Below are 72,089 nucleotides of genomic sequence, written 5' to 3' on the forward strand. Positions count from 1 at the left end.
TGCAAGGTGGGGGAGATGTAGAAGAAATGCTTTCTGGAATGTTTGGAGGGGATGGTGTGTGAAATTTTCACCAAACCTGTCATCTAATAGATTAGCTATTTTCACAGGATCAGTGTGTGTGTGATGCCATCCACAGATCAGCACACGTCTGGGTCCTATCTTTTAGGTGATGGATATAGCTGAAGAATGCCTTATGGTTATCCTTAGCTATAGTTGCTAAATTTTTTTCGAAGTTGCTCTTAGAAGATTTTGGAAGTTGCCTTATTTGTTTGTTCAAGCAGAGGAGGGTATTTTTCCAGTGCTGGGACTTCCCTTTTTAATTCTTAGACAGCAACCTCCTCCTCTTGTTGTATACCTCCTCTTGTTGTATAACTTATTAAAGCCAGATGTCCACCAGGAAGGCTTGCTTTTTTTTCTTGAGGATCTTGTTTTGATCCTATCAGGTACAGCTGTGTCTATACATTTGAGTAAGTGTTTGTACAGGGCATTTGTGTGGTTTACTATCAAAATGTTGAATGTCACAACAAAATGTATTCAACTGGTCGAATTTACTTGTCAGATTTGTTAATGTCAGTTGTACAGAATGTCAGAAATCATTACCTCGATGTCTGCATTTGAGATTTTTTGAAAAATCAGGAGGTGACGTCAGACCCTTATGCTGTTGTTGTGAACCTGCCATGGAAATTATAAGTCTAAAGCACAAGTTTTTATGGTTTTGCAGGGGTGCAGGCCCCCCTGCACCCCCATAATCCCTGCATGTTATATATTCCAACTCTGAGAATGCACTACAGTGAAGAAAAGGGTAAATTTCCCGATCCCCCTGTAGTGTGATATCTAGTCAGAATGTCGACCTCATATTATCAAATGAACACTATCATTCACAAATGTACATTCAAACATTTTCAGATCTGCATTACAGAAATTAGGAAACATGCATTCAACCATCCCAGATTCACAAGCGCCATTCCACATTTTGATGGTAAACCCATATGTGTATGGGTCTACTTCAAAACACTGAAATCTCATAACATTGAAATTCAAAACATTGAGACCATAACAATGAAAACCCAAAACAGCGAAAAATCAGAACACTGAAACTGTGCATCATAAAATTGAAAACTACAATGCACATGTAAATAACATCCCCTCCACCTATAATAACACCTAATGTAAGAAACACACTTTTTACTACATTTCTGCAGGGAGACAAGCCCCCCTGCACCCCTCATGTGGGGGGCTCTGACTCCCACACCTCTGTAAATTAAATATACCAACTCCTAGATCACACTACAGTGGAAAAAATTTATTTCCTAACCCCACTGTAACATGGTCACCATGCAGAATGTAAACATATGGATGTGTTGCATTCATGGAAGTTAAGTTAGTGTTCTGAGAAGTGCTGAGAGAAGTGAATAGGGCAAAAAGTGTTTATTTTGCCAATCTGTACATATTTTTCGGCCATACAGGTAAGCGATTTAAACATTCCCCAGGATTCATTAAACTCCGTGCTATTCCTGCATGGAATGGATCGTACCCATGTAGAACAGCAGCTCGCCTTATGTATTAATGAAGGTGCACTGCTGTATTATCCACACAGACATGATCCATGTGCGAATGCAAAGGGCATGTCTGAGCATTGCTCGCACAGTACACATGCCCCCTGCACTCTAGAATTGCCGTACAGCAATTCCAAAGCAACTAACAGTGTCAGCAGACACTGAGATCATAACATAACAGTATCCATGATCAAAATAGAGTAAAAAACAGACAAAAGCACAGCCCCCCACAATGGTCCAGCGCAGATAATGTCCAGAATGGTATGCCAGTGTACATGCTGGCATACCAAATAAGTAAGCATGTTCCTGAGAGGAACATTTAAGCCAATTCCCCCACATATGATGTAGCTGTCCAGATGTCCTACCCTAAGATGCAGAAAGCAATGTGCATACCCCTACAGTATAAAAAAAAACATGTTTATTTTTTTCCCATCCCCAATAATGTTTAAGCATAGCTGAGTGAGTGTGTGCATTGTGCAGCTGTGTATAGCATAGCTTAAACACCTGAAGGAACTAAATAGAACCATACAGCCAAAGCTGTCAAAGTGAGATAGCATAGTGTTTATGCATTTGCCTAGTATGTAGTCATTCATGGTTTAAACCCCAGTGCAGTTCATTCATTTTTATATGTGAAAACAGCAGTAAAAGTATCTTTTTTTATAAATAGGTAGTGAATAATATATATTTGTTAACCAGGGTAGTGTAGCAGGTTCAAATGTGAGGTGTCATTTAGTTCAGATGTGGAAACCCCATATAAACACAAGTGTCCCATACAGTATAGCCACAAAAGATTATAAGGTAATGAAAGCACACAGGAGGATGTTATGGAATGGAAACATACATATCATAAGATGTGATTGATAAGGAATCAACCCCACAATCCTAATAGTCCATAAAATGAAAGCTGAACAATGCCAAATTGTGCTCAGCTATGCTTAGCCAGAGTAAACACTGCTTACATTTGTATGCTTAGCCATAATTAGCGTAGCTAAGCGGATTTGTGCACTGGTAAGTAGTGCTTAGCATATATCCCTTTAAGCAATGCTTATCTGTGCTAAACGGGTTTGCCTGATGCTTAGCTTAGCTCAACATATTCAAAACCATCCAATCACAACAAAGTATGGGAAATCAGCCCTATTTAAACCTCACAGGTGGGAATACAGCCCATAACCAGTTGTAACTCATCACTGTAGGCACTATGGCTGGTGTTGGTGAAGGTGTGTGCTTTTGGGTGCAGTGCTGGGGCATTCAGGAGTACAGGGTTATGGTTGGTCTCCTAGTAAAAGACCAAGAAGGGAGATTGCTGCAGGACAAGTACCAAGATGCATGGACAGGGAACGGAATGTCCCAGATGTGTGTAAGTATCAGTATCAATAAGTGTTTTTCAAAGTCCAGCCTGTGTATGTGATGGATAGGTATACATAAATGTTTCTCTATCTCCTGTACAGCTGCAGATCAGAGGGCCATGAACTTGGACACCCACGCCAGCAGGCTGCTAATGCTGCATCGCGAGGCTGATGAGTACAAATCTAGCTTGTACTATTCAGGGCAAATAAATAGAAAGGAGTAGAATGTCACCTGTCCGTATTTAAAAATGGGTATGGTTTGTAATGAATGAATGAGACATTAGCCGAGTAATAGTGACGTTCAATGTATATATCAATAAAAGTGTCAGTACCTGTCAATAAAAGTCAAAACCCCAGACTGGTTGTGTTTACTTTGGTTTGTGGTGGCATGAATCGAAATGTATAAAGTTTCTGCACAGCAACTATAGTTCTGAAAGCATTAAACGATCAAGGCTCATCCGAAAAAGATTGTGGAGTTGTAAAACAGGAAATTAACTATATGAAAAGTTCCATGCACCAAGATCTGATACCTGAATAGTAATGTTGTGTTAACCAGTGTTTTCCAGACTGAGCTATGTCAAAGTATAAGTACACAGTATAAGAACTATCTGCCATGCATGAATGTCAGAATTACAAGGTCAGATCATACAACCAAGAGAGTATTAGGCAGAAAACAGTCAAACAAAAAATAGCAGTTTCTCAATAGCTCACTCTGATGAAACACAAACTTTGTTCCATTTTATGCACAAACAGGCACAGTTAGAATCCCAGGAGTGGTAGTAAGCTGTATGCATATTTTCACCCAGGTATATGTGAATATGTGTAGAAACAGTCAGGTAGCGTTAACAGAAATTTCCTCCACAGGTCTGCCAGGTAAGAAAAGATATATCGTAGCTGTAATAAGGCTGTACTTATACCACTGTCTAACTCCAAGGCTGCAAATGATGGCAAGATAAGTAGATACACCAAGAAGTCTCCTCCAAGAAATATCCCTCAAGTGTCACGCTGTCACAGCTAGAGGTCATTGCCGCCCACAACCAGGGTGACCGATAGAAATCAAGACAGAGTGTGGCAGTAGCACACACACACACACACACACACACACACACACACACACACACACACACACACACACACACACACACACACACACACACACAGTATGAGTGCACATATGTAACCCTGACTATGTGAATATGGGAAGAAACAGTCAGGTAGTGTTAACAGAAATTTCCTCCACAGGTCTGCCAGATAAGAAAAGGTATAAATAGCTGTAAGAAGGCTGTAATTATACACTGTGTACAAACATACCACTGCCCAACCCAAGGCCATTGGTCGATGTAAAGTAAGGTAATACCTGGAGAGTAATGATTAGAGCAATGATCATTAAAGTTGTGAGCAATTGAAACCTATACAGTTGTTAATTGACATCTCTCTCTCTCCCCCACCCTATCTGCACCAGTAATCTAAACACACAAATCAATGAGTATGTTTTTTCACTACTGTTGGGACATCTGTCCTATTGTTCTACAAATATTTAAACGTTTTACTATTAATGTTCCCTGTTCAAATACTGTCAGTGGTGGCCTGTTGCTATCAATGTAATCTGCATGCCATTATAATGCCCACTGTGGTTTCATATATGCATATGTTCTGTTTGCTATGCAACTATTCTGAATCTGTTGTTTTGGGTTAATGGGACTACCTATGCCTGCTGTTATAACTAATCCTGGAATGTGTTTTTCATGACTAACCAACATATGTTATAAGCCTGCAACACCATAGCACATCTGGGAAGGCCACTCCCAGAGGATCCACCTGTCCTGCCTCAACTGGCCAGGGCACCAGGCCCCAGTACATCTGGGACCCAACCCGGGACCTCTTCATCCACTGGTCCTGCACCAACTTTGGGTGGAGCCACCTCAGAAGATGGGGCCCATCCTCTCTGGGAGCGGGCACAGACAGGACACTGTCACCCATTGTCAGGTCTGGGGATTGGTGCAGAGTGAGCTTCGAAAGGAGCTCAAAGATATGCTATGCCAGCTTGAGGGCTGTGTGGTGCATCTTGAGGGTCAGCCTGCCCCTCCTGGTCAGCCCCCAGCACAGCCGCCTTTGGGGCCGTGAAGGTGCAGTGGTGACTGCCCATGGGTGGGGACCTCAATCCAACTGTATCCTTTTGGGGGCTCATGGACACCTGATTCCCAAGCACCCTCCCCATCCAAGGTGTTTACCCCCACATGTGTCATATACTGCCCCTGTCTGCTGCCTTGTCTGTCTTCCTACTAACCTACCTCTCCAAATATACCTACTATCCTTCCGCAACATCCCACTCTCACCATATTTAAAAAAAGGCAATCTGTTCCTACAAAAAATGTCACCCAGTACATAACTTTCCATTTTGTACACATGTCCACTGGACACATGTAATCTGGTCTAATTGGCTTGACAACACATTACTGTAGTCCTCATCCCTCTCTCAGGGGTTTGAGTGTCCAAATTCACCTCCAAATTCTGTACAAATACACAGCTGTTGCTGTATCAGAAATGGACAGCTATGGACCCTCCCTACACCCATCCTGCACATCCCTAGCTACCTTTCATATTGTTTTCCCCTCTGCATGCCCCCTTTTTCACCACTTTCCTATCACCCCTTTTTTTTTTTCTTTTAAAGAAATTAGCACAGAGGTAAGCGGGAGTAAGTTGTAGTAAGCATCAGTAAGTGTCAGTAAGCGAGTTTGCGCGATGCCTACACAGATTAAGCAGTTTCCCATTTAACCATTTGTTGGCACCGCTTACCATTACACAAACCCATGCAAACCCAGTTGCAACTGCTTAAAACTGCCTTAATCAACCTGTATCCATCAGCCATTGTTCTGCCCAGCAACAAAATAATCAACCCTTGAACCCAGAACACCATAGCAACAGTAATTTACCACTAAGCCATTTGAGCTACAGAAATGACAGATGCTTTTTTAAACATATCATCCAGTAGCGTCTACATGAATCACTCAGATTTTGTATTTATTTAAATGTACGTAAGTATGGAGATGCATATATATGGAAAAATAAATACACAATATATGTAGAGATATACATATAAAATATACACATATACATATATACATATGGATATATATAGAAAAGTAAATAAATGCGTATATATGTATATATATATATATATATATATATATATATATATATATATATATATATATGAGAAGAAGCCACCCAACAAAAATCAGGAGCACCAAGCAACGAATAGACGTAGCAGCTTCATCATTCTCAAGTTGCCGTGAAAGCGCTTACAACATTAAAAAGATTTTTTGGCAGTATCGCACGCTCTTTTTTGCTAATTGGATGTGTAACATGTCCTTTATGTTTTGAATTGCCTCTAGCCACTGAACTCTAGAAGAACCGGATATTAGTATAGCTGCTACGTCTATTCGTTGCTTGGTGCTCCTGATTTTTGTTGGGTGACTTCTTCTCATTTATTACGTTGTTCTACTGGGAGGCTTCTATCATATATATACATATATATATATATATATATATATATATATATATACATATACACGTTCACTTTACATGCTCGAAATGCTAAAATATAAAATTTTAGAATTTCGAGCCTGTAAAGCGAATGGATGGAAACAGCGAACCCTGAAATGTCGAATGCAGAATGTCAAACCCGCAGTACGGATAGCGAGTTAGGTAAGTGCACTTTTTAGGGTTTTGGGGAGGGTTTGTGTGTGTTTGAGTGTGTTGGGATGTTTGAGGTGTGGGTTAATGTAGATGTTGTGCAGTCTGAATGTGTTAGTTTTGGGAGTGCTGGTGTTTGTTTGTATGTGATGTGTGTTTGTGCGGGGGTGTGTGGAATGTGCGGTGCTGGGTTGTGTGTGTTATGGAGTGTTGTGCGACCTCGGAGTTAGTATATATATATATATATATATATATATATATATATATATATATATACGTAGGGGGTGTGGGGGGCACAACTCCCCACATGGGGGTTGCAGCGGGGCTTGCCCCCCTGCATATACTAAGGGTAGGTGTGTGTATGTGTTTGGTTGTGTGCGTGTGTGTTATGTTTGTTGTAGGGAAATGTTGGGAGGTATGTACGTTCCTGTATGTATGTGTTTTGTAGTGTGTGATATGTGTTTTATGGGATTTTGTGGATTCGCGATTTTGGGTGTCGGGTTTGTGTATGTTCGGCGTTTAGGGTATGCGATTTCATAGTTTTGTGATACAGAAATTTGATATTTCAGTATTTTGAGATTATGAAGTGAATACACACATATATATATATATATATATATATATATATACTCATAACATGTAGTGGAGTAGTACCTCAGAACCATACCCCCAACCTCTTACTGCAGCAAATTTGTCCAAAGGCTGTCAAAATGGGGGGGTCAATGGGCCCAAACTACAGACCTATTTTAAATATTGCACATATCCCACTGTCTCCAGCAGCCACTGTGTTGCTTTGCAAGAAAATAATCAGTCCTGCCAACTCTTGAACCCAAAGCCCTGTATACCACATTGAAAGTAATGTACCAGTAAACCATGTGAGCCCTAGAAAATAATGATGCTTCGTCAAACATATCAGTCAACAGAGTCTGTCAACAGTAGAGAAAATATTCTGTAGAATCAGTTAGGTTTACTATATATATATGCATGTATATATCTATGGAGATGCATATATGTGGATAAATCTATACAGCATATATATAGAGAGAGATATACATCTAAACTATATATATATATATATATATATATATATATATATATATATATATATATATACACACATACCCATATATCTAGAAAAGTAAATTAATACATACATTATATATATATATATATATATATATATATATATATATATAGGCATAAATATAAATAAATATATAACAGCTACAAACAAATGCAATCTGAGGGTCATGCTGCTCAGTGCTAAAAGTCTAAATCTCAAAATGCACTCACTCAAAGCACTCCTTAAAATGGAGAACATTGACATTTGTGCTGTAACAGAGACCTGGTTCAGGGCAACAGAAAGCACCCCTGCACTATCAGGCTATACCCCATTCCACACCTTCTAGTCCCTGAACTTGGACTGAAGCTCCAAAGGTGTTGGTGTTTCCATATTCATAAAGGATGCACAGACTTTCAGACTGGTAGCCCAGCATAACACACCAGAGATACTGCAGGTGCAGCTAACACTGGGTAAGACAGCAATTCAGGTTGTAGCCTGCTATAGGTCCCCAACCAAGTAAAAAGACTCACACTCCTCATTCCTAATCACCCTGGAGCATATTAGGGTGCAACCTAACACTGTCATACTGGTTGACTGCAACTACCCCTCCATTAACTGGTAAAGCTACTCATGTACCAATGCACTTGCCCAACATTTCCTGGAATTCAGTAATTCCAATGGCTTGGACCAGCTTGTTCTTACCCCCACTACAGGTTGCAACATCCTTGACCTGATCATTACTAACATGGACAACTGTTGCTGTACACCAATAATCAATTCCTCCCTGGTTAGATCTGACCACAAATTGATCCCCCTGAAAACCCACATGCCTCCCTCCCCCCTGCAATGGTAACTACCATGAAAAACCTTTCTAAAGGTAACTTTGAGTTCCTACAAATAGAGCTGGCAAACTTCACGGCACCTATGCAAATGGAGAATACTTGCATGACTGCCGAAACATACACCATTGCAATGTATGAAGATGTAAACAAATGCATGGATTCCGCCATTCCCAGTAGAAACAAGATGTTCCCCTACAAAAAAAGAAGACAATCTGGTGGTCCTCTGCCATAAACAAACTCTACAACAGAAGGAGGAAGCTGATGCGGAATAAGGTGAGGTCCCAGGACTGGAAAAACTCCCTTAAGAGCCTCAACAAAAAGTTGAGATTCCTCATCAAATCCTCCAAAGCTAACTATGAAAACAGAATTGCAGCAGATAGTAAAGACAACCACAAGGCCTTCTATAGGTATGTAAAGAATTTCCCCGGCAATACCCAGATTTGCTCTGGGCTACTGCACAATGGTACCTCCTATACCGAGCCAACAGATATTGCCAATATACTGGCTGACAGACTCAGTGCCATCTTTACCCCCCCCCCCAAAGGACCAAGCACAATACCAGTAGATTGCCAAGCACCCAGTATTACAGCTACACAAGTTAAAACAGCAATGTCCAAGGCCAAGAATACAGCAGCTATGGGACCTGACAATATCCCTGGCTGTGTTCTACATGAACTACAGAGTGAACTGGCACCTCACCTGTTTGCTCTGTTCAATCACAGCCTCATGCCCCTACCGAATTATACACTGCTGCAGTCACCCCCCCACACAAAGAAGGAGCAACTGCAGACCCTGGGAACTATCTCCCCATTTGCCTGATGAGTCTGTTATGCAAAGCTATGAAATGCATCTTCATGAACCTAATAAACAGCGACATATGAAATCTCCAGACTCTGGATCCCACACAGTTTGGTTTTGTGAAGAGTAAGTCATGCCTGCTTAACCTGATTGACTTCTTTGAGTCAGTGACCAGAGCTGTGGATGAAGGCAAGGTGTTTCATACAGCCTACCTAGATCTGGCCAAGGCCTTTGATACCATTCCCCACTTAGGAATCATGGAAAAACTCACTAAGCTAGGCATCAACACTTATATCACTAGGTGAGTTGCAAACTGGCTAACAGATAGAACCCACAGTGTGAAAGTAGCTGACTCCAAGTCAGACTGTTGACCAGTCATGAGTGGAGTCCAACAAGGTTCGGTCCTGGGTCCTCTCCTGTTTGGTATCTATATCTCTGAAGTCCAAGGCAACACAAAGGGACTCTGGCTGACAAAGTTTGCAGACGAATGCAATTTGGGAGCTATTATTAACACCACAAGTGATGTTGGCATCCTACAGAAAGGTCTCGCTGAGTCCAACGACTGGTGTCAGAACCATGGCCTTAAGCTCAATGACAAAAAATGTGTCATTACCCCCTTTGGCAGAAAACCATTCCCCATGACTTACCACATGGATGGTAGTCCCCTGAACACAGAAGGCGTTACAAAATATCTGGGAACACAGGTTGACAGCAACCTCTCCTTTGACCCCCCACATTGCCACAATGGTCAGAAAGTCCTTCTATGTTGCACATCTTATTACTAAGGCTTTTTCATCCAGGAAGAAAGAAGCAATTGTCTCCCTCTACTCTTCCCTCATTAGGCCAATCTTCAAGTACAATGCCCCATTTGGCATATACCTCACTAGACACCTGCAACAACTGGAGAGGGTGCAAACGTACCTCACAAACAGGATCCTATGCCTTAAACACTTGTCCTATATGGACAGACTCCAAAACCTCCAACTATTCTCTGTCTCATATTGCCTACTTAGAGGTGATCTCTGCTTGACTTACAAAGCTATGTCTGACCCAGCTCTGTTAGAAATGCTACATCTAAAGATATCCCAATCCCTCCACACCACATGCTCCAGAGACCTCAACCTCATTACCACAATCAACAGAACAAGCAGGAGGGACAGGTTCATAACCCAGAGACTGCCCATGCTGCGGAATACACTTGCCATACATATCAAGCAGAGCACCTCACTGGCCCTCTTCAAGAGAAATCTTGATGTGTAGATGGGAAATAGAAAATCCACCCCGGGGTTCATGCCAGTGACTCTGCTCGACAGAGGGACTGTGAGCTAAGGTTGGGTGGTACAATGCCAGAGTAATCCTATGGGCTAGGCTTCTAAAGGCTCCAGGCCCATTAGCCTAGTACACACCTATGAACCTATATATATATATATATATATATATATATATATATATATATATATACACACACATCTATATGGGTTCCTATCAGATCGCCGAAAGCTCATTTCACCGAAACCAAATCACTGAAAACTCATTTCGCCAAAAACTCATTTCACCGAAATAGTACAGGCAGTGTATATGCCCTTTTCCCCACTGTAGTGCAACCTGGAGTTAGAATATATAAGTAGGGGGGGTATGGGGGGCACAGCCCCCCATTTGGGAGGTGTGGGGGGTGTAGCCCCCATCTAATGTTGTTAAAAACTACTAACTTACCTAGTTAATAGGAACTGGACAGTATACATCTAAGCTAGGTGGAGGGCTACGCCCCCCACAACCCCTGCTTATATATTCTAACTCCAGGGTCACACTACAGTAGGGAAAAGAGCATATACACTGCCTGTACATATACACTGCCTGTACATATACACTGCCTGTACATATACACTGACTGTACATATACACTGCCTGTACATATACACTGCCAGTAGTATTTTCGGTGAAATGAGATTTTGGCGAAATGAGTTTTCAGTGAGTTGGTCTTGGTGAAATGAGTTTCGGTGAAATGAGCTTTCGGCGATCTGATAGGAACCCATATATATATATATATATATATATATATATATATACATACACATACAAAAATATATAGAGAGATATAGATATATATACATATATAGATATATACACATATGTGCTCAGAACATGTAGTGGAGTTGTATCTCAGAATCATATCTCTCAACCTCTTAGAGCAACAAATCTGTCCAAAGGCTGTCAGAATGGGGGAAAAGCAGGTCCAAACTAGGGACCTCTTTTAAATATTGCCCTTATAAATGTAGAAAGTTGCCAGAGTAACACAGTTTGTTTCAGCATACATATTCTGAAGGCTGTGAGATCTGAAAATGAACTGTATGTCATCATTTACTGACAAAAATCCCATAGCATCACAGTGATTTACCAGAGAAATTAGACTAATCTGTAAAACAGACCAGAAATATGAGCAATAAACCTGGACATACTGAAACAATGCAGCCAGTTTGGAGGTATGCTGAGAACCCCTTACTGCAATAAGCTGACACAGTTGCTGCAGTAACACCCTCCTGTCTACTGTAACATACATTCACTGAAATAGCACAAGTAATTGAAATAGCAATTCTGCTATGAGGAATTACACATGTATTTGCAAATATATCAGGCCCTAGAGGGATGTTACAGCACTGAAAAACAGACACCAGTGTGAAAGTGCATACCCACAACCAGTTGTATCACAGTCACATACAGGTAAGTCAAGTGAACAGTAGACTATATGGACTGTGTGACCAAATACATCATTGTTTGCCACTCACGCACTACACCTGCATATATTGGCCCAATTCACAGTGAAGACTGAAGCCTGACCATGGGACAGGACATGTCTCACTCTGCCCCTACAAACCCATACAGCCAATAGACCAGCAGAAACTAGAGCAGCATGCACAGTCAGATAAAAAGGGAGCCATAACACTTACATCTACCCCCTCCATATACAGCCCAAATAACATGTACACATGACATGTGTACACAATCCTGACAGTCTGCTAACAATGGCCAGACATACACAGGACTCCCACATGTACAGTTTACCTCAGAATGTACAGGCTCATGACTCATATCTATGGCCTCTTCCCTGACATGTCTGTGGTTCTACTACATCACTGGGATGGTAGCAGGAATGAAGGCAAGAAATAATGATACTAAATACGTCTGAGCCTCATCGTGCATGACATCTGGACAAAGTCTGACATCATTCGGGGACAGAGACACAAACACAGGTATAGGCTGGACATAGTTCTGTCATAAATTGAGACAGTTACTGATGTAACAGGGTTTGTTGTAACATAGCCTTTATGAGGAATATGAAGTCAGTAATACCAATAGATGTGAGTATTTACTGACTGCATTCCCCAGAGTCCCCGACTGATTTTCCAATGACAACAACTGTCTAGGGAACAGACAAAACATAACAGGCAAACATGTAGCCACTCTGTGGACAGCATGCCAGTGGAGAGTTATGTCGGAGACATATCACTGTCAGACGTGAAGTCACTCACTAAATGCATGTCCACACAAACCCGGTCAATCTATCAACCCACCATGTGTGTAACAGCACTGATGATATAAAATCTGTTCACAATTCTGGAGCTATGTCCCCCATGTTGTTGGGCTGTCTCCAAATGTCCTGTCCTGTGAAGTATTCCCACCTACTGTCTGTGAATCTGTAGACCACAACCTCTGTAATATCCCTCACATAGGTCTGTAATGACCTCTCAAAGCCAACACATGGAGGTCTCCATTGTCCCAATGCTCTTTCTGGCTGCATTTTACATGAACCCAGGCATGGCTTTTCAGACCCATTCAGCAGTGCAGTCTACCACAGCCTGAGCACCAGTGCCTTCCCATCTGCATAGTGAACAGACAGATAAAGTAGATAGCAAACAGATTATGCATTAGGATGAATGTTCTGAAGGATAGAAGTCAGAAACTGAAATGTATGCTATTACTACATGACAGCAGTCCACAATGACATGGCCAAAAAACACAGTAGTCTACAGTTAATATAATGATATCATATTAATATCCAATAGGAGATACATCAAACCATACACCTCAAACCCCAAGAACAAGATAGTGTAGTACTCAGAGTCCCAGCTTTGCATGCATGGGTGCATGGTTTGAGTACCAAATTTTACATGGAAAAGCAGTTTTAAAAGTAATAATTCAATAATATAATATGTGTTAAATTGTTTTTGGCAACCAGTGTACTGTAGCTGATGTAACATGCAAGTGTGAGTGCATATAACATGTGATACTACCCATGTATACACAAGTTTTCCATACAGTATAGTCACACCCCTTGCTACTGTAATGACAGAACATAGAAGTATGTTCTCTAAAGGACATCAAATGCACTAACTAAATGATGTCATTACTCTGCTATTTTATAAGACTGGAATTTGAGTAATGGTTACCAGGGCTGAGCTAGGCTTAGCAGATTTAAGCATTGCTCAAACGTGAAGGTAGTTAGCTCAGCTGAGTGGATTTGCACAGTGGTAAGCATTGTTAAGCGAAGCCTACAAGAGTTAAGCGCCTATTGGTTTAACCATGTGTTTGGTACCAATTACCATTGCACAAGCCCTCTCAAACCCACTTACAACTGCTTAAAACTGCTTTAATCACTCTGTTTCCATCAGACCCTGTTCCGCCTAGCAACAAAATAAACAGCCCTTAAACCCCGGACTCTGAGCATCATAGCAACAGCAATTTACCAGTAAGCCATTTGAGCAGCCACTTTACAATAGGGAAGAGACACTGTGCAATCAGGCGTGATTGGTATCTACAAATATATGTATGAAAAGAAACATATACATATATAAAGAGATAGACAGATATGTATGGTGACACATATATATGTATAACAATATGTAGATATATTACCAATAAAAACTGAGGTAAAAGTATATATATATATGTGTGTGCGTGTGTGTGTGTGTGTGCATGTGTGTATATGAGTCTACTTTACATGATCGACAGCTCAAATGTTCAACTTTCATATGGGCGAGACCATATGATCGAACATTTGAAACATCAACCATGTAAAGTAAGCACCATAACACAAAACAAATCACTAACTCTGACAAGCCCCCCTGCACCCCCTATGCAGACATGTCTCAAAATGCCCATACAAACATATGCTGCTGATACACCAACCATAACTGGGACAGCATGCATAGTTGGATACAAAAGGGACCCATACCACTGACATCTGTCCCCCCATCCAAATAATACGTAAACAGTACGCTGCTACAAAAACATGATAGGCCATACACAATGGCCAGACATACAACAACCTCTTAGCAAATAAATTAACATGACTGAAGATAGTAAAGAGAAAAACAACCAGCCAGTAATTCACGCAAGTTTATTATAAATAACCAAAGTCACGGAGGGTGCAAAAACGTCACCAGAAACAAACTAAAAGCACCTCGGACCCAGCGGTGGATAACGAAGAGTTTAATGAGACAAACAACCACATAATAAACGCTGTCAAAGTTACAATACACGTTTTCATCCGAAACTTCTTCAGATACAATCATCCCCTTGTGTTCACCTTATATAAACCAAGCAATTTAGTAATTAACCAATACCATCAGATTTATAATTAAATAAATATTAATTAAAACATACATCACATCCATCATAAATAAAATATAAAAAACTTTATCCGAATCTTTTAAAATCTTTTCAATTTAAAATACAACCAATATAATTAATTAATATAGTGTAGAGTTCATATGCAATTACGAATGTCTTAAACTAATATAAAGTAATAAAAACTCTCATAAGAGAACTTTCAGTTCCACCTACTGGAATATGTATGTCATTACAACCCCACCAGTTAGTTAAAATAGTAAACATAAATAATTTATATATTTAAAAACAAATGTGTACATAAATATTTTCTTAAAAACCAAGTCTCAATCACATCATAATTAAAACAAGTTGGTAATAGTAAATGGATACAAATTTATAATTTTGCAGATCTCAATTTTAGTACAGGGGTGAGGGAAATCATATAATTAAGACCTGGGAATCTACTGGCTTCTAAAATTATTTGCCAGTACAGTTCTCTATATTGTACTAGTGTATCCCACATACCACCCCTAGGATCAGCAGTAACAGTTTCTAAAATAAAAAACTGAAATTCTGCTTGTGTACATACCCTACTGTGCTTGTATAGTGAATTGTTTTCACATTTGGTTCTTATGTCGTAAAGATGCTCATAAATTCTTTGCTTAAATTTTCTTTCACTGTTACCAACATAAAATGAATCGCATCTTTTACATAGAGCCAAATAAATAATACCTTTTGTATTACAGTTCGCAAAGGTATTTAATGTCAATTTTTTTTCCTAGCTTGTAAATATACTGATTCACCTGTAATAAGGTGTGAGCAGTAACTACTACTTCCACACCTAAATAAACCTTTTTTCTTTTTACTACATTTTTCCAGGTCACTTCTATTTGTACCTCTTTCAAGCAAACCCTTTATATTATTACCTCTCCTATAGGTGTATTTTAATTCATTATCAAAAATGTGGTTTAAATCCGAAAATTTTGCAAAATTTTTCCATTCTTTATCAACAATTCTTTTGACCAATCCTGACTGACCATCATATGTAGTGATAATACCTGAACTGTATCTATCTTTTGTGTCATCTTTAATCGCTTTCTGTAATACAGGTGTTTCTGGTTTACCTAAAATAGGGTCAAATCTACCTCTCCTTTCACCAGTGACTTCCTTACATATCTGATCAAATAGTTCACTTGGATAGCCCCTATTTAAAAATAAGCCTTTCAACACTTTACACTCACTACCAAATGTATTGTCATCAGAGGTCATTCTACTTAAATGCACTAGTTGACCCTTTAGTACACCCCTCTTTTAGTGGGGTGGATGTGAACTGGTGTAGTGTAAGTATAAGTTTGAAAAGGACTCTTTTCGATATATTTTAGAATTAAAACCTTCTTTAGTCTATGTTATGTTTACATCTAAATAATTTACTTGCTGACTGTTAAAATAATGTGTAAATTTTAAAAAATCAGTTGTTCCATTGATGTATTCCACAAATAACTTAAACTCATCCTATCTTTTTTCCCATAAAAAAAACACAAGTCGTCTAAAAATCTGCCATAAAATGTCCACATACTTTTAAAATCAAAAGGTAAAATATATTTGTTTTCCCAGTAGGCCATTATTATGTTAGCATATGTAGGGGCACAGTGTGCACCCATAGCTACACCTCTAGATTGCCTAAAATATTCTCCTTCAAAAAAGATAAAATTGTTTTTCAACACTACATCCATTAACACCAGAACAGTTCTAAAATCATTGTGTGTAATTTCTTTAGAGCCAACCAGCATTTCTTCAAACCACAGCAAACCTATGTCATGTGGTATACTAGTAAATAAGTCTATAACATCCAAGGTACCAAATGCCACATTGTCTGTATATAAAGTGTTATCCATCTTTCTCAAAAAGTCCCAAGAGTCCTGCAATATATTTGTGTTTTTCTAATTTCTTCACCTTTTTATCACCTTTTTATCAATCACCGTTGACGAAATACATTGATAAAAAGGTGAAGAAATTAGTTACGAACAACACAAATATATTGCAGGACTCCTTTATTTATGATGGATGTGATGTATGTTTTAATTAATATTTATTTAATTATAAATCTGATGGTATTGGTTAATTACTAAATTGCTTGGTTTATATAAGGTGAACGCAAGGGGAAGATTGTATCTGTAGAAGTTTAGGACGAAAACGTGTATTATAACTTTGACAGTGTTTATTCTGTGGTTGTTTGTCTCATTAAACTGTTCGCTATCCACCGCTGGGTCCAAGGTGCTTTTAGTTTGTTTCTGGTGACAAGTTTATTATACTCTGATGTCTTGGCCAAAGCCTTCAAGAAGTAAAACATTACCAGAAATACTTGCCTTACATACAAGAAGCTATTAACACTTATAATTACATATTTAAATACACAGCGTCCAATTACACTCCTCATTTAACCCCCTAGGGGATAAAATATCACATTTATAAATATAAATTGATTCTGTACATAACAATTGTTCTTTTATGACTGCTTGATTAAACTGGGAAACAGACATTTTCAGAAACAATACCTTGTAACCCACTACTGTCCCCATGGTGAGATTTATAAATATGCGCAGCTATAGAACTGTCTTCTTTCTTATCAGTAATATCTCTCACATGTTCTAACAGCCTAGTTTTCAAACACTTCTTACTCTCCCCCACATGAAATATATTATAAGGGCATCTAAGAGCATTCTCTATACACTGACCTCTTGAATGTACAGAATTCCATGTTGTCCAGCCTTTGCCTTCAGCAGGAATGACAGTGCTAAATAATGATAGACCATACCTATCAACTTCTTACTGCATGACATCTGGACAAAGCCTGACATAATTGGGGGACATAGGCCCAAAAACATAGCCATACTTGGAATATTGCTGTTATACACTGAGAAAGTTGCTGGTGTTACAGGGTTTGTTGTAACATATCTGAGGGATATGAAGGCAGAAACACAAATGGATGTTAGCATTTACTGATTGCAATCACCAGAGTATGCTACTGATTTGTCAAGGAAAACACCTCTGGCCATTATGTGAATAGCCCTACAGTTGAGAGCTATGTAGACACAGAACTTTGTCAGACTGAAACCCATGCAGAAGTAGCATGCTCAGACAAACCCTGTGAAACTAGCAGTATTCAATCCATATAACAGCAATGCTCACATTCTGCCCCTAAGTCTTAAACCTTCTTCACCATTTAGTTGGCTTGTCTCCACAAGTCTTGTTGTAAGAGGACTTAGCTCACACACCGCCAGGATGTCTTCCTCACTGGGAAGGTAAAGAGCCAATGCCCACATGAAGTACTCAATTATAGGAATGTGTTGCCCTGACACTGGCTATTGGACTAACTACACAGCTGCTCTGCATGCAATTAGCAACTGGGGGACACCAGTTGGTGCACGGGCCATCACATGATCATGAGCATTACCTACAAAAGGCGAGCTGCCACCTATTCAAACCACCTCAGTCATAGACAGGAGTGCAACATAACAAAACTGACAGACTGCAAGTCACAGAAAGAGACTACTTACAAATGTGGAGACATGCGTAAATGGGCATACCTTCGTTGAAGGTTGTACGTCAGGGCTGGCAACTCGGTACATAAAAATCTACTGCCAATCATTAGCGGACCGGAGTTCCGCTGTGGCGACCCCCTAACCGGGAAAAGCTGAAAGATACAACAACAACAACTTACCAAAAAAAGGTATGTGAAACAAGTAAGCATATAATTGAATGCAGTAGATGGTCTGTAATAATGGAAAATAGGAGTTTGAAAGAATATGTTTCCTTGAGCGCAGTGGACCTCCTGGGTCATCACACTGGAAATAAATAAATAAATAAATAAATAAATAAATAAATAAATAAATAAATAACTACTGGAGTGTCTGTCAAACACCATTGACTGTGCCACTGCTAGGCCAGCTACTGGGATGTTGTACATAGGTTCATAGGTTCATACTAGGCTATCTGCCCTAGGGCATTTATAAGCCTAGCCAGAGTGTGTTTGGCTTTCGCCACCCATTTTAAATTAATTTTGCTATGCCCTTTTTCGAGGTTAGTATACTGTACCTCTGTCTAACAATGACACAGAAGTGATACCCGGGGTAAACCTAGGATCTCCCATCCACTCATCAAGATTCCTCTTGAAGAGAGTCAATGAGGGACTCTACCTAACCTGGACTGTGATTTTATTCCAGAGTGAAGGGAGCCTCTGGGTTACGAATCTGTCCCTCCAGCATGTCCTATTTATTTCAGTGCTAAGGTTCAAGTCTCTTGAGTGCGTAGCTCGATGGGATTTGGATTTTCTGAGGTGCAGCATGTCCATTAATTCTGGGTTGGACATGGCTTTATACGTCAGGCACAGATCGCCTCTGAGCAGGCGGTATGCCACTGAGTAGAGCTGGAGTTTCTTTAACCAGGCAGCATATGGCATCTGTTTGAGCCCTTTGATCCTCTTGGTGAGGTACTTTTTGGGTCTTTCCAGTTGCTGCAGGTGTCTGGTAAGGTACATCCCAAAAGGGGCATTGTACTCAATTATGGGCCTGATGAGGGATGAGTAAAGAGGCACGATGACCTCCCCTGATTTAGATGTGAATCCCTTCATGATTAGGTGGGTTATATAAAATGTTTTTCTAACCACTTTGGCCACGTGGTTGTCAAATGAGAGATTGCTATCAACTTGGGTCCCCAGGTCCCTAATTACTTCTTCTGTACTTAATGGATTACCACCTATGTGGTAATTTGTGGGCACTTTGTCCAAAGTTTTTGTGCAAATGGGGATGACTATACACTTTTTGGCATTTAGCTTGAGGCCATGGCTCTGGCACCAGTTGTCTGTTTCTATGAGGCCCTTTTGGAGGATGCTTGTGTCGGCTGGAGAGTCAATTATGGCGCCCAGTTTGCAGTCATCTGCGAACTTGGTCAGCCACAGTCCTTCCGTTTCGGCCTGTACCTCCGAGAAATATATACCGAACAAGAGAGGTCCCAGGACTGAGCCTTGTGGGATGCCACTTGTAACTGGTTTGGAGTCTGACATGACTCCAGCAATTCTAACCATGTGGGTTCTGTCCTTGAGCCAGTTTGCAACCCATCTAGTGATATAGGGGTTTATATTTAAGCTGGTGAGCTTATCTATAATGCCCGAGTGGGGTATTGTATCGAAGGCTTTTGCGAGGTCCAGGTAGGCTGTGTGGACCACCTTCCCCTTGTCAATGGCCTTGGTGACTGTTTCAAAGAAATCAACCATGTTTAAGAGGCAGGATCTGCCCTTAACAAAGCCGAACTGGGTAGGATCCAGTGTCTGTAGGTCCCCAATATCTTTATTTATGAGGTCCATGATGATCCTTTCCATAGCTTTGCAGACCAAGCTAGTGAGGCTTATGGGGTGATAGTTTCCAGGATCCGTTGAGGCACCACCTTTGTGGAGAGGGGCCACTGTTGCTGTATGCCACTCTTTTGGGTACATATCCTGTAGTAAGGCTGAGATTGAACAGTAGTTTTATGTTTGGGTTTAGCTCTTCTTGGAGTTCATGTAGGACGCAGCCCGGGACACCGTCTGGTCCCATTGATGCTGTGTTTTTTGCTTTGGAGAGGGCAGATCGTACCTGAGCATCTGACTAATTCTGAGCATATCTGGGAATTCCCACCCAGGTTCCTAACATAACTAAAGAAAGCCTTGTGATTATCCTTAGTGTCCTGTGCAATTTTTCTCTCGAAGCTGGCCTTAGACGATTTTATGAGTGCCCGTAGTTTTTTGCTAATACTGATCAGAGATGCCTTCCCTTTTTTGGGATTTTGCTCTATCATGTAGTAGCTTCCTCCTTCTATTGTATAGTTTGTTTATGGCTGGGGTCCACCAGACAGGACGTCTGCCTTTGGAGGACTGGGTCTTGGTTTTATTTGGGATTGCATGATCCATGCATTCCTGAAGGTGTTCATAGAATGCATTTATAAAGAATATGCGGTCTGGGCCGTATTTTCCACAGGCCCGAGGGCTTTGAAGGATTCCACCTCGGTTTTGAGGAGTGTGAAATTTGCTTTAGAGAAGTTTTTCACTGTGGTTTTCAGGGCAGGGGGTGGAGTCAGGATGTGAATATCCAGTGAGATTAGTTTATGGTCTGATCTTACCAGTGAGGGATATACTTCTGGTCTGGAGCACAGAGTCCCCATGTTGGTGATGATCAGGTCCAGTATGTTTTCCCCTCTTGTGGGAGTGGTAACAAGTTGTTCCATAGCATTTGAATTTATAAATTCTAGGAACCTTTGGGCTAGGGTGTTGGAGCTAGAGTAATGCTCCCAGTCTATGTTTGGATAGTTGAAGTCGCTCAATATAATGGTGTTTGGAGAGACCTTCATATTTTCCAGTGTTCTCAGGAAGGCCGAGTGGGGTTCCTGGGTTTGGGATGGTGGTCTGTAGCAGGATATAAACTGGAAGTCAGTTTTACCCACTGTTAGTTGCACATGGATAGTCTCTAATGCTTCGTGCTGTGCCACCAACCTGGAGGTGTGGGTATCTTTGACGAATATTGATACTCCCCCTCCTTTTGTGGTTCGGGCCATGTTTTGGGGCCGAAAAGCATGGTATGAGGTATAACCTGGTAGTGCTGGGGTGCTCTCGGGAGCCTTGAACCAGGTTTCTGTTACTGCACAGATATCGATGTTCTCCATGCTAAGGAGAGTTTCGAGTGCGTGCATCTTAAGGTTTAGACTTCTGGCGTTGAGTAGCATTACTCTTAGTTTCTTATCCCTTGTGATACCTATGGAGGTGGGTTTGTCTTTTGAGCCTTGCCTAAAAAAGGCACTATGGGGGTAGCAAGACCCTTTGCCAATATCCAAAAGCCCAGGGGTGACAGGTGCAAGCCGTCCCTATCAAAGCATCGTGGCTTGTCGAGCATGTCATCCCAGGCTGACAGGCATTGGATCCCCTTTGAATGACACCAATACTTAAGCCAATTGTTGAAATTGATCATCTTGTCTTCATATTGTGGCATCATTCTTGGTGAGGGTAAGATGCTACTCAAGGTCAGGGTCATACCGGCCTGGGCTACATGCTCAGAGAGCTCTTCTATGTCTCTTTTCATGTAGTCCAGGGAGGTACGTCTCAGGTCATTCACACCAGCATGGACAATGACTGAGTCATATTTGTACTTGCCTTGGAGTGACCTGAGTGCTTGTGTTATGTGGCGGATCCTAGCGCCCGACAGGCAGCTCACTGTGACCTTCTCCTTGTTCAGCCTGGTGAGCGAGACGTCAGTGTGCCTGACAATAGAGTCACCTATTACAAGTGTATCAGGTGTGTTGTTTAGCCTTAAGGGCTGTGACTGTTCGGCACACTGGCTTTGTGAGCTATGTGTTGCACGTGTTTTGTTTTGGGGTAGCGGTTGCTTGACTGTCTGCTTTGGAGGTCTCTGCTGCTTAGGCAAATTTTTATTTAGAGCCTCCAAGTATGCTTTTGTGTGTTTATGTGTTTGGTTTGCTGTCATGGTAGGTTTATGTGAGACTGGAATTGTAGTGAGTGTGGTTTCCTTCTCCTCCTGACTGGTTTTGCCAGTACTGAGTTGAGAGAGCTTCGCCTCCAGTATGGCTATATGGTTGCATCTCTCACATGTGTTGGAATTTGTTGGGAGGAGGAGAGGGTTGTCTGTGTACATGAGGCAGCTGTAACATTGCCTCAAGATTCCCAGATTCACCAGCTGGACCGGAGAGGAGATTGACAACTGACCTTTGGACATGCTAGAATAGTATTGGGAATTCCTTTATAATTGAAAAAAGCGCCAATGGGGAATGAGGTACTCAAGGGTAGTTTGTGAGGGTGTAGTGCTTTTAATATTTTAGTGCTGACTTATATAATTGCTTTAGTGAGCAAGTGACAGGTAACTTAAATGCAATGTGTTACAGGTAACTTAAATGCAAAAATGACAAACAGTAACTTTCTTTCAAGTGAAACAAGGAAATAAGTACAGTAAGCAATGCAGATATCACTAGGGATCCACAGAAGCGCTGAAAAGCTGCGTTTTAGGTGGAATTAGCATTTCAGGGAAATAACAAGCAAACAAACAACAAGCATACAAATAAAGCTAGATTCAGCAGGCCTGGATATAGTCTATGCTACAGCAAACAAGGTGTACCAATTTCAGTAAGAAACAGTTCAAATATGCAGGCACTATAAGCCTTTAACCAGAAATTCCCAGCTCAGAAGGGCAGAGTCCAGCCTCTCCTCCCACAAGAGTGCAGACCACGAACCATCTTAATGTAAAATAACTGGCCTGAAGCCCAAGTGCTTAAACCAGAACTAATACACTTTTAGAATAACATATCCATATGTTACCTGTGAATATAACTATGTGATACACATTCTGTCTTGTAAATATGAAACCTATACAGAGCATGTGCATAGTAAAGTACAGTTGCAGAAATGCATGTTGAAATGCATGTGATATTGTGAGTTCATACCATTCAACTGTACAGTGTTATAAGCACGTGTGCCTGATATCTGTAGTCACTTACATATAGAGTTGTGTTATGTTAGGCAAACCACTGTCAAGTCTGTTAACAATGACATCGTAACATAATAGCCTAGTTATGAATGTGGGACATCCTCCAGGTTAGCACTGTGACAGCAAAGCCTGCTGTGCAATCAGCTTACTTATCTATGTATGTAAATAAGTTGTGCATGTTGTACTTGTGTGCAATATCAGTTTCAGTGCATACAATAGACATAAATGTTTACAGGTACTGGTTGTTGCATTGCTGTGACAATGATATGGGTAGTACAAAAGGCATGATTATCAGGTTGTAATCAGAGAAGTGTGCAACTGACTTATGAACCTCTGTCCATGCCTACCACAAATAGCTAAGCTATATGAACACCTACATACAGTGGATATCAAGAGTGTATACACCCCTGTTGAAATGCAAGGTTTGTGTACTATACGAAAAGGAGACCACAGAAAATAATTTCAAAATGTTTCCAACCTTGAATGTGACACATAACCTGCACAATTCTATTGAAAAACAAACAAATATTTTAGGGGAGAAAATATAAAACATAAAAAACATACTAAAAGCTGGTTGCATACATGTGCAAGCACGTAAATCACTACTTGGTTAATGCACCTCCTGCAGTAATCACAGCATTCTCTTTTTGGTTACACATATGCCATCAATTAACGAGACTCTGATTAATCCCAAATAATGTTCAAGTGTCCTAGTAGGATAAATTTGACATTTACCCAGTTGCCTGCTACAGCCAAAAACATGTTTGGCAGAGAGCTTACAAAGCATCGAAGGGATCTCATTGTGGAAAGTTATCAGTCAGGAGAAGAGTAGAAAGTGTCCCCAACATTGGCTATACCATGGAATACAGTGCAGACAGTCATCAGACAGTGGAGAAGATATGGGACAACAGTGACGCTGCAAACACCTGGATGTCCATCCAAAATGGGGGTATCAATCAGGAGAAGAGTAGAAAATGTCCACAACATTGGTTATACTATGGAATACAGTGCAGACAGTCATCAGACAGTGGAGAAGATATGGGACAACAGTGACACTGCAAACACCTGGACGTCCATCCAAAATGGATGACATGACAAGATAACAACTGGACATGGAGGCTGCCAGGGGACCTACATCAGCACTGAATGAGCTGCAGGAATGCCTGCCAAGTACTAGGTGTGTACCACATGTGAGAACAATCTTCTGTATTCCCCACATGTATGCCCTATGAGGTAGGGTTGCTAGATGGAAGCCTTTTATTACACAGAAAAACATCCAGGGCTGGACAAACATTGCCAAACAGTACATCAAGTCTCCCAAAAGCATGTTGGACAATGTGTCATGGTCTGATGACACCAAGGTTGAACCTGTGGCCCACAATTCCAAGACATATGTTTGGCCCAACACACACTTTGTGTTACCAAAAGATCACCACCCCCCTGGTGAAACATGTTGGTGGCAGTATCATGCTGTGGGGTTGCTTTTCATAAGCTGGAACTGGGATCTACTCAAGATGGAGGGAATTGGGGGTAGAGCCTGAATGGCTAACTGAAAGCATCAGTATTTTAGAGCTCCATATAACTAGTTAAATAAGACAGGAAAAATATTATTTTTTTCTTCAAAGTATAAAATCTTATACATAAAGGACTCATTTACATAATTAGAAACTTTGGTGAAGTTTTACAAATAATTTCCTGTCAAAAAGCTTGGAGATATATTCACCTGTTAAAATAAGCAACTCAAAGAATTCTCACCAGGATGCTGCCTTAAAGAAGGAACTACAACAGATGACATCTACCCTGTAGAAGTTGTCTTTGAAGATGGATGATTTTAAAGAGAACCTAGAAAATCTTAAAACAAGCAGTCAAAAAAAGGCTGACACTCTCAAGGAAATGCTACAACAACACCAGACAAGGATAATAGGAATAGCGGTTTCTCCAAATGACTTAGAAAGCAGACTTAAGGAAGAGGTAACACAGAAAGAACAGCTTCTTAAACAAAACACTTGGTTGATTAATAAAGCAGATGACTTGGAAAATAGGGAGAGGAGAAATAACATCAGGATTTTTGGATTACCTGAAAAGTCAGAAGGTGAGGATATTATTTCCTTTTTATCAAGCTATATCCCTGACTTTTTAAATTTAAAAGAAGTACTTTCCTTTGGCATTGAAAGGGCACACAGAGCTCTTGGGAAACCTGCCACTAACTCAAACTCTCCTCCTAGGTCAAAAATTATCAAATTTCTTTCATACTTGGACATGGAACTGATTTTAAGTTCTGGTTGGAGGAAGGCACCTCTAAAATATAAACAGAGCCTGATAAGATTTGATAACGACTATTCATCTAGAATAATGGAACAAAGGAAAAAAGTGTGGCCAATGATAAAGTTTCTGAAACAAAATAACGTCAAGTTACAACTTGCATATCCAGCTAAGATAAGAATACTGTATGCCGACGAGATGAGGACTTTTATTGACTTAGAGGAAGCTGCTTCATGTATTAAAACGAATAATGTGATTACTTTACCGGAAGAAATGGATTGGATGTCACCTTCTCTCAAGAGAACAAAAGAAACAAATGTCTGGACAGATGTCAAAAAGAAGAAGCAAAAAACTGATACTGTTAGAGCCAAATCTCTCAAAGCATCATCTGTGATATGAATTGTTTAAACATTACTTTAAAGGACCAATTTTACTGCTTGGAATTTTAAAACAAAGGTAACTAACTACTGGAATCTTTATCTATATTTTTTGAAAATAGATGACACATGAGAGTTTTCACATTACCTCAGGTATGTAAAACAGGGTACTTTTCTTTCACAGAAGGAGGGTTATATAGCACATAAAATAGTTATACTGTAAATCAACATGCATAGTATATGTGTATTTTCTCTTAATTTTCTCTTTTCTTTCTCTCTTCTCATTATTTATTTTAACTGCATCTTGTCTCCCTTTCTAAATTCTCTCCTTTTTACTGTACTAATGTAGTCTGTATATATTTAATAACTCACTATCTATACATAGATAAATAATAGTCTAAAATAATCTAGTTTTAAGGCAGACTAATTGGAATAGTGAACTTAATTAATTGTTATTACAGCATTTATTAGATTAATGATAGTCACTGTTATGCTTATTGGGATTAGGGACATGTTCGTGATTAACTCTGAAATGTTCCATTCATGTACATATGTTCTTTGAATTATTTCCTTTTCGTATTAACAAATACATAAAAAAGGAGGGAAAATGTACTGTTGGTTAAGAGAAGTGAAGCTGTCTTCATATTCTATTTGTGTTGCCATAGTAACAGTAAACAATGGCTGCAGTTTCTAAGGACACTGTGAACCTGCGAAGTGCATTTAGCCTCACAGATAACAAATAATAAGAAAAAGTAATGTTGTTTAATTATTAAAATGAAAAAACAACCTAAACAAGATAAAATAAATACATAATATGATTATTTGTTAATATTTCAGGATTTATCCTCATAGGATTACATATTCCTGGAAACACAAGTGAAATGTTCCCAAACTACATGTGCACTTAAATGTAGCTGCTTGATTAAAAATAATTACCCAGTTTAACATGCTGATTTCACAAGCTGTCTGCACTGTAAAAGTTACATTTTATATGTTACTTGAAATTGTCAGTCTCTAGAGCATATGAAAAGATACATATTACTTTTTGCAACATGTTATCTTTGCAGTTACCTCACACTCTGTACAAACTCACTTGGTAACTGATATCTATTCATTTAAAATATCAGTTTAAATATTAAATGTTCCCTTGAAATGCTATTGACATTTTGACAAAATATAATCTGAACTGTAAAATGAATGACTTGAAAGAAATGAAGCAATGCATAGATTTCAAAGACAGTTCTTGAAACTACAGTATAAGTAAAAATGTATATTCACAAGGAAGTATTGAATGTTTTACTCTTCCAGTTATAATAGCTTACTGTCAATATTTTGCGATATCAGAAAGTTTGAAGAGCTACGAAATTACTATTATTTGTCTTTATAATGCTTATTAGACAGATGTTAGACTCTGCTTTGTTTAATGAATTGTGACACATGTTTATGAGGAAAAGTGGACTCATTTATTCACATTGGACTACACATTCCTGGAAACTCAACTGAAATGTCCCCAAATTACTTGTGAACTTAAATGAAACTACCTGATTAATAAGCATAACTTACTTTAATAACCTGAATCCATAAGCCATCTGCTCTATATATACTACATTATATATGTCACTTGCATGTGACAGTCTCTAGACCACATGAAAAAATACATATTATTTTTGCAACATGCTATATTTGCACTAACCAAACATTCTTAACTAACTCAATTGGCAATTGACAAGTTATTTATTTGAAACACAAGTCTAAATATTAATTGTGCCCTTCAAATATTGTTGCAGTTTTGACAAAACAAAACCTGAATTGAAAAAGCAATGATTTGAAGAAGTGAAGTATTGTACAGATTTCAAAGACATCTATTGACACTGCAACATAAATAGTAGAAATGTATACATGCAAGGAAAAATTGAAATACTTTACACTTTTAGTTAAAATAGTTTATTGTTAACTTTTTGCTTTATCAGAAAATTTAAAGAGCTAGGAAATTATTTCTAATTTGTCTTTATAATGTTTACTAAAGTGATGTTAGTCACTGACTTGGTTAATGGATTGTGAGTCATGTACAAGACAGACTTGTTATTTCTATTTACCTATCTTTTCTGAATTTCTTTTATTAGTACTGATTTAAAACAAGGGAAAGAAAGGGAAGGGAAATCTCTGTTTTTGGTCAAGGGAGGAGTGGCTTAAGAGTATTCTAACTGCCCCGAGAACTCTCTAAGATGCTCTAAACACTATTTGATTAATACTTACCTAAGGTAAGTCTTTATTACCATATAGGTACCTTCACATTCATTCTAGACCTGATATGATTACCCATTCTGGAAGCAGGAGGTGCTCTGTTAAGGGTGGGAATTGTCAGGGTGATCATAGTTCATTCTTAAACTCTGCTTTGTAAAACTATAAATATGTAAAAACACTGCACACTAGAATGTAGGGCACCTCTACTCAGAGTCAGGATACCACTGATAAGCCATGACTTTTCATAAGTATAAGTTGAAGTTGGTGAGCTGAAGAGTTGGAAAAGTAAAGTAAGACGGTACACCTACAGTAAATTCATATTTCATTAGTAATCACTCATTGTCTCCTACAGAGTCCTTTTAGTCAAATTATTTTAGTAATAATCTATTTGTTGTTGGCTTATTTAGTGTATGCTCCTCTGTTACATTTAATTTATCCAAAATGACATATCTGACATGTTTGGGATCTCTTAAGGGTAACTAAATATTGAATATTTTCTAAGTCAACATAATAATTGTTTACACTACTAACATTCCATCCTGATATATAAAATACTATATAATAATAATAGAATAATATAGAATTTCATATCTCTTTTAAGAAAATTCTCCATATAATAATGTAACATGTGAAGCTCAGTTGATATTGTTGGTTAAAGGTATGAGTGATAATCCAATAGATCTATCTTTATATATTGGATTAGGAATTACTTTCATTACATGTTTAATGGGAAATTCATATTTACTTGTATTTGATACTTTAGAATTAATGTTTTATAGAAATACTTTTTTAAAGCCTGACCAGAATCTTACCCTACTTGTATTTAAAGAAGAAAGAACATTAAATCGCACTCCCAAGTTTACACACATAAGAATAACATTCAATGATATCAGAGAATATGGTATAACTACTATAATCAAAATAAAAAAAAGAAGAAAAATGTTTCTTCCAACAATAACTTGAAACGGATTCAACATTCTTATCATTAAATACTAATGGCTTACATAATGCAAACAAAAGATCAAACTTACTAAAATATTTAAATCTAAATAAGGCACAATTAGTATTTCTCCAGGAAACGCATTTTAAGACTAATGATAGCTTTACTTGGAACCCTAAGGACTATACAGTCTTAGCTCAATCCTCCTACAGAACAAAGACAAAAGGAGTATCAATTCTCTGGAACAAAAACATAATCACTCCAGACGTTATTTATAAATATGAAGACAAAGAAGGTCTACTAGCGTTTGTTATAATTAAATTTAATAACAGAATATGGACCTTAGCTAATCTATATTGATTCCCAGGAATTTGAGCAGGAATGGTTAAAAAACACGTATATTTTATTTCCAATAATTATAAATGAAATCTTATACTGGGAAGAGACTTTAATTGTACCTTAGAAGCTTCTAAAACCACCAAGAAGTCTTTTTGCATAGCAACTGTTTCAAAATCTTAAAAAGATGGATTGATTCATGTCATTTAATAGACACTTTTAAAGTAAAAGATGATAAATCCTTATTATTTTCCCATAAAGACCATAGATTTGGAACACAAACCAGAATACACAAATTATTCATAGTTCAAGATTTACAAACAAAAATCCTCAACTTCTCAATAGTTCCATGCCCCTTCTCAGATCATGATTCACTGATAATGAAGCTCCAAATAGAGTTTAAACCTTTAATCTTCTCAACTAGAATTCCATCATATATCATGAAAATTAAATAATTCAGACCCTGGGTGTTGTCAGAACTACAATTATTTCTTGAAATTAATAATACAGCAGAAATCAGTAGAGTCATGGTTTGGGACTCATTAAAAGCGTATTTATTTGGTAAGACCTTTAGCTGGTACACAAACAAAGTTAGAGATTGGGAATCTGAATCATTAGACTTGCAAACCAGACTTTTGACAGCAAAATCTAAAAAAAATCAGAATTGTCCAGAAGTCAAAAAAGAAATAGAGGAATTAAATAAAAAAATATAATGAAATTCTAACACACAAAATGTGTCTAGCCTTGGAAAAATTAAAAATAAACTCATTAGCTACCACCCCAGATATCTACATAACTTATCTACAAGAATTAAAATACAATCTAAAGCAAATAACATTAGTAGTATATATCATGAAAAGAAAGGGAAAAGGTATCAGATATAGGAGACATCCTTTAAGCATTTTGGTTCCATTATATGGAACACTTCAAAAAAGAAGATTTAAATACCAACCAGATAAACTTAGATACAAACCTTATCAATATAAAAAAAATTCCAGAAAACTTAAACCTAGACCTACAAAAACCTATATCCTACAAAGAAATTGTTGACAAGATAAAAGAAAGTAAATCTAACAAAGCTCCATGGATAGAGGGTATAATTACAGAAATTTACAAACTCTTCCCTTCAACAATAATCTCCCTTTTTCATAAAACTTTGCTAGAAGTCCAGTCAGAAGCAAAAATACCACCCTCATGGAAATATTCTCTCATAACACCAATTCTAAAAGATAATAAACCATCAGACCTTTGCACCTTATACAAACCTATATCATTACTGAATGATTACAAAATATTCATGTCAATCCTAGCTAACAGAATGAAAATCCCACTTTCAAAGACAATTAATAATGACCAAACTGGATTTTTATATAACAGGCACACACGTGATAATATTAGAAGGATACTTACTCTTATAGATTATGTGAATAAAGAAGATAGAGAAACACTTGTAATCGGATTAGACATAGAAAAAGCCTTCGATTCCTTCAACTGGGAATATCTATTTAAAACTTTAGCATTATTTGAATGACCTCCTCCCTTCATCTTATTACTAAAAAACATATATATTAATAACTTAGCCTACATTAAATTAGGTCCTTTCACCTCAGACTCTATCCATATAATGAAAGGTACAAAACAAGGATGCTCCCTTTGTCCTATTTTATTTGTTTTGGCTATAGAAATACTTGCAGAAATAATACGCAATAATCCAAGAATAAAAGGAATAGAAGTCTATGACCAGTACATATCTAAAATAATGCTTTTTGTTGATGATATTTTATTAACTCTGTCAAACTCAAGAGAGTCATTAGGAGAGCTAGAAGAGCTAATGGAGAAATGTTATCAGATTTCAGGTCTACACCTTAATAGATCAAAATGCATGAAAAAGACCACAGTAAAGAACTTCTCGAAAGCCGACTTCACACTTCTAAAGACTAGTGTGGTCTCCTTTAAGGCCCCTGAGCCGGCGGTTAACATTACTCAAACCGCTGAATCACTTACAAATGCCTTCTACCAGCACCTGCAGGGCTGCATGGATCAGGCAATCCCAAGCAAAACAAAGACTCTTTGTACCAAAGGCAATCGTCCAGTCTGGTGGACCCCAGCCATAAACAAACTCTACAACAAAAGGAGAAAGCTACTACAAGATAGAGCAAAATCCTTAAAAGGTAAGACACCACTGATCACTATAAGTAGAAAGCTAAGAGCTCTCATAAAATCATCCAAAGCTAATTTTGAGAAAAAAATAGCTAAGGACTCTAAAGACAACCATAAGGCATTCTTTAGCTATGTCAGAAACCTAGGAGGAAACTCCCAGATATGCTCAGAATTAGTTCAAAATGATGTGAAGATTACTGATCCTACAGACATTGCCAACATACTGGCTGACAGGTTCAGTGCAAACTCCCCCCCCCCCTCCCCCTAAAGGAGAGATATCTATACCAAATGGTTGTAGCCCCCCAAACATCTCTAACGCCCAGGTGAGAACTGCTCTATCCAAGGCAAAGAACACAGCATCCATGGGACCTGATGGTGTCCCCGGCTGTGTGCTCCATGAACTCAACGAGGAATTAAACCCGCAGTTAGGACAGCTGTTTAATCTTAGTCTCACCTCCGGATACGTACCCAGGAGTGGCACAGCGACTGTGGTCCCACTCCACAAAGGCGGTGCCTCCACCGACCCTGGAAATTACCGTCCCATTAGCTTGACAAGCCTTATCTGCAAAGCCATGGAGAGGATCATAATGGATCTCATAAATAAAGACATAGGGAACTTGCAGACTTTGGATCCAACCCAGTTTGGCTTTGTCAAAGGCAGATCATGCCTTTTAAACTTGGTTGACTTTTTGAAACAGTCACCAAGGCCATTGACGAGGAAAGGCAGTCCATACAGCCTACCTAGACCTGGCGAAGGCTTTTGATACAATACCTCACTCGGGTATCATTGAAAAACTCATCAACTTAAATGTAAACCCATACATTACAAGATGGGTTGCAAACTGGCTGAGTGACAGAACCCACAGGGTCAAGTTGCTGGCGCCATGTCAGACTCAAAGCCTGTCACAAGTGGTGTCCCACAGGGCTCAGTCCTGGGCCCACTCTTGTTTGGCATCTACTTTTCTGAAGTACAAGCAAACACAGGAGGGTTATGGCTGACAAAGTTTGCAGATGACTGCAAACTGGGCCGTAGTTGAAAACACATCCAACACAGATATCCTTCAGAAGGGTGTCACAGAACCGGATAACTGGTGCCAGAGCCATGGCCTAAAGTTAAATGCCAAGAAATGCATAGTCATACCCTTCGGGAAAAATAAGGTTACCCCTAGCTACCACATAGGTGGCAATCCCTGAACACAGAAGAAGTTATTAGGGACCTGGGAACCCAGGTTGACAGTAGCCTTTCATTCGACACTCATATTGCTAAAGTAGTTAGGAAGACCTTCTACATTGCCCACCTTATCATGAAGGGATTCACATCTAGATCAAGGAAGTCATAGTCTCCCTATACTCATCACTCATCAGACCAGTGATCGAGTACAATGCCCCATTCGGAATGTATCTGACCCGACACTTGCAGCAGCTGGAGAGGCCACAAAAGTTCCTCACCAAAAGGATAAAGGGTCTCAAAAATCTGTCTTATGCTGCCCGACTGAAAGAACTCCAGTTATATTCAGTTGCTTACCGCTTGCTCAGAGGTGACCTATGCCTGACATACAAGGCCATGTCAAACCCAGATTTGATGAACATGCTTCATCTCAAAAAATCTAGATCCCTCAGAGCCACAAGGGCGGGAGACTCAAACCTCGACATGGTTATTAATAGGACGTGCTGGAGGGATAGATTCATCACCCAAAGACTCCCTATGCTGTGGAACAAAATCCCAGTTTATGTGAGGCAGAGCACCTCGCTGGCCTTGTTCAAGAGGAATCTTGACCAATGGATGGGAGATCGCAGATACACCCCAGGGGTTACCTCAGTGTCACTGCTCGACAGAGGCACAGCAAAATAATGGGCATAGTTTCTCCAAACTAAAGGGGTGGCATAAGCCACAAAACTATGGGCTAGGCTTATAAATGCCCTCGGGCAGATAGCCTAGTATGAACCTATGAACCTATGAACCTAACATCAAAATTGCTATTTTTAAATAAGAAAAAATAACTACAAGTCACAGATAAATCCATCATAGGAAAACAAGAACTTACGCTAAATTATTTAATAATAGTGTTATGCAAAAATATAAATTAAACAATATTAATACATTATAAAAACATTATTGAAAAAATAAAAATATATATAGAAAAGTGGAACAAAATTATATTAACTTTTGAAGACAGATTGCAATTAATAAAAATGGTCTTATTGCCAAAAATACTATATGTAGCATTAGCAATACAGTTGGTTCCTGAAAGATGCATTCTTAAATAAATAAACTCATGTTTAATAACATTTTTATGGTATCCCAAAAAAATAGAGTAGCTCTAACTCATTACATTAGACCCTGGAAACAAGGAGGATTGAACTTCCCATAAATAGAAACATATATAAAAGCATCTGTGCTTAAAACTACAATAGACTGGATAAACCCAAATTATTTTGCCAACTGGAAATAATTAATGGCTATATTAACAAATTAATTTAATCTGTTAAAAAATGTTTTAATAGTAGACAAACAAACCATGGTATACACTATGCATAAGTATATAATATAATATAACAAAACCTTCTAAAACAATACTGATTAATAATTACATCAATTCCTTTAGGAAATGTATCAATGCAAACATAGATCTAAAACTTTGGTTTGACCCCATTTACCATCACTAAGAACATTCCTCACAAAATATATAGGGAAATAATAACCTCCTGGGAATAAAATGGATTCTTATGCTGGTTTCAATGTGTAAATAAATTAAATGTTTTAGATATACATATGATAAAAACTGCTTACAATATTCCAACACAGGACTGGTTAACCTTACAAAGCATTCTAATGTACACTCAAGATTTATGCAGATTAATTAATAATTCCTCATTTAAAGATATTCCAAATCTAATAGGTTTTCTGTATGAATTTATATATAATAGTTGTGAAAAGAAAAATTCCATTTCAAATCTATATAAAGAGTTACTAACATATAAAACAATTCCCAAACCATCATACTGGCAGTTCTTAACAAAAGGTCAGTCATTGCAGTTAACAGAAGAAATTAAAACTAACATCTTACTATCAGTTAATTACACCTCTAACACACAGTACTGGAAAATATTTAACTGAAAATACTTACACAGAGCATTTTTAACACCAGATAGAATTAAAAAGATCAGTACTACTACAAATGGGTTTTGCTGGAGGTGTGAAAAGTCAAATAAAGAAGACTGGATTCATATTTTTTATGAATGCAATAAAATTAAATCATATTGGAATGGAATCAATCATTTTTACAAGCTTTATTTAATGAATCCTTTACCTTAACTAAAGCATTGATTATACCAAATGTAAATGAAGGTCCCTACCTGAATAAGACAAATATGTATTTGTTGTAGACAATACTTGCTATATCTACGAAATGTGTAACCAGAAGGTGGAATTGAAATACACCCCCGACCTTGGAAGAATTCTACACTTTACTGAAGGCAACTGCATCAATGGAAATAAAAATCAAAGAAGTACAAATCTATCCCAGACCATTGGTAAATAATCCTTGGAAGAAAGTTATATCTTTGTCGGATACCTTGCAATAATCAGTATTGCATTTTTGATAACTGATTCATCGATCTGTTAATAATATATTTAATAACATACAGTGTATATAATTGAAAGTCAGGCTATTGTAAATATTGTATATAGTTGTTTAAAATGATATTTAAAAATATTATGTAAATGTTATTTTAATTGAAAATAAAAAAAAATTTGAGGAAAAAAAAGATGGAGGGAATTATGAACAGTTCCAAATATCAATCATTTTTGTCACAAAACCTTCAGTTATCTGCTAGAAAGCTGAAGTTGAAGAGGGATTTTACCTGTCAACATGACAATGACCCCAAGCATACATCCAAATTGAAAAAGGAATGGCTTCACCAGATGAAAATTACAGTTTGGGAATGTGCCAGCCAGTGGCCAGACCTACATCCAATAGAAAATATGTGGGTTGCCCTGAATAGGGCTGTGCATAAGAGGTGTCCTACATAAACAGGCATATTTGTTGCACTGTTGTAAGGAAGACTGCCCAACTATCACCAAGTAAAGATGTGCCATGGTGATAGACTACGACCTAAGGCAGGTGCTTCCACAAAGTATCTGTTTAAGGTTGTGCACATTCATGCAACTAGCTTATTGTACTGATTTTAATTTGCATATGCTTTCCCATAACAGATTGTTATGTTTTCATTGGAATTATACAGGTAATAGGTCACATTAAAGGTGGGCATTATGTTGAAATGAGTTTTTGTGATGTCATGTTATGATAGCACAAAGACCAGGCATTGAAACAGGGTTGTATACACTGATATATCTACTGTAACTGTATGGAATCAGCAATACCTGACCTGTAAAACTTGCCTCCAGCAAGGTGGAGTAATCCCCTTTAGTGGACAGCAGCAATACACAAACCACATGATAGGTTGCTATATTGGCTGTACAGGGCCACATAGGTGCAGGCAACAACTTACCTCTATCTGAACAAGCATGTAAGGTCACAGGTGACTCCCTGTAAGGCTAATTATGACTACAAATCAGACATATCCACACTGCCAAGGCCAATCACAAGGGTGTCTCCACATATGTTGTCAGTCTTAGAGGCAGCAACACAATTCACCCTGTAGTGGTGGTAAATCACACCTCATACACACATGCCATGGCTATAGGCAACCTGCACCAGACAGATTAGGTGTGAACACCACCCCCCAGTCTCCCCCATCCATATAGGGAGATATGCACATTAAATGCACCCCTCCCCTCATCAGTAGTGAGCAGGTACATATTGCCTATTGAAAGGCAACAACAGCAAGACTCCATGGGGCCTGATAACATCCTTGTCTGCATCGCACATAAACTCAGGCATATGATCACAGTTCCATCACACACTGTAGTCAAACACAGACTCGGCAACATCCACACCCCATCCACATGGACGATGGCCACTGTCATCCCTCTACACAGAAATGAATGGGGAATAGAGGTTTATGCAATTAACTGCCCATCATTGGGGGGAATATGATACATCAGGGCCAGGAGTGCAATAGATGCACAGATGGGGGTCCATCCATGCAGGCCCCACTGACATCCACCGAGTTGCTCCTCGCCGCCCTTGGGGCACCCACAGCAACCAGACAGCAGCATGCCAAATCTAGTATTGCAGATGTGAGTGCCCCCCACACAATGGACTTAGAACATGTAGGTAAGGCCCTAGTGCACATTAATAGAGTACTGTAGCAGACATAGTTGTATCTGTAGAGTATCTACATGCATATGTCAGATAAGATAGTAGTTGTGGATGGGGTTTGGTAATGCACATAAGTGCACATCGATGGTGCTGGGCAGCATATTTCATAGTATTGGGGATTGTACTGTTAATGTGTAGAAATGCTGCTCCCCCCCTGTACCAAAGCCACATGTGAGCCTGCTGACAGTACCTCTCTCCTACACTAATTTTGCTCCCTCTGTTCAACAAGTGGGAAAGCAGCCTGTAGCTGGTGAGTATGTAACTGTTTTGTTGTGCTTTGCCAATACACATCTAGCCGTATTGTTTGATGTCCATATTCACTTGTGGTGGTGTTAACTGTAGTGCATCACAGTGGTCACCATGGGCCTATATTATATATTTGAATGCTTAAATGTTCGAATCACTAAAGATCAAACTTTAGTGATCGAACATTTAAATGTTCGAATATATTAAAAAATTAAAAAAAAAACAAAAAAAAACAAAAAATAAAAGGTATAAGCAGGGGGCAAGGCCCCCTGCACCCCACACCCCCCGCTACTTAAATATACCAACTCCAGTATCGTGCTATAGTGTAGGAAATGGGAAATTTTCCATTTCTGCACTGTAGCACACTGAAGTGCGATCTTGGAGTTGGTATATTTAAGTAGCAGGGGTGGAGAGTGCAGGGAGGATTGCCCCCTACTTAAACTCTTTACTTTGTGTGTGTGTTTTTTTTAAATATTGTTTTTTTTTAATATATTTGAACATTTAAATGTTTGATCACTAAAGTTTGATCTTTAGTGATTCTAACATTTAAGCTTTTGAATATATAATATAGATCCGTCACCACAGGGGCCTTTCTGAAAGGTAGTCTAACATTCCTGCAGCATACCTCACAACATGTCAGTTCAAGATGTCTGGACAGAGACCAACAAACTGGGGGGGCAAATAGGCTATGATAGGGACATGTATGACACATTAATCCTATACAGTGGATACCACAGTATCCACACCCCTATCAAGATGCAACGTGTTTCTGATATATACGAGAGAACACGATATTAAATTCCACACCTTTTCCAACCTGTAATGTGACCATAACATGAACAATTAACTTGTAAAACCGAACAATACATTAGGCCACCAAATATGGGGTATACAAACCTTACAATAGGCTGGATGCATATGTGTGCACAACCTCCAAATAACACATTGTAAGGGCAGCTTGTGATGTACTGACAGCATTCACTCTACTTGGGTACACACCTGCCATCAAGTACAGGGACTATGTAACAACGAATTACGGTCCACTGTCGTAGTGGTGTATTCATGACATTTGCTCAGTTGCCTGTACCAGAAGCAGCCATGGCTTGTACACATCTTACAAAGCATCATAGGGATCTCACATTTGAAAGGTATCAGTTAGGAGTAGGGTACAACATTAACATAACATTGCATATACCATGGAACACAGTGGAGACAGTCAGCAAAAGGTAGATTAAATATGGGATAACAGTACTGTTGAAAAGAAACAGATGTCCTTCCAAAACAAATGGAAAGACATGTTGAGAACTGGTCAGGGAGGCTGCCAGGAGACATGCAGCAACACCGAGGGACTTGGACTCTTTGGTAAGTACTGGTTGTGTAGTACATGTGGCAACACTCGCCTGGATTCTGCATAAGTCTGACCTATGGGGGAGGGTCAGTAGATAGAAGCATTTACCCACACCAAACACCATGCAGGGCTGTGTACAAGTAGCAAAACATAACACCAAGTCTCCCAAAGGCATGTGCTGAAATGTGTGATGGTGTAATGAGACCAAGGTTTAGACTTACACCCACTATCCCTAAAGCTACACGTGGTGCACAAGCAACACCTCACTTCACCTGAAGACCAACATCCACATGCTGAAGTTCACTGGTGGCAGTGCCCTGTTTTGGGGTTGCTGTTCATTAGCTGTAACTAGGCCTGTAGGCATGGTGGAGGGAATTATGAACAGTTCAAATAACACTCAAAGCTGTCAAGCGTCTGCAAGATGGCTGGGGGTGGAGAGGGGTTTCAGCTTCCAACACGACAATGACCTGAAGCATGCATACAAGAATGGCTCCACCTGAATACAATCAAGGGTATGCACTGGGCCAGACAAAGACCAAACTTAACACCAATAGTAAACCCCCAGTGTGACCTCCAACATCTGTGCACATGAGCTGCCCTTGCAAGCTAACAGAGTTGGGGGAACTTTGCAGGGAAGACAGTTGAAATAATGCCAAGTCAAGATGTGCCATGCTGATGCTCCCCTTCCCAGGAACAGTGACTGCTGTAGTTCACTTAACAGGTGTTTCAAAAAAGCATTGGTTTAAAGGTGTCTACACCTATGCAACCACTGTATAGTGCACATCTCACTCAGTATATTTCATAACTAACACATTTGTTTGTCTCTCGATTGGATTACACAGGTCATATGTCACATTTAAGATGGGTAATGTTTTTGAATGCAGTAGTGTGGCCTTATTTTATATGATACAAGAGCCTGCCATGTTAACAGGGGTATGTACACTTATCATATCCATGTTAAGCTTAGAAGGTTGTTGGTGTAACAGGATTTGTTTGAACATACATTCACTGCTGGTGATGAGGTCTGCAAATCAAATTTATGTCATTAATTAGTAAGATCAGTTTTCATATGATCCCAGTTATGTGTCAGACAAACACATAGGGGTTGTGGGGAGAAGATCAAATATATGTGCCAGACATCTTCACATTCTTCAATGATATGTATAGTTGTGAGTTGTGGCCTACAGTAGTTGCCACTGTGCTATACAGGTGAACAGCCATAATGTGTACATGGGTGCAGTGCGTGCTAGGGGGATGGACGCCACCTACTAACAGTACTCATGCATCCCAGAGATATATATTGTTAGTAAGAAGGATTGAGAATGGCTGAAATGCATGATTGCATGATGAAGGCTGTGTGTCATGCATGTCACCTTTTGGGTAGTGTGAGGTCTGTGTAATAGCTTTGTGCCACCTCACCTGTACGTGTCTGTGTGCATGTCTGTGTGCGTGGCAGCCAACCATAATGTACAGGTATTAGTTTACATTCTTTGTCTTTCCCTCACAGGTGGCAATGGGGGTCGGGGTCCCTCCTGCTTGGGAACTGGTCTCCACAGACTCTGTCAGTGATGATAGCCATAGTGAGACACAGGCAGAGTTGTCAGGGGTTGAATCTGTGCCATCGGTTGGCATCCCACTGTTGTCTACCCCATCCCCACACACAGTCACAATGCCAGCACATGCCCCATCACCAGTGGCCATAGATAATGGACAGTTGATGGGTGGTGGCATGGGACAGGCAAGTGTGATGACTATGGCAAGTTTTTTTGTAGACACCAGCCATAGCTAGATAACAGGTGAGGTCCCACACAGGTGAACTGGCAGGGGTGCTTGAAGGGGGACTGCTGTCTGTCATGCTTCTGTCACAAGTGACACAGCAAGTCTCAACAGACGCATGTTTCAGATGGTCATGGAGGCACAGGCATGTAGTGAATGTAACACAAGACAGCTTCTCAGGATCATGAATGCCACTCTTCCTGCTATGTGTGACAACCTCCATGGTCATGCTGATGCCCACTGTTACTATGCTGTAGTCATGAATAGATGGTTGGGTGAGATGGTGGGAATCCTCGGCCATGGAATGTCAATCCTTGAACATGGAATGTCTGTGATAGAGCATGTGGTGGGAGTTGTCCATCGGCCATGTGGACTTAGGACAGCAGCACGAACAGCTGAGGGTCCACGAGGCCATGCAACTTCTCACTCCCATAGTGACAGTACCAGCAGCAGCATGAATGCAGGGGGGGGTCACTGCCCATGCCACAATGCAGCAGGCCATGGGGACGTGGTCCTGTCTGGTCCCAACAAGGATGCGGATCCAGCAGACAGCAGTCACCATCAGGGAGTAGTACTGCATCTGGCCTAGTGCCTGGTCATGCCAGTGGGTCCCCTGGCAGGCCCATTTCCCATGTCCGTGGCTGGAGACGGTGAACTGCACACCCTGCCATGTACAGTCCACAGCTGTCCAACATACCCCTGTGTAGGGCAGCCACATGGAGTGACTGTGTGCATCCATACACATACACATCACCATCACAGTCAGGTCACCTCCAAAGTTATACACACCACCGCTGCATGGCCCATTTAATCAACAAGCCCAAAACACACATGATGTCAACCAAATGGCTCAGCCTAGGCCTCTGGCAAACCCACACCAAACCCTGTGCATATGATGATACCTGTGCCACATCTCTGTCATCCATACCATCAATGCAGGGACAAGCTAATATGGGTCTGATGCACAGGGTGAATTTAGTAGAGTTTAGCAATGTAATGCTGTGTAAAGTGTTGTCTGCCAGCATGTTTAATGGTTGCACATCAGAGTGTGTAGCTGTCCAGCCATGATGCATTATTGTTGTTATTGATGCTGACAGAATGCGGCCTCCATAATGTATTCTGTTTGTCTTCTAGGTGTCTGTGTCTCAGCAGGATGTGGCCCTGCAGATATTATCTACAAGGAGTATGGCAGTGTGGTAACACATTGAGTGTGTCATATCCAGGTTGCAGCTGGACACAATTAACAGGTCTGTATAAACATTTTTACATGTCCCATGTAGCTTATAGGGCTGAGGAGTGTATACAGGTAAGTGTATGGTGACTGACTTCAGTAGCTCTTGTACAGTGGACAGTGGAACACACCTCAGATTTGTAAATTCCACACACCCAGAGAGTATTGTGTTGACCCAGCACACAGAGAATACTGCTCTCACACACACACACACACACACACACACACACACACACACACACACACACACACACACACACACACAATCACAATTGTCAGTGTTGGGTTTGTAATCCCTACTCATCCAGTTAGTGGTAGTACAGTATTATGCAGTTATCACAGGTGGCACAGCGCTCATAGTGTGTTGAGTTTCCAAAGTACATGTATAGTGAGTAACATCACATGCCCTTGTAAGGTATGGCAATGGGTGGTGTAGTGGGTGTGATAGGTCTCATACTAATGTCATGCATGAATACACACACTCCCAAACACTGCTATACACACCAGTGCACACACACAAGTGTGCCAGTACTGTGATTAAAAGCCCTGTCTCTCTAGCTGCTCATTCCATACTGTTACATAGCTGTTACACACAGCACAGGGCTTATAGGTCCGCAGAGTGTGTACAGACACCTCTACAGTTGATGTAAAAAGTGGCTCTCATACAGTGGTACATAGTACATGTGCTGGGAGTACAATGGCCTACAAATGTAATACTTGGCCACCCAGTGGATATATTCCTGACTCAAACACACACACTCAGGATACTGGTCTTGTGCGCATGCGCGCGCGCGCGCGCGCACACACACACACACACACACACACACACACACACACACACACACACACACACACACACACACATTTTCCAGGACTGAGATTCATAGGATCATGTGTTCATAGGTGTGTACCAGGCTAATGGGCATGGAGCCATGACAAGCATAACCTAAGGGAGTACCCTGCCATCATGTTAACTGACATATTTTTCCAGTGTGTCTGTTGACCATTGCCACTTGAGTGATGGCCAGGGTGACAGTTAAATTCCCCATTCACTCATCCAGAGTTCTCTTGAAGAGGGCTAGTGAGGTGTTCTGACATGTATGTGACATATATTGCATTACATGTCCACTTGCTGGGTTATGTACCTGTCCCCCAGCATGTTCTGTTGATTGTGGCAATGAGGTTGAGGTATCCATACAAATCAGAGTTTCACTAGATATGGCATTCCTAACACAGCTAGCCAGACATGGCATTGTCAGTCAAGCATGGATTACCTGTAAGTAGCCAAGATGTGGCCAAGAATACTTGGAGGTATTGCACTCTGTCCATATAGGACAGTTGTTTGTGGGCTGGGGTCCTATTTGTGAGGTACACTTGCAGTTTCCACAGTATTTGCAGGTGTCTAGTGAGCTACATGGCAAATGGGCCATGGTACCTGCTAGTTGTCCTAATTAGGAGAGAGTAGAGGGAGACATTGACCTCTTCCTTACTGGATGACACACACTTACTTATGAGATTTGCAACATAGAAGTTATGTATCTCCACAGTAATGATGTGGTGACCATAAGAGAGGTCACTGTCAGCCTGTGTTCCCAAGCCTCTTATGAGGACTTGCATGTCCATTGGGCTATCAGCAATGTGTTAATTCATGGAAACCACATTGATTCCACATGGGATTGCAACACATTTCTTTCCATTTCACCTAAGGCCAGTGTTCTGACAACAGTCGAATGTCTCAATGGGGTCTTTATGCAGGATGTCAACATGATATGGGGATGTACACATAGCACCCACCTTGCAATTGTCTGCAAACATTGTCAGACATGGTCCTCTTGTGTTGTTCTGGATGTCAGAGGCATACATGACAAACATGAGGGGACCCATGACCAGACCCTGTGGTAATCCACTTGTGACTGGTTGGCAGTCTGACATGGAGTCTGCTACCTTCACACTGTGGGTCCCATGCATGAGCCAGTTTGCAACCCACCTAGTGACATAGGGGTTGATGCCTAGATGGCTGCAATTGTCTATGATTCCTGAGTGGGGAATGGTATCACAGGATTAGAAGACCTGCCTATCTTGTTTTTGTGTCCGTACTGTTACATAGTTATTTCACATGGCACACAGCTTATAGGGCTGCAGAGTGTCCACAGCTACCACAGTGGGCCCTGTACAGTGGACATTTGGACATTTGGAATTCTGACACACACACACACACACACACACCAGTACTGAGATTAGATCTCCTGCCTATCTATATTTACTACAGTGTTTACACAGTTATCAGACATGCCACAGACCTTATACGATTTCACCTAGTCCAGACGTACTTCTAAGGTGAATGACATCAACAGGACTACTAAATTAGGATGAGGGGGAAGTGTTAAGGGTGGTACACAACTCAAGATGGTATAACCCACACACTATATGATTCTCACACAGACACACACACACAAACAGTTGCCAGTACTGGGATTAGAACCCCTGCCTAGCTAGTTATTTCTGTTGTAGTGTTACACAGTTATCAGATGCACCACAGAGCTTATGTAATTTCACCTACTCCAAAGGTACTTCTAAGGTGAATGACATCAACAGGACTACTAAATTGGGGTGATGGGAAGTCTAAAGGGTGGTACACAACTCAGAATGGTATAAACCACACAGTATATGATTCACACACACACACACACACACACACACACACACACACACACACACACACACACACACACAAACACACACACACAAACACACACACACACACACACACACACACACACACACACACACACACACACACACACACATACTTGCCAGTAGAGAGATAGTTACCACACACTCTATAGAGCTTATTCAACTAACAGCTGGACAAAGGTGCTGATAACTGCAGAGCTGAGGTAATGTATTACAGGTGGGAGAAAGTATGCCTTCATTTTTTCCCTTACATCTTGTGAGTTCTTTCTGTCTTGCACTTCAAATAGCATAATAGCTTTGCACTTCAACAGGTTATTGTATCAATAAGTGTAGCACACCTGGGATCCATCAGCAGTACTTGTTTCTCACAGAATTATCTCCAATACTTAATAGTTATGACCATCCCTCCTGGCATGATTGAAGTGCAGTTTTCTGTGCTTTTATCCATTAACCTGGTGCACCTGTCAATTCTGAGGCACTGTTGTAACTGCCTCATGTACACAGATGACCCTCTCCTCTAAACTCCAAACACATAGACCTGTGAGAGTTACCCTTATATCACTAAATGTGGAAATATGCACTCTCCAGTGAAGACTCCACTAGCTGGTCATGAGGATAAGCTCAAAACCTGCACCACACCATGTGGGAAACATAACTTGACACAACACCCACTATGACAGCCCTGACATACACTGAAAAACCATATGACAGTAAGGCACTGCATACAGTCTACCTTGATCTGGACAAGGCTTTTGATACCATTCCTCAGTCAGGAATTATTGCTAAACCCACCAAAGTAGGCATCAACCCCTATATCAGTGGGTGAGTTGCAAACTGGTTCACAGAACACACAGTGTGATAGTGGCAAAATCCAAGTCAGACTGGCAGGCAGTTACAAGTGGAGTCCCACAGGGATCAGTACTGGGTAGTGTCCTGTCCAGCATCTACTTCTCAGGAGTTCAGCCCAGCACAAAGGATCTCTGGCTGACCAAGTTCACAGAAGACTGCAAGCTGGGAGCCATCATTAATTCCACATGTGATGCAGACATCCTACAGAAAGGCCTCACTGAGACCAATGCGTGGTGTGGAAACCATGTCCAGAAGCTTAACACCACATAATACATCATTATCCCCTTTGGTAAAACACTCAGTTCCCACATTGATGGGAGTCCAATGAACACTGTAGGCATTATATGAGATCTGGGGACACAGGATGACAGCAACCTCTCCTTCAGCCACCACATTGCCACTGTGGTCAGGAAGTCCTTCTATGTGGCACATTGCATTACCAAGGGTTTTGCATCCAGGAAGACAGAGGCAATGATCTCTGTCCACTGTTCCCTCATTAGAACACTCAACAAGTATTCTCGCCCATTTGCCATGTACCTCAGTAGACACCTGCAACAGACATCTGACATATATGCTTTTTGACACTGCCATGTATTGTTTTAGTACCTTGACATACATCCTCAGATCATCACAGTGATTTACCAGGGGCATACAGGATGGATGATGCACACACCAAAGTTATGGGCCAAATGCTATGCATTCTTGCACAATCCAGCCTTTTGAGAGGTGTGCCTACACGCAGTTGACTGCTGGATCTGTGGAAACAGTCCAGCACCTTGGTGATATATTACAATGGTGGAATATCTGTGCATTTCTGTTCTGGCCTGGTCTTATTTCCAGTCCACAGTTGGGTAATATATGTCAGACAGGATCAGGATGGCAAGCAGACTCCAGATAGATTTGTAGGTGATAAGATATGGGGGGTGTCCTAGGTTTGACATGTTTGCCTATAGCTACCAGTGCTTTGCATAGGGGTCTGCTCAAAGTTTGACTGCACTTGGAGGGTCTTGTGTGTGTCAGAATGTTTGATCAGCCTGGAGGTATGTGTTTGTCTGACATATATGTATGGCCCACCTCATTTTGCTTAGTTGGCCACATTTTGAGGTCAGGATGTTGCACTGGATGAGTGATCAGGGAAGGTTGTGTCACTCCCCATGGCTGTGAGCCAGGGTTCTGTGGGTGCAGATATATCACCATCTTCCATGGTTAGGACTGCCTGCAATGAGTCTGTTTCCATGTTTGGACTCCTAGCCTTGCCTGTTGACTGTACAGAGTATCACAGAATGTCCACATTCATGACTCATGTGTCTTGGTTACACAAATGAGTGTGGTTTTCAAGGAAAAGTGTTTTGCAAGTCAGTCAGGGTTGAAGTCAGATATTACTGACATTTGACATTGCAATTTCTGACTTTGTACCCATCAGACATTCCATGCTGCTGCAATCATTCCTTCAACTTTTTTTACATTATTAGAGCAGTATTTCAAAGGTGTCCTTCTCTTTGGACCTTTTTCACCCAATTATTCATTGCTTTGGCCAGATTTAGGTTCATAGGATCATAGATTAGTACTAGGCTAACTGCCCTTGTGAGCCATTTTAAGCCTAGCCAATTATCCCCTGTGAGTTTCAAACCCTGTACCTTGTGTTTGTAAGGCAAACACCTTAACCATTAGACCACCCTCCCAACCCTTTCTGGCTGTCTGACACTGGCAGGTTTTCTCCGAGCAGTTAGCAGCATGGCCTTTCTTTGCCTTTTTTAGACTGTGTCATGTTGGTGTTATGAACCCCATGACACTCCCTAATAGGGCACTGTGGGTGAGGCATGGGCATTTACCACAGGCATGTAGGACAGGTGTGACAGATGCAGGCCATCTGTAGCAAGGTAGTGCATTTTGATGATCATATGTTCCCAGGCTGCCAACAGTGGACAACCCTAGGAAGGCACAAATAAGTTGACTGTGGGTGTTACTGATGATTGCTTTCTGTTTGTGTTGAGCCATCACTCTAGGTGATGGCTGGATGCTGCTTAAGGCTAGGGACATGTTACTGCATTTCTGTGGGACTATGGGGAGGGGTCACACATCTGTACACAATACACATTTGAAGAGACTGTGCTGATATTTGCTTAACATTTTGGTCCCATGTAGCATAGTGGTGAGCCCTATCTTTCAGACTACAGGCATAACAGTATCAACCACAGGTCAGATTGTTCTGGCATGAATATTTGTAGTTTCAGACTTCTTACCTTTCAAAGCCATACTGCCACTGCCAGACCTACTATGATTTCACTGTGTAAAAGTCTGTAGGTGGGGATTTCATGGATGTCGCCATGTGGGGGCTTTTGCCAGGCATTTCTGTATAGTTTTCTACAGGTGATCTGCTGGGTGAGGCTGGGGCTGGGTATGGGACCCCCACTTTGACATCCATGCATGTGACCTATGGCTCCCAGTTATTTGGCTCACCACATATACTGCAGTGGCATTTGTCAACTAGGGTGGTACTGCATGGTGTGGGTAGGCCAGTACTGGGAATACACTTCCTGCTGTCCCATAGAGCTGTCAGTTGTCTAGTGCTATCCCAGTAAGCCACCCCATTCCCTTGCATGCTTGAATCAATACCATAGATATGCTATCAGAAAATTCCACTCCATTCATTAATTTTGTTAAGGAGAATGACTAACTTTGTGGCTGAGGCTGTTGTGAGGCTGGTGCTTGAGGGCTGACTATGTCAGATGCACACATTATACTGCCTATACAAGGTAGGGTATAGATGGTGTGTTGTCTGACATCCATTTTACTGTATGTGTGAGTCAGAGAGAAAGATCAGTTCCTTGGGTCCTACAGTGCCAGTGTATGTACTATGTGTTGCCTCTTTGTCAGGGGCAGGGCATACCGGGCATGCCTCCATCTGCCTACAGAGGCAGGCTAAGGATGTTCCTCCTCTGAGACCCTCTGTGCCTGTGGAGACCTTGGCAATGGTGGGGGGCTGTGTGGCCCTTCCCCATTTTGTTCCTGCTGCAGCTGTTTCTAAAGGATCATATTGTGTAGCATGGCACATACTATGAACATGTGTGCACATATGGCTGGAGAGTACTGCAAGGCTGCACCAGATATGTCAAGGCAGCGGAACTGTGATTTGAGTATCCCAAACACATGCTCTATAATGATCCTGGTTTGTGCGTGTGCCTCATTATGGCATTCTTGTGTGGGTGTGTGTGGATTTCTGATGGTTGTCATCATCCATGGCTCTAGTGCATAGCCAGCATCCCCCACCAGATGGCCATATGGGATGTCCCACTGGTAAACGCCCGGTATAACTGTGATGAATGCCAGGTGTGGGAGTTGTGATAGCTTCCAGGGCTGCCAGCATACACATTCATAATAATGCCCTGGTCATCACACACAACCTGGCAGTTGATGGAGTGGAAACCCTTGGGTTTAAGTAGACCCTACCCTGGTCACTGGGTGGTGCTTTGATGTGGATGTGCGTGAAGTCTATGGCACCCAGTACCTCTGGGTATTCTGCTGCATGGCGAAAAAGATGCATATTGCTGGTCCTCTCCTCCCAGGTGCTGGGGAAGTAAATGTGCTCAGTGGCATGCAGTTGAATAGCATTCAGGAACTGGTGGAGTATCCTGGATGCAGATGCCTGTGAGACCCCATGGTATCCTCAGTTGGTCTTTGTAAAGTTCCTGTAGCTAGTATTCTTAAGGCTACACATTCTATGGTATTGACTGAGATGGGTTCCCCTCTGTTGGTTCTGGGTCTGAGGCAAGGCTGGCACAGCTCAAATTGCTGAAGTATGTTCCTGTCCACCCTGTAGCGCTCTACTATCTCCAGATCATGTAGCCCCTGGTAGGTTACCCTGGGTCTGAACACTCTTCACCTCCTCCTCGGCCTGAGTTGGTTGTCAGCATTGTCCTCCTCACCACTCTCGGTTTCTAGCACATACTGAGAGATCAAAGTAACAGCAGCCACTAACATGTTTTGTTAGTTTTGTCAGTTTAAAATTCCCCCGAATGTGTACACCAGTGGTGTAGTTTGTGGGAAAAACCAGACTGAAAGGTGTTAGCATAGTTTATCATTATGTGCTGGGCTGCTGCCTGCGTAATTGGCTGATTCTGATACATTCCACCTACTAGCTATGGTAGTTCTCCTGGATTGCCTTCCTTCTGCTGTTTCCCCTTACCATTTCCTCCCTGTTTAAACCCTGATGTGCGCCGGCATTCCCACTGTGCAAATGTAAACAATTCTGCTATCCCCTGTGTTATTGTTAGGCTTTGTGCATGCTGCGCACACCCTTTTAGCTAAAGTAAACACTTTTAAGCAGAACTGGCCCTTCCTGGACACGAACACGCTCTACATTTTATGGAATAAGACAATACAGCCTCAGACACACCCCCTCCCTTAGCTGTGCTTAGCTAAGGGTAAACACTGGCCACTGAGCTCCAATGTGCTTACAGGAAGCACAACACACCTCCTTTTCATGTTAGCTGCTCCTCCTGTCTACACTGTGGTGTTAGAGCATCTACATGGTTAGGTGCAGTCTGACACTTAGAAGAAATTTGTGATTCAGTATAAATTCTCTCATTTGCATACACCACTGCCTTACTCCTGAGTTACTAAACTTACACTGGGCCTTTTCCTTAACAACCACTATTCCCTGGTATTGTTTTCATTCTGCATGCCATTGACTATAATGGCAAAATGCAGATTTCTCACAAAATTGACCCCCCCCCTTTTTTTTTTTTTTTTTCGGCACAATCCCATTTGCTCGCCGCTGCCCTATGCTTAAACGGCCGAGACGGCCAAAAAGAAAAGTTTTATTTCAAAAAATGTAAACTATTTTTCATGCCAATGTCCATATATTTGGCCATTGGCATGCCTAATAAATGTAATGCATGTGTTATTTGAGGCTGTCATGCCTCTGTTTTCTTATTTGCAGAAATGTATTCAGTTAGTAATTGAATACATTTCTGCAGGTTACACTAGTCCTGCACAAACACCTACCTGCTTGCTGAATCACTAATTCACCTCATTTGCATGGTTTTCACCAGAAAATGAGGTAATTAGCATAAGGAAGTGGTGTTTGTGCAGGAATAGTGTAGGAGCGCTCATGCACGTCCAGGGAGCTCTATACTGAATCGCTCGGTGGACATACTGTGTGCAGCAGCTCTTGCAATAATCCAGCACATCGTGCAGGTCTTAATGAATCCCGGGGATTATGTTTACATTCTGTATGGTGATGATGATACAGTGAGGTTAGAAAATTTACTTTTTTCCACTGTAGTGCGATGTTGGAGTTGGTATAGCTAATTTATGGGAGGTGTGGGGGTCAGAACCCTCCACATGAGCCCCATGCAGAAACGTAGTAAAAAGTGTGTTTGTAGTTTGGTGTTGTTATAGTGGAGGGGATTTTATTTACATGTGCATTGTAGTTTTCAATGTTGTGATGTACAGTTTCAGTGTTCTGAGGTTTCATTGTTTTGAGGTTTTGTTGTTTTGAGTTGTCAGTGTTTTAGGTTTTCCATGTTATGGTCTCAGTGTTTTGAGGTTCAATGTTATGAGATTTCAGTATTTTGAAGTAGACCCACGTGTATACCTTAGTATAGTTGTCAATGCAATCTGTGGGAACAGGAGCTTGGAAATTATTTATGCCATCCCTTAGGAGGGAATAATTTGCTTTTTAGCCTAATTTCACCCAAGTCAAATGTGACTGATTTGTGATCAGATTTAACCAGTGAGGGTCCTATACTTGTGGTGGTGCAATGGTCACCCATGTTGGTGAGGACCAGGTCAAAAATATTTGAGCCCCTTGTGGGGTTGGATACTATTTGTTCCAGGACATTAGTGTTAACATCTAGGAACCTTAGTGCGAGCATGTTGGTATTCATATAGGTTTCCCAGTCAATGAAGGGATAATTAAAACTGCCCATGGCTAAAGTGTTTGGTTGTAATTTGATTGACTCAAGTAGGTCCAAATAAGCAGCATGGGTGTCATGGGTCATTGAAGGAGGCCTATAGCTAATGATGACTTGAAGGAGGTATTATCCACAGTTAGTTGAACTTAGAGCAACTCCATGACGTTTTCCTGTCAGGGTGGGAGGTTGGCATAATGGTTAAGGTATTTAGCTTACAGACACAAGGTGCAGGGTTTGATTCTCACAGTGGGCAATTGGCTAGGCTTAAAATGGCCCAGAAGGGTAGTTAGCCTAGTACTAACCTATGAACAAGTCTAGAGGTGCATTTATCTTTAGTAATCTAGCCTTCGGCCAGCATGTGACTACAGTAGTGAGAAAATCATTCTATATTGCACAACTTATAAACAAAGGTATGACATCTAAGTCCAAGGAAATCATTGTTCCACTGTATTCGACATTCATGAGACCTATTATTGAGTACAATGCCCTCTTTTGTATGTACATAACCAGGCATATCCACCAAATGTAAAGTCCACAGAGGTTCCTCGCTAAAAGAATACAGAGCTTAAGTGAAATGTCCTATGGAGATTTCCTCAAGGCCCTATCCATGTATTCTGTCTCCTACAGGTCTTCAAGGGGAGATTTATGCCTGGCATACAGGGCATTGTCAGACCCCACTCTGATGGACTTCCTGCATATTCAAAAATCAAATAGCATCAGAATTACCCATTTTAAAGACTTAAACCTTGCCTGTGCTATAAATAGGACCTGCTGGAGAGACAGGTATGTTTCTCAGAGACTACCCAGCCTATGGAACAAGCTCCCCATCCATGTGAAACCGAGTTCATCCCTAACCCAATTCAAACCCCAAAAACACACCTCTATAGAAATTGCCTCAACTTGTCCAAATTCAATGCAGACACTTTCAATAACCAACTTCCCAGGTCAGTTGTTCTCAGCTGTATAACATTCCTCTAAATGATGCAGTTCTCGAATTTAACAAGATATTCCTAAACTTGCTAAATGCCCTAGCTCCCATCAGGAAAATTAGAATCAAATCTAATCCTGCTCCCTGGCTCTCTAAAGATCCCGTTTCCACTATGAAACTTAGAGACAGCACTTGGAAACAATGGACTAAATCAAAATCTTCTTCCCACCTCCTTAAATACAAAGAACAAAGAATCCTTACTAAAATACTTATTATCCAGGACAAAATAAATTCTGTTAAGAAGCCCAATCTGCCTAGTTTTCTAACCCAAAATAATTTTGGCACACTATGAACAATATATTGCATCAAAGGAAACCTTCTACCCTCAACTCCTTCCCTAATAAAACACCTTTCTTAACTGCCACTCTACTAAACAATTACTTCATAGACTCTATCAGTAAAGTAACTTCCCCCGACAAGAACCATAAACAAACCCCAACCCCCTCCACCACCTGCCTCCAGTCAACCTTCTCCCTGAAATCTGTTTCCACCGCCTATATAAAATCCCTTTTGCAGAAACTAAAACCATGCACTCCGTCTTTCGACAACCTATCCCCCAATTTCTCAAACTTGCAGCCCATTCAATAGCTTATCCCATCTCGATCATCATCAACTGCTCTATCAAAGAATCCTCAGTCCCTGAAATTTGGAAATCCATCTCTATAATTCCACTTAACAAAGCAGGTAAATCCACCAACTCTTCCAATTACTGACCAATAGCCATTTTCTCCCCGTCTCAAAATTTCTAGAGAAGTGCATTCATAGTCATCTTCTGACCTATCTGCTTCAAGAAAACTCCCTCTCAACATGGATTTAGACCTCACCACAGCACACCCATAGCCCTTCCATGTTTCACCCAGACTATAGACGAGGCAAGAGATAACAATAAACTGGTATCATGTCTCTTCCTTGACCCCTCCAAAGCTTTTGACGCCATGTCCCACCCTAAGCTCCTGTAAATAAACGTCTCCACTTTCACCATTCTCTGGTTCTGCAGTTATCTTAACAACAGACAATATCCTGTTAGATGGTAGTCTTCCTGCTCACTCTTCTTACCTATCCAAATAGGTATCCCCCAAGGATTCATTCTAGGCCCCTTTCTCTTTAATATTTTTACTAACAATCTTCGCTTTGCCTGCAGCTCCTCATCACTAATCCAGTACGCCGATGATTCTACTCTTATTATCTTCTCCAACAATCCTACTGACCTTCACTCCCTCACACAGAATTCCTTTAACACCATTGAACACTGGTTAATCGATAGCCAACTCATCCTTAACCCTACAAAAAACTAAACATCTTTTCATTCCAAAATCTATGTCCAACCTTAAAACCTCCTTCAGTCTCTCTTCCCTTGACATCACCATCATTCACGCTGACTCCCATACCAAACGTCTAGGAATCATAATTGATGGTGAACTGAAATTTGACCATCATATCCAACAATCCATCAAAAAGACCAATCAAAAACTTGCATATTTTAATGCAGGTGTGTGTCTGTTCTGTAATGGATGCTATGTGGTAATTTTGATATTTGCTTAAGTATGTATTAACTGTGTTGCTTTCAGTGAGAAGAAATTTGCTGTTTTGCATTTCACTTACTGCTGACATACTCATTCCTGTTATCTGTCTCTCTATTTATCTCTCAGCAAAAATAGCTTTTTTAACATCTCAGCTAGTCACTGTGCCACAAATACCCCCTGACCCAGCATAGAACCCCTCATTCTATACTAAATGGGATGGGCTGGGTCATGTGATCAAAATAATCCATTCATGTTCAAGTAGTGCCAGAAGTATGCCTTATAGAGAAATAGAATAGTTGTAACTATTAAACTCATCAAAAATCTTGGTGTTGATGTCCCTTTGGTTGTAGAACCATTGTAAGGAAGCATGATCATTGATCACTTACCATTCTACTTCTATGGCAGAGTATCTTGTCAGAGCTTTAGTTAACCTCCTAATTAAATATCATACTGAGTGTTCCTCACCACCTACTTCCAGAGATAATACAGCTCCTAATCTATCTTCAGACACATTGATGTGTAGAATAAAAGATGCATGATAGTTAGAGGAAACCAAGACTGGTTCTGAATACATGACTGTTTTCAGCTGGTTAAAAGCCTTATCTCTTTCTATGTTCTAACTAATCTTATAGGTATCTTATCTTTTGTAAGGTCTGTTATAGGACAAGCAATGGTGGCAAAGGTGGATATAAGCTTTCTTTAGTAACATGCCAGTCTGGAGACTGCATTCACTTGTTGTTTGTTACAGGCTACAAGCCAGATTTTGACAGCTTTTTTGTCAGTGTGTTATCCAATTACCCATCCCATATTCTTATACCCTAAGAATTTGAATTCTGTCATACACACTTTGCTGCTGGCAGCATTACCTGTAAGTCTTGTCTGTATTAAGGAATATAATATGGTTTGCACCTTAGATCAACCTGACTCCTAATTTTCCGAACAAAATACATCATAATCATCAAAGTGCACTGCTGAGTACCTGGTGTGAAGTTTTAAAACATTATCAACAAATTTTGAAAAGTTGCAGGAGCTCCATGAAGTCCAAAATGACCTTCAGAGGTGAAAAAGTCTGCCTTTTTCTTAACTTCAGAGGTGGGGGAGCCCACTATTACCTCTTGGTTAAATCAAGGGTATAAAAATATTGTTGAGGTGAGTCACTCTCTGAGCTTATGTACTCTAGGCATAAATGGCAAATTTAGATACCTTATTCATTATTCAGAAATTATTTCAAGGTTTTATGAAGACATCCAGCTTATGGAATTACATAATTTGACTGTGACATTCACTGTGGGCCTTCTTAATAAGCCCTAAATTAAACATTTTATTAATGTTCCACTTATTAGTTTTCTTTTGGTTTATGCCTTGCAAGTACCCACCAGTAGAATAACAGGCATGTTGTACCTTTAAGAAGCATTTCCAAGATCAGTGTGTGCATATAAATACCAAGTATGTGGTAGCTTCAGTGCCATTTTGAAGGTGCAGCCAAAATGTTAACATCTTTGTGCATGATAGCGAATCTGTTTATAAGTTAAAGTTACTTAACCTCATTTATGATGTGTTTGTATACAATAAAGCTGCTTGAACAAGAACCCACGATGGTCGCTTGCTTTATCATGACCTGGCAAGCGACATGGTGTCAGAAGTGGGATGACAAAGACTATTCTTCAGAGCCATGAGAAGGGAAACTAAAACAACCAAGAGCAAAAAGGGCTAGAAACAAGTCAAATGTAAAAGAGAACACACAGGAATGATTTATTTATTGAAAGAGGTTAAGCGGAGCATTACAAGGGCACAAAACATATTTTAAGCAAATGAATAGCACATAAATGTTTATTAAGCAAACAAAGCATAAAAAAATCAGATGAAATGTTTGAAACTGAGTTATTTGATAAAAAAAGCATTAGAAAAGTATGTGAAGGGTTCAGAATTGTCTCAGAATTGTAAAACAAACATGTTTAATGTAAGACAAGCATGTTTTAGAGGTAAAATAAGCACAATAAAGTATAATGGGCATGAAAAGAGATTAAATGAGTAAAATGAATATAACAAAAGGGCATAAAGGGCACATTAAGAGATTCAATGAGCAAAATGCCTATAATAGAAAGGGCAGAAAAGGGCACATTGAGTACAAATAAAGCAAAGGCAACTGCATGTGTTTTGGGTGAATTATTGTGTTTGATACAGATTACTACTTCACATTGATTGAAGCCTTGAATAGCATAACTAGAGTTGTTTGAAGTATCTCTAAGCGTGTGAAAGTGCTTACAGTGTGTGCTAATTACTGTACATTTATTCTGAAGAGTTTGTTTTGTGCAAAGTGCAACTGTTTCGTGAAGTGCAGTCAAGTGCAGCCATTTTGAAAAGTTTCTTGTGCCTGGGTGTGTCTGTTCACAGAGTGCCACCATTACAGAGTGTCTCTATCACTATACACTGTTGTTTGACAAAGTGCAGCCATTTTGGAAAAGATTCAGTGTGCTGTGTACTGTTTATTCACAAAGTGCAGTTATTTTGAGGTGTTTCTCACTCTAAGCTTCTTCTTCCCAGTACATTCGTAAATTGCAATTACTTCAAAACAATTTATTCGCAAATTGCCATTACTTCAAATCAGTCTATTTGCAAAATGGCATTACTTTAAAACAGTTTATTCGTAAAGTGCCATTACTTCAAGATAGCTTATTTATTACAGCAACGACACACAGACTTGTGAAAAAACAGACCAAACCACGGATACCTTGCTCGAGCAAACCAAAAAAGAAATACAGTTGAATAAGGATAAACAGTTAAATAACTGTTAAAAAGCCAAACGATCACCTTAACGTCACTTTATTTAAAACGTTTTCGCCTTGCTTAGTAGCTTGGCTTCATCAGAGGAATGTAGAACCAGTTTCAAAGTGCAACTTATAAATACAAAAGGAAATGATGTCATAACACTACATCTTTTCTTAAAAACATATTACATGACAAAAATACATACTACTAATAATTAGTGTTTACATAGAAAAATACTTGTAATACATAAATATTCAAGTAAACACAATTAAATCCCATAAAATGGAAAATTCATTTAAAAATACATTTAAAAATAGATAAAGGAGAAGGGAATAGCTCTACCTATTATTATGTACAAAGAAATTGTTTCTTTTGAACAAGAACACCTAATTAAACACTAACAAAAACTTATAAATATATTAGTATGAAAAATAATATAAAAATCCCTTGTCAAATAATCTTTATTTAACGAAGGTAACTTCTTAATTTTAAAATAGGCATAATATTACAATTATCATTCAACCCAGGCCAGTGAAAAGCATCAGTCCTGAATTGCCACTCCAACTCTTTAATTTCCAAAAGAAGTGTAGTAGGACCCCCCCTAATTGATGTATTAACTTGATCTATAGCCATGAATGAGAAACTATGCCCTTCATAGTCAATCAAATGTTTAGCCAGCGCATTACTTTCGCTTCTCTTATTCATGGCGTAAATGTGCTCATATATTCTGTCTCTAAATCTGCGGTCCGTCTTTCCAATATAGAAAGACGGACAGCAGTTGCAACAAGCAACATAAACAACAGATCTACTTTCGCAGTTGAGGGGGTACCTAATATTATACTTGTGATCCCTCAGTTTAAATGTCTGGCCAGATTTGATTTTACTACACCTATTGCAAAAACCACAGGGATACATACCCAATTTTTTGTTAAAACATCTATCTAGATTATTCTTCTGTAATAGTTCTTTTAAGTTTGCATTTCTTTTAAACACAAATTTGGGAAACTGCCCAAATTTCTTCATTAAATTTGGATTGCTCAAAATGAAATCCCAATTTTTCTGAATAATGGCAATAATTTCCTTAGTATCAAAACTAAAAGTGGTCACATAACATAGGGCTGGATCAAAATTAGTTATTTTTCTAAGGCCCTCATAATTAAATTGTGTAACTGGGGCTTGGGTAGGTTGGAAAACAGCTTCTTGTTCAAGCGGATTATTCAACTCCTGGTTTGTTAAAATCGCTTTGTAGAAACCATTGCTTCTTTTTAAGGATACTTCTTTCAAAATCTCATGTACAAATTTAGAAGGGTAACTACGCTTCAAAAATAGTTCTGTAAGAAAAGCACATTCTTTACAGAAAAGATCCCACGTACTGCACATTCTCGCTGCTCTAACAAATTGTCCTTTGACAATAGCTTTTTTCTGTCTATAAGGATGGTGGCTAGAGAAATGCAAGAATGAGTTACAGTACGTGGGTTTTCTATGTATTTTTGAAGTAAAGGTGCTTGTATTGAAGTCTTTTTCTAACTTCACATCTAAGTAATCAATACTAGATGTAGAAAAAGTGTAGGTAAAATTCAAAAATTCTACAGTCTTATTGATAGATGACATAAAGGAATCAGCCAATGTACTATCACCATCAAATAAGATAAAAATATCATCTAAAAATCTCGTGTAGTATTTGACTGGTTTCGAAAGCTCAGGTGAGGAGAAAATAAAGTGTTTCTCCCAATAGCCCATAAAAAAGTTGGCTACTGATGCTCCACAAGGAGAGCCCATAGCCACTCCCTGTTTTTGTAAATAATATTTCTTATCAAAGATGAAATAATTCGTGGATAACACTATATCCAGAATTTCTGTAATCACATCAATTTCCATTTTTGGAGCTCCTATTTCAGACAACAGTAAAGCCAACCATTCAAGGGCTTCTTGATGGGGTATAGAAGTATATAAGTCAACCACATCAACAGTGAGAAAATTAACCTCACTGTTGAAGGGTTGACTACTCATGGCTTCTAAAAAGGACCATGAATCTTTACAAACTCCTGGTAGGTGTATAATATATTTAGATAACAATTTGTCAACAAGCTTAGCACTAGGATAGGTCAACGAGGACCTACCATCAATTAAGGCCCTCATTGGTGGACTAACCAAATCCTTATGTACTTTTGGTATGCCGAACATGACGGGTAATGTTCCTGGCTCCACTAGTAGTATTGCGGATAAATTGAAAGCGTTTGATAATAGTGTTCTTAAACTAAAAAAACTGCAACTGGAATCATCGTACTTTAAACAGTGCATTCAAGAAGGGCTTATTCCTAAAGGCCTCCGTAACTCATTTGTACCATCAGGGCTTATCAACACTGAATTGTTCTTTAATGAATTGAAAGATCTTTTTCAGACACAAGGATTTCAACTACTGCAGCTCATAATAAAACATTATGAGCTTCAAATTGATGTATTGTTGAAAGACATTGACCTACTGGATAGACAGTTGAAAGAAGATTTAAACTTTCAAATGTTTAAAATAGACTATGACCGGACATTAACTAGTATTGAGGCAATGCTTGTGAAACTTAAATTCAACAAAGCTAAGAAACTGGTGAGGGATAGGCAGGCCTATCAAAATGACACCGCCTACCCCAAACTTCGTTTTATTGATCATATATTACCATTATCTAATGGGGCTGGTAATAATTCAAATACTGAAGCCTATGATGACATTGAGGCGGATAATAATGAAGGTGGTTTTCAACAAGTTCCTGACAATAACTCTAATGTTGGTCTAAGGCGCAGTAATAGAATCAAAAATGCAAGTGTAAATAACAATATGAACTTTCACAACAATAACAACAATACTTTTTTAGAACAACGCAACCCACGGTCACGGAACAACAGGAGACGGAATTGGAAATGATTTCCCCCTCTCGTTTTATGGGAGACTCCTTGACTGTTTATTCAGGGGTTGATAGTGCTAATGAAGAAATTAATGTCCAACAGGCCCCAAAAATATTGTTGAACAAGAATGGTGACTTTAAAATTTATAATTTCACTGACTTTGAATTATCTAGTGAACTAATTGAGTTATTATCTTATGGCCACACTTTTGTGCCCAGTAAGTTTGGTGACGTTTCAAAAGAAATGATAAACCTGAAATGTTTTGTTAGGAAACTCAATTTGAAACTGTTTTATAACAATGAAGCTTCTGATTCTGTTTTGGTTACATCTTTAAAGTCACCAAGTGTATTTAATCCACCCCTTCATCCATCTCTGATTCCGTTTGAACAGGCATGTGAGGTGGATTTGAGGCACTTGTTTAATAATAGACCTTTGAAATGTTCTAACATTGTGTTTAACACTAGTAAGGTTCAATCTGAACTGTTAGCAAATTTATGTAACACACCTGTTAGAATTGTAAAACCTGACAAAGGTGGTGGCCTTGTATTATTCAATGACATAATTTATAAAGAAAAAATGCTTTCTGTACTTGATACGACTGCGTATGCCGAAGTTTCTCTTAATGAGATCCAAGTCGCCCAAAAAAGAACAAGGGGGTACTTTCGGGATTTATATCTCGAAGGAAAAATTGACTTGGAGACTTATAACTATATAGACATGACATTACCCAAATTACCCGTCATGTTCGGCATACCAAAAGTACATAAGGATTTGGTTAGTCCACCAATGAGGGCCTTAATTGATGGTAGGTCCTCGTTGACCTATCCTAGTGCTAAGCTTGTTGACAAATTGTTATCTAAATATATTATACACCTACCAGGAGTTTGTAAAGATTCATGGTCCTTTTTAGAAGCCATGAGTAGTCAACCCTTCAACAGTGAGGTTAATTTTCTCACTGTTGATGTGGTTGACTTATATACTTCTATACCCCATCAAGAAGCACTTGAATGGTTGGCTTTACTGTTGTCTGAAATAGGAGCTCCAAAAATGGAAATTGACGTGATTACAGAAATTCTGGATATAGTGTTATCCACGAATTATTTCATCTTTGATAAGAAATATTATTTACAAAAACAGGGAGTGGCTATGGGCTCTCCTTGTGGAGCATCAGTAGCCAACTTTTTTATGGGCTATTGGGAGAAACACTTTATTTTCTCCTCACCTGAGCTTTCGAAACCAGTCAAATACTACACGAGATTTTTAGATGATATTTTTATCTTATTTGATGGTGATAGTATATTGGCTGATTCCTTTATGTCATCTATCAATAAGACTGTAGAATTTTTGAATTTTACCTACACTTTTTCTACATCTAGTATTGATTACTTAGATGTGAAGTTAGAAAAAGACTTCAATACAAGCACCTTTACTTCAAAAATACATAGAAAACCCACGTACTGTAACTCATTCTTGCATTTCTCTAGCCACCATCCTCATAGACAGAAAAAAGCTATTGTCAAAGGACAATTTGTTAGAGCAGCGAGAATGTGCAGTACGTTGGATTTTTTCTATAAAGAATGTGCTTTTCTTACAGAACTATTTTTGAAGCGTAGTTACCCTTCTAAATTTGTACATGAGATTTTGAAAGAAGTATCCTTAAAAAGAAGCAATGGTTTCTACAAAGCGATTTTAACAAACCAGGAGTTGAATAATCCGCTTGAACAAGAAGCTGTTTTCCAACCTACCCAAGCCCCAGTTACACAATTTAATTATGAGGGCCTTAGAAAAATAACTAATTTTGATCCAGCCCTATGTTATGTGACCACTTTTAGTTTTGATACTAAGGAAATTATTGCCATTATTCAGAAAAATTGGGATTTCATTTTGAGCAATCCAAATTTAATGAAGAAATTTGGGCAGTTTCCCAAATTTGTGTTTAAAAGAAATGCAAACTTAAAAGAACTATTACAGAAGAATAATCTAGATAGATGTTTTAACAAAAAATTGGGTATGTATCCCTGTGGTTTTTGCAATAGGTGTAGTAAAATCAAATCTGGCCAGACATTTAAACTGAGGGATCATAAGTATAATATTAGGTACTCCCTCAACTGCGAAAGTAGATCTGTTGTTTATGTTGCTTGTTGCAACTGCTGTCCGTCTTTCTATATTGGAAAGACGGACCGCAGATTTAGAGACAGAATATATGAGCACATTTACGCCATGAATAAGAGAAGCGAAAGTAATGCGCTGGCTAAACATTTGATTGACTATGAAGGGCATAGTTTCTCATTCATGGCTATAGACCAAGTTAATACATCAATTAGAGGTCCTATTACACTTCTTTTGGAAATTAAAGAGTTGGAGTGGCAATTCAGGACTGATGCTTTTCACTGGCCTGGATTGAATGATAATTGTAATATTATGCCTATTTTAAAATTAAGAAGTTACCTTCGTTAAATAAAGATTATTTGATAAGGGATTTTTATATTATTTTTCATACTAACACATTTACAAGTTTTTGATAGTGTTTAATTAGGTGTTCTTGTTCAAAAGAAACAATTTCTTTGTACATAATAATAGGTAGAGCTATTTTCCTTTCTCCTTTATCTATTTTTAAATGTATTTTTAAATGAATTTTCCATTTTATGGGATTTAATTGTGTTTACTTGAATATTTATGTATTACAAGTATTTTTCTATGTAAACACTAATTATTAGTAGTATGTATTTTTGTCATGTAATATGTTTTTAAGAAAAGATGTAGTGTTATGACATCATTTCCTTTTGTATTTATAAGTTGCACTTTGAAACTGGTTCTACATTCCTCTGATGAAGCCAAGCTACTAAGCAAGGCGAAAACGTTTTAAATAAAGTGACGTTAAGGTGATCGTTTGGCTTTTTAACAGTTATTTAACTGTTTATCCTTATTCAACTGTATTTCTTTTTTGGTTTGCTCGAGCAAGGTATCCGTGGTTTGGTCTGTTTTTTCACAAGATAGCTTATTTGCAAGGTGCAGTTGCTTAGATATGGTTCATTCTTGAAGTGCCATTGCTTTGAGATAGTGTATTTGCAAAGTACAGTTATTTTGAAATATTCCTTGCCCTCAGCGTCTGTTGCGCAGTTTATTCGCACTGTGCAGTTGTTTGAAATGTTTCTTAAAATGATGATAAATGGCTTTGGCATTAAAGCAATTACAAGACAAAGGCTCGTACAGTAAAATGATGAAAAATGACCTTAGCATTATTGTCTTTACAAGATAAACAGCCCGTATAGTAAAATAATTCCAAGGCAAGTGGCTTTTACAGTAAAAAGATTTCAAAGTGTTGTAGTGCCCAGGGAACTTATTTCATGAAATTTGGTTTTATAAAGGCTCATTTTATTGCTACAAGCACTGGCATAAATTTTAAGCACATGTATATGTGTATGTAGAAGTGCGTGTGTCCATGTATATTTACAAGTGTTTTCACTGAGATATGTCAATATGGCAGATAGATTTTGCAAGCCACAACCACTTGTGTTTGATTAGAATATTGCAGAGAACTGGAGAATATTTGAGCAAGAGTACGATATATGTATACAAGCAGCTTATTCTGATAAAGATGCAAGTACCAAGCATTCATTTTGCTGAACCTAGCAGGGTCAGAAGCCATTGAAAGGTAGCGTTCATTTGTCTATGAAGGTGAAGGAGAAACTCATCATGTTGCTGTGCAGGCTGAATCAAGGGAAGACCCCAAGTGTTTAAAGCTCAAATTCAGAGAGATGTTTAACCCTCAGACTAAGGCTACAATAGAGAGGCATTTGTTTTACATGAGAGATCAAAATCAAGGGGGAAACTTTAGCAGCTTATATTACTGACCTGAGGAACAAAGCTAAAAGTGTAGGACTGGTGATCTAAAGGATGAGTTTATAAAGGACAGACTTGTATATTTTATTAATAATGCTGCTGTGAGAAAGATTTTGCTTCATGATAGTGATTTAATGCTGAGTAAAGCCATTGAGATTTGTCAGATTCATGAGGATACAGAAAGACAGACAAATATGCTTGCTAGTGATAAGAGCATGGTTTCAGTAGGCTCCAGGGCTAACGTTGACAGCATGCAACATGTGACAGGCAAAAGATGGCCTAAGCACATGGCAACAGTAGCCCCTGCAGGACCTCTAGTTAAAGCCTGTAGTCTTCTAGCACATTTGAAGAACAGTTCAGTTAAAGGAGCATGCTCAGTGCAAAACCAAGGGTACCTAGTGCAAAACAGATTTTGCCCAGTACAACATAAGAGTGAATCAGCAAAACCCAAACCAGGCTTTATTGTTAACTGTTGTAATTGTGGTGCCAACCATGAATCCAAAAGAGAAAAGTGTATAACATTTGGTAAGCAATGTCACAAGTGTAAGAAATGGGACCATTTCCAAAGATTTTGCAAATCCTGTAAGCCACACATAGTTGCAAAGAAGAGTCACTCCAAAAAGCAAGTTAATCAAATAGACCTGTAACAGTCTGCTTTCTATGTAGATGGTGTATCAGTAATTGGTGAAAAGATTGATGCAGTAGATTTATTGACAAGAAATCAAGTGCTTTGTAGTCTGGATCAATGGTAAATCCACCAAGCTTAAAGGAGACACTGGTTCAAAGTGTAATGTCATGTCTGCAGATACTTTTGCAAGTGTCAGAGCTGGTGAACAACCAAATGTGACTAGCTGTGCACAACTTGTTGCTTATGGAGGTGAAGAAATTCAAACTGAAGGCTCAGTACTGCTTTCATGTTATGTGGCCAAGAACTGTTATAACCTATTGTTCTATGTGGGTCAGAGACCTGTGCAGTCATTATTGGGCCTCAGAGACAGTTTGAAAATGAATCTGCTTTCTTTTACCAAAGACGTTCATCAGATAAGCATATATCCTAGTTCCAGCTGCACCAAAACTATTTTTACAGAGTATGCTGATGTTTTTGATGACAAATTGGGCAAACTTCCAGTTGTGTATTCCATGAAACAAGACCCAGAAATCAGTCCAGTGGTCAAACCAGAAAGAAGAGTTCCCATAGCTATGTAGCATAAGGTCAAAGCTCAGTTGGATAAAATGGTGCAACAAGGTGTAATTTGTCCAGTTACAGAACCTACCGAATGGGTGTCGTCCATGGTAGCAGCTCATACAAAAAGCTCAGATGACATCAAAATATGTATTGACCCAAGAGATTTGAACAAAGCATTGAAAGAAAAAAGTCATGTGGCACAGTGGTTAAGGTGTTTATCTCATTTGCCTAGGGTGCAAGTTTTGATTCTCACCTCTGCTAAGAGCTCATTGATTACAGAGATATAATTTTAGGGTGACAGCAACCTCTCCTTCGACCACTACATTGTCACGGTGGTCAGAAAGTCCTTCTACGTGGCGCATCTCATTACCAAGGGTTTTGCATCCAGGAAGAAAAAGGTCATCAGAGGTTCATAGGTGTGTACTAGGCTAATGGCCCTGGAGCCTATATAAGCCTAGCCCAAGAAGACTCCTTGGCATCATGCCACCCAAAGTTAGTTCCCAGTGCCCCTGTCAAGCAAGACCACTGAAGTGATTTCTGGAGTGAACTTCCTATTGCCCACCCACTCATCAATATTTCTCTTAAAGAGGGCCAGTGAAATGCTCTGCTTGACGTGAATGGGATGTTTGTTCCAGAGTATGGGAAGTCTCTGGGTTAGAAACCTGTCCCTGTTATGTTTATTGTGGTAATGAGGTTAAGGTCCTTGGAGTGTGTGGCATGGAGGGATTGGTATTTCTTTAGGTGTAGCATATCTAGCAGCTCTGGGTCAGACATGGCTTTGTAGGTCAAGTAGAGATCGCCTCTAAGTAGGCGATAAGAGACAGAGTATAGCTGGAGTTTTTGAGTCTGTCCATATAGGGCATGTCTCTAAGGCCTAAGATACTCTTAGTGAGGTATTTTTGTGGCCTTTTCAGTTGTTGTAGGTATATAGTGAGGTACATACCAAATGGGGCTTTGTATTCTATAATAGGTCTAATGAGGGATGAGTAGAGAGGGATTATGACCTTTTTCTTCCTGAATGAGAAACCTTTTAAAATGAGATGTGCCACATAGAAGGACTTTCTGACTACAGTGGCAATGTGGTTATCAAAGGAGAGGTTGCTGTCAACCTGTGTCCCCAGGTCTCTTATCACACCTTAAGTGTTTAGTGGACTACCGCCTATGTGGTAGTTCATGGGCACCACATTTTTCCCAAAGGGAACGACAATGCACTTTTTGGCATTGAGCTTATAGCCATGGTTCTGGCACCAGTTATTGGTGTCAGTGAGGCTTTTTTGTAGAATGTCTACATCAGCTGGAGAATCAATAATGGCTCCCAGTTTGCAATCATCTGCGAACGTGGTCAGCCAGAGTCCCTTTGTGTTAGCTTGAACGTCCGAGAAGTAGATGCCAAACAGGAGAAGACCTAGGACCAATCCCTGTGGGACACCACTTGTAACTGGTCGGTACTCAGATTTGGAGTCTGCTACTTTCACAGTGTGGGTTCTATCAGTGAGCCAGTTGGCAACCCATCTTATTACATAGAGGTTTATACCTAGTATAGTAACTCTATCTATGATTCCTGAATGTGGGATGGTGTTGAAGGCCTTGGCAAGATCTAGGTAGGCTGTGTGAACTACCTTGCTCTCATTTACAGCTCTGGTGACAGACTCAAAGAAGTCTAGAAATACTGTGTGGGGTCCAGAGTTTAGAGATTCCCTATGTCCTTATTTATAAGGCCCATGATGATGAGCTCTATAGCCTTACATATCAGAACTGTCAAGCTAATGGGGCGGTAGTTACCAGAGTCTGTAGTCGTTCTCCCTTTGTGGAGTGGGATGACCATAGCAGTATGCCATTCGGTAGGAACAAAGCCTGAAATGAGGCTGTGATTGAACAGGATACTCAGGTGTGGTGCCAGTTCATTTTGTAATTCATGTAGAACACAGCCAGGGATATTATCATGTCCCATGGAAGCTGTATTCTAGGGTTTGGACAGTGCAGTTTTTACCTGTGTAGCCAAGATAATAGAGACTTGGCATTCCTCAGGTATTGTGATAGGCCCTTTAGGGGGTGAAAAGGGGGTAAAGTTCTCACTGAACCTGTCAGCCAATAAGTTGACAATATCAGTTGGTTCTGTATATGTATTGCCATCATCTCTCTCTCTACTCTTCCCTCATTAGGCCAATCATCGAGTATAATGCCCCATTTGGCATGTACCTCACTAGTCACATGCAACAGCTGGAGAGGCCGCAAAAGTACCTCACAAAGAGGATCCTAGGCCTTAAACATATGTCCTACATGGACAAATTCAGAAAAACTCCAGCTATTCTCTGTCTCATATTGTCTACTAAGAGGTGATCTCTGCTTGACTTGCAAAGCCATGTCTGACCCAGCTCTATTAGAAATGCTACATCTAAAGAAATCCCTATCGCTCCACACCACACGCTCCAGAGACCTCAACCTCATTATCACAATCAACAGAACATGCTGGAGAGACATGTTCATAACCCAGAGACTGCCCATGCCATGGAATAGACTTCTCATACATGCCAAGCAGAGCACTTCACTGGCCTTCTTCAACAGAAATCTTGATGAGTGGGTGGGAAATAGAATGTTCACCCTGGGGATCACTCCAGTGGCTCTATTTGAGAAAGGCACAGGGAACTAACATTGGTCAGCACAATGCCAGGGCACTTCTATGGGCTAGGCTTGTAAAGGCTCTAGGGCCATTAGCTTAGTACACACCTATGAACCTATGAAGAGACCACATCATCCCATGCATACAGTTGAAGAAGTTGCAGCCCTTTTACCAAACGCCACTGTTTTTTCTGTCTTAGATGCAAAGAGTTAATTTTGGCAAATGATGCTTGATCACAAATCTTCATTATCGACTACATTCAGTACCCCATTTGGGAGATATAGATTCCTAAGGATGCCATTTGGAATACATTTTGCAAGTGAAGTCTTTCAGCGTGCAATGGAACAAATTTTTTAGGGTTATCCATATGCCATAATAGTAGATGATATATTGGTTGGAGGCAACGGTAAAGTAGAGCATGACAGAAATCTTAAGAGAGTTTTAGACAGAGCATGTTTAGTGAACTTAAAGCTGAATCCTCTGAAATGCAAATTCAGACTACCAGAAGTTACATACGTAGGTCCTTTATTTACTAGCACTGGCTTGAGATCAGACCCGTCCAAGCAAGCAGCTACTCTTAAGATGCCAGCACCAGATAATGTGCAAGCTCTACAACATGATCTTGATACGATCAAATATTTAGGCCAGTTTATACCAGACTTAAGCACCTTTGAGAGAGCTGACATGTAAAAAAATGTTCTTGGTCATGGTTAGACCACCACCAGAGAGCATTTGAAGTTCTTAAGCAGAAAATTGCTACCCCTTCAACATTAATGTACTATGATGTCAACAAACCAGTAACTCTTTCTTATGATGCTTGAAAATTTGGTTTATTATTATTAGTTATTCTTCAAGAAGGCAAGCAAGTAGCCTATGCATCTAGAGCATTACATTTTTGGGGAAGTCTACTGATTTTCTTAGGTTTGCATATAAATATTCTTCAGACTATATTGATTTCCTTGATTTTACTGTTAATAAAGTCGACTGTCAAAAAGTGAAGACAAGTTTATATAGGAAACCTGTTCGTAAGAATGATTTATTGCATATGGAAAGTATGCACCCTAGACATATTTCAAGGAATGTAATGAGGGGACAATTTTATAGGATTATGCGGCTGCACAATGATGATGGTCAGTTACAGATAGCCCTGAACAAATTGAAATCTGACTTTTTAAGCAGGGGATACAGAGAACATGAAATTAATTCCTGTATCAATGTAGCATGGGGTGAGAGACAAAATAAATGTAAACCTTATTTTGGTGAAAGGGTGGCTAATACAGGACAAACTTTGACTCATATCTCACAGAGAACTATGTTCTCTAAGTTTCCTGTTTCATTTTCCAGTAATATTGGTCCTTTTTGTGATATTATTAGAAAAAAATTGGAATATTCTTAACACTATAGTTGAAAGGTATCATAGACATAGTCCCCCATTTTACTTTTAAGAATAATAGGTCATTAAAAAGGCACTTATGTTATAATATACACACATATACAGAGCAGTTGCCCTCAAATCGATTGGGGACATACACATGTAGACATTGATCAGCATGTAAATACATCTATACTGGGGCTTTTTATAGACATCCAACTGGTAATTTTAAAATAGAACTTAGTTTCTATGCTGATTGTAGGACTAGCACTCTAGTGTATTTCTGTTTCTGTACTATTTGCCATATGTTCTATATAGGCAAAACAAACTGCCCCTTTAAAGACAAGATATTAGAACATTGTAGGGACATAAGGAATTCTAAAGAAAAGAATGCATTAGCACAGCACATGCTTTGTTTTGGCATTGAACATAATTTTAAATTTATGGCTTTAAAACTAATAAATGTAGGTGATGGGGGGGGGTGACATTAGGAACCTAACAGAGACTGCCGAATAGAATTGGATACTGCTTTTTCAAGCAGATAAACCTCCCGGTCTTAATAGAGCTACCTCACTGAAGCCTTTCCTTAATAGACGTTCTTTGAAACATTAAGGTTTATGCTTAATTTTAGTATTATATATGTATTTCTGCATGTATATATACATGTTGGTTTTTAAATGTATGCGGCATTATTCAAACATTGCATGATGTAAGTTTTTAAATAGTTTTTGTGTCTATGTTTGGTTACTTTAAATTGTTTCAGATTCATTGATTGGTTATTAACTGATATAAATTGATGTGGTATGTGGCAATTTATTTAGTCTGATGATACAGTGGCAGCTGGTGACTTCAAATAAAACGGGGGCTGCAGGAGACAGCGGAATGGGTGGGAGCAATAGGAAGGGGTGTGGCCAACTAGAAAGGGGAGGGGTTATGCTCAAAACCACAAAAACTGTAACTTTAATTAAATACGCTGCCCTGGGTGCCAAACTGTCATTATGAGAGTCCAATCAAGACAAAATGAAGTGTAGAAGAAAAAAAAACATTTCATTGCATTGGCTGCATGACAGCTTACTTAATATCTAGATGGAAACAAAAAGGTTGTGAGGCATGAAAAAATAAATTACTTTTTAAATATATTACTGGAATGCCAGTCAAAATCAAGTATAAGAAAAACAAGCAGCACTCAACTCAAACCACTTCTAATTATAATTTATATTCAGCTTTATTAAAGTACCAAGTGACATGCTGAAAGTAGCAATCTCTGTGATACCCCCACTTGTAAAATGTTTCTTATCCAAAAAAGACCTGCTGCCTGACAACAACTATCTACTTGTTTCATGGGGAAAACATGATCAAAGTAAAAAATTAAAAGCAAACAAGAAACAAGCTCAAGATACATTGCTTAAAGGATTACTGTACAGGTAATGGTCCACACATAATAGATTGGCATTCTGTTTGGTTTACAGGTAAAGCCTGCAAAGATGACTGCAAGTCTCCAACAAATGTAATGAGCTTCTTAAAATAATGTAATTCTGTCCTTTATTACAAATACTGTCATATACATTTCAATACCCAAGGCTTATACATTATCTAGTTATGTAAGTATTCTCTGCATGGGAACAACAGGAATGCTTTCAATGTTGGCAATTATTTAACAGTATGCTTATTAAAGCTTACTTGTGTCTTACAATTTCAGACAAGCTTACCCGATGGTCATTAAAGCATTGCTACTTAAACACAGAGCAACAGGCACTTTCTGAGTAATAATAAGCATAAATCAACAGTATAATAATATGACAGAAACCAGAACATTCTGCAAAATCAAGGACAGAATAAAAGTAGCACTTGTGTCTATCTTGGATGGGTGGATACTCTACACATTTACACTGCATAACTGCTCCTTGCCTTGCTTGGATACATCCAGAGTCACTACATGGGGGAGTGGGGTGCAACAAGTATGTCACAACTTGAAATGTCTCTGGCTAACTATGATGGCCCTGACACATTTTTCATACCTCTCAACCTCAGAACAAGAAATGTGGACAGAGCCATACATAGAAGTGGGACAAAGGCCCCAAAATAAGGACAATTTTTAAATATTGCTCTTATAAACTTAGAAAGATAATATAATAGTAGGTCTTGCATTAGTATGAATTTTCTGAAAGGTATGAAATCTGAAACTCAAATATCTGTCATTATTTTCTAACTTCAGTCTTTAATGATTTGCCACTAATTTGCCAAAAAACACAATTTTATGAAAAATGGACCAAAATGTGATGCAAAAATATAAAATAGCCACACAATAAAGCTGGGAACCTATCAAAGAATGGACACTTTTTTAATATTAGTACTGCTAACTTGAGCAGCTGACAAAATAAAAGAATCTACATGCATTTCTAAAATAAAAGTAATATTGTAAGCCCGCCATGTTTTCTTCCAGTTATAGGAGGAATAGGAATATTAAGAACATCTTAGAGAAAAAGACCAACAATACACATGGGGCTAATAAAAAATGTGGGACATTTAAGTGTGGTAGATGCACGCAGTGTGCATTTATAGCAGGTCAAAAGGAGATAAAAATACCCAGTCTTAAAACAACACTGGTTGCCAAAACTTATAGTAGTTGCTATACGAGAGGGGTTGTATACCTTGCTTTCTGTAAGGTCTGCTGGAGCTACTATGTTGGGAAGACAGAACAACACCTACGATCCAGAATATATGAACATGTGAGGGACATTAACAAACACAATGAAAACAATGCTATGTACAGACATGTTTTGGTCTGTAAGGATGCAGATTTCAAATTCTGGGTAATAGAGGAAGTAAAATGTCTTGAGAGGGGTGGTGATTGGGAGACCCAACTGGAGCTTAAAGAAATGATGTGGCAACTTAGACTGGACTCTTGTTGTGACAAGGGGCTTAATGACCACATTTCCATTACCCCAGCATTGAAAATGCTTGCAGCTGATCCCAAGAAACATAAGTTATGACTACCATCACCAATATTTAATAGAACTATGTTGGACCTGTCCCTAGGGTAGATTATATATATATTATATATATATATATTATATATATATATATATATATACATATATTATTATATTTTATTAGATGTATTCAGAATATATATATTCCTGGTTATACTGTATTCCCTGATTTTGACTTTGATTGTATTAGGTGTGCTTCTTTCTATACATATCTATTTATATTTTTATACACATATAATTTTTATACAATGTGTCATCAATTTATTGGATATTTTAAATATTTTTAAATATTTAACATATATTGTTTGTACATAGTTTTATACAGTACAACATGCATCTATACATTATGTTACTTCCCCTAGTATATTTGTATTTATAGTTATATTTATATTAGCATTTATACTTACATTATATTTATATTTTTAAATATATAAATATATATATATATATATATATATTTTAGAATTTTAAATACATATATTTACACATTTATACTATATATTATATTTTACATTAATATTTTATTGTTTATTGTAGTGGTTTTTACATACATAGATATATTTATATATTGTAGTATACACATACACTTATATATACTTATATACTTACATATATTTATTATAACTATCATATATTTGTTCACCATCATGTCCATTATATATTTCCTATATTTGTATTTACTATGTGTTCAATACCTATGTATAGTATGTATTTTAATCTACAAATCATGTAGTCATACAGATTTTTTAATAGTATTTTTGGTAAGGTTTTACTTTAAGAAAATGAAATCAATTAATTAAT

The sequence above is a fragment of the Protopterus annectens genome, chromosome 7.part1 (assembly GCF_019279795.1).
Source record: "Protopterus annectens isolate FY-2018-M chromosome 7.part1, PAN1.0, whole genome shotgun sequence".
Classification (NCBI taxonomy): domain Eukaryota; kingdom Metazoa; phylum Chordata; order Ceratodontiformes; family Protopteridae; genus Protopterus; species Protopterus annectens.